General features: G+C 41.2%; 1 protein-coding gene across 1 annotated transcript; it reads right to left on the bottom strand.

Moving 5' to 3' along the window:
• Positions 1-19,908: 19,908 nt before the first annotated feature.
• Positions 19,909-70,659, bottom strand: NDFIP1 (Nedd4 family interacting protein 1). Its single transcript, XM_010388264.2, has 8 exons — positions 70,372-70,659; positions 42,918-43,005; positions 42,469-42,599; positions 38,658-38,745; positions 36,639-36,763; positions 33,565-33,631; positions 29,321-29,426; positions 19,909-22,622 (listed from the first exon to the last, which is right to left on the bottom strand). Exons 1-7 carry the CDS (start codon positions 70,432-70,434, stop codon positions 29,323-29,325), a joined length of 666 nt encoding a protein of 221 aa, XP_010386566.1. The 5' UTR covers positions 70,435-70,659; the 3' UTR covers positions 19,909-22,622; positions 29,321-29,322.
• Positions 70,660-72,089: the final 1,430 nt, after the last annotated feature.

The raw sequence follows: 72,089 nt of genomic DNA, 5'->3' as shown, positions 1-72,089 counted from the left end.
GCAACATCCCCTTGGTGCTGTTCTCCTGATGGTGGGTGAGTTCTCACAAGATCTGGTTGTTTAAAAGTGTGCAGCACCTCTCCTCTCCCCGCGCCCCCACTCCCGCTCTCCCACACCTTGCTCCTGCTCCTGCCATGTTAAGACATCTGCTCCCTCTTTGCCTTCCACCATGATTGAAGGCCTCCTGAGGCCTCCCCAGAAGCAGAGGCTGCTATGCTTCTTGTACAGCCGGCAGAACTGTGAGTCAATTAAACCTCTTTTCTTTATAAATTACTCAGTCTCAGGGATTTCCTTCCTTCCTTCCTTCCTTCCTTCCTTCCTTCCTTCCTTCCTTCCTTCCTTCCTTCCTTCCTTCCTTCCTTCCTTCCTTCCTTCCTTCCTTCCTTCCTTCCTTCCTTCCTTTCTTTCTTTCTTTCTTTCTTTCTTTCTTTCTTTCTTTCTTTCTTTCTTTCTCTTTCTTTCTTTTTTTGTGATGGAGTCTCACTCTGTCACCAGGCTGGAATGCAGTGGTGCAATCTTGGCTCACTGCAACCTCTGCCTCCTAGGTTCAAGCGATTCTCCTGCCTCAGCCTCCTGAGAAACTGGGACTACAGACATGTACCACCACGCCCAGCTAATTTTTGTATTTTTAGTAGAGACAGGGTTTCACCATGTTGGCCAGGATGGTCTTGATCTCTTGACCTCGTGATCTGCCTTCCTCGGCCTCCCAAAGTGCTGGGATTACAGGTGTGAGCCACCGCACCCGGCCCCCAGTCTTCTCAGGTATTTCTTTATAGCAATTTCGAAAATGGACTAATATATATGAGGTTACACATTTATATTGATGGGGGCGTAGGAAATACTACCCCAAAATATGGCACTTCGGTGTACTGAGTATTTGAAGCTGAAAGAAATTGAGAAAATCTCAGAAGCAGAAGTCTTTCTGACCTTTTCTCTCTCTCTCTCTCTCTCTCTCTCTCTCTCTCTCTCTTTTTTTGAGATGGGGTCTTAACCTGTCACCCAATCTGGAGTGCATTGGCGCTATCTCGGCTCACTGCAAGCTCTGCCTCCTGGGTTCACGTCATTCTCTTGCCTCAGCCTCCAGAGTACCTGGGACTACAGGCACCTGCCACCGTGCCTGGCTAATTCTTTGTATTTTTAGTAGAGATGAGGTTTCACCGTGTTAGCCAGGATGGTCTCCATCTCCTGACCTCATGATCTGCCCGCCTCGGCCTCCCAGAGTGCTGGGATTACAGGCGTGAGCCACTGCGCCCGGCCTCTGACCTTTTCTCTTGAAGAGCCTTATTTGACAAGTGTTCTGCCCTATACCTGGAAGAAAGGACTATTACACAGACAGGCCAAGAGAAATCTGAACAAACAGGCCAGTTTGTTACCTTTAGATCATACCCTTTTGACCTCCAATCATATTTCTGCACAACTGTCTATAAAAATAGTTTTCAACCAGGTGCGGTGACTCACACCTGTAATCCCAGCACTTTGGGAGGCCAAGGCAGGTGTGTCACTTGAAGTCAGGAGTTTGAGACCAGCCTGGTCTCAAAGTGAAACCCATCTCTACAAAAAATACAAAACTTAGCTGGGTGTGGTGGCACACGCCTGTGGTCCCAGCTACTCGGGAGGCTGAGGCAGGAGAATGGCTTCAACCCTGGAGGTGGAGGTTGCAGTGAGCCAAGAACATGCCACTGCACTCCAGACTGGGTGACAGAGAAACTCCATCTCAAAAATAAAATAAAATAAAACTACAGTTTTCCCTGGGTCTTTGGGTCTTCATTTCTTTCTTTCTTTCTTTTTCTTTTTTTTTTTTTTTGAGATGGAGTTTCACTCTTGTTGCCCAGGCTGGAGTGGAATGGTGCAATCTTGGCTCACTGCAACCTCTACCTCCCAGGTTCAAGCGATTCTCCTGCCTCAGCCTCCTGAGTAGCTGGGATTACAGGCACATGCCACCACGCCCGGCTAATTTTGTATTTTTAGTAGATACGGGGTTTCTCCATGTTGGTCAGGCTGGTCTCAAACTCCCGACCTCGGGTGATCTGACCGCCTCGGCCTCCCAAAGTGCTGGGATTACAGGCATGAGCCACTGCTCCTGGCCGGGTCTTCATATTTGAATGCTCCTGTGTCACATAAAACTTGGGTTAAACACATTCGTTGTTTTTCTATTGTTAATCTGTCTTTTGTTATAGGGGTGTTGGCTGTAAACCTTGAGATAGGTGAGGAATATATATCCCTTTTCTTTCCTTATTCCTTTTCTTTCCTACAATATTCATTCAAGATACTCAAAATGAGAAAGTCAGTTCAAAATAATAAACTTTTGAAGTTGTGTCTTACCCCAAGATACAAACAGTTAATGTACCCCATTAGTTCTATTTTTTATTGTATGAATTCATACAAAACTATTCTGACAATGATCAAGGATGCTTCCAGGACCTGCTCTCACACGTTCCCTCACCCCCACCAGCTTTTGGCAAAGATAGTTGTCTAAATAACACTAAACAGTGTTTTTTTTTTTTTTTTTTTTTTTTTTTTTTTTTTTTTTTACGATGACCTTATTTTATCTTTTAACTTTATCTGAGTCTTATATACAGACCTGTGCAACTGGAAAGCTTTTACACATGCTTCAGAATGCGGCAGTATTGCACAATGGTTTGGGGCAGGTTCTGAGGTTAAACATGGGATGGAATCCCAGCTCCACCTGGCTCAGTTGTACGGCCCTGAGCAAGTGACTCAACATTCCTGCACATGGGGATCCCCACTGGAAAATGGAGATGGGAACAGGTACCAGCCTCATACCTAGGAGGCGCTGACTTCACGCTCACTGCTAGGTTTCTTCTGTTTGTCCTGACTTTGCAGCTTTCCCTAAGTGCAATTCCCTGCTACAAACATCACAGATGGAGAACACATGGAGGGAACAAATGTTAGATAGCCTGCTGAAACCTAGGGCCAAGTTCACCAGTAATCCTGCTAGATTTTAGCATCATAACCCCTCTATCTGGCATGGCCCCACCATCAAGGCCCAGATGACCAAAGACACCCAGGAAGGGAATGAAGACTTCTGTTCTTTAAACCTGTCCTTCTGTCTGTACTTCACTGCCCTCAGCAAACTGCCACTCCACCGCCATATAATCCTTACTCACTTCCTCTGCTTCCACAGTCAACATCTTCTGAGCACCACAGAGGAACCGAATTTGCCCTTACTCCTGGGTTGCTTTCTATGTTGTCCTCGAGGTGCCTCGGGCATGGGCCACCAGTAAGGATTCACCCAGTGAGAATTCAGCTGTTACCTGGAAACTCAAAGTCTTCTCCCCATTGAAAGCTGTTGAGCTCACCTGAGCGGGCTCAAGCCAGCTGACATCTGCCCTTTCAGCTGAAAACCAGCTTGCTGCAATAATCAAGATATTTCCACAACATAACTTAATGGGGAGGGGAGGGGACATTAATCACAGATTATTAAATTATGGTACAGTCATGTGATGGAATATGACTCAGCCACTTGAAATGATGTGACTAGAGATTATGAAAAAAGATGTTCAAGACAAGTGGAGTGAAACAACAAGCAGAGTCAAAAGGGTTTGCACAGGTGCTCTGGACTGAATTGTATACCCCCAAATTCATGTGCTGAAGCCCAGGCCCCCTCAACGTGACTGTAATTGGAGACAGGGCCTGTGAGAAGGTGACAAAGGTTAAACAAGCTGGGATCCTAATCCTATAGGGTTAGTGACCTTATAAGGAGAGGAAGACACATCAGAGCTCTCTGCCATGTGAGAAGGCTGCCATTTGCAAGCCAGGAAGAGAGGCCTCACCAGGAGCCAAATCAGCTGGCCCCTTGATCTTGGACTTCACAACCTACAGAACGGTGAGAAAAGAACTTTCTGTTGCTTAAGGCACCCCGTCTGTGGTATTTTGTTACAGCAGCCCAAATTGACTAATGAAACAGGGAAATGCAATTTAAAAGTTAAAAAATAAATTTCCCCTGCATGTGTGTTTATCTATTTTCTACCTGTACATATATGCAGGCACTGAAAACAGACTAGAAGTAGATACTCCAAAATGTTCACAGGGGTAATCAGCGCATGGTGGAGTTACGGATAATTCTTTTATTCTTCATTTTGCCTATCCCTATTTTCAATAATGGCTACACATTACTTTTAGAGATGGGGGAAATTAACTCTAGAAGAACGTTAAGCCTTGCCTCACCCCCCGCGTCCTCTTTGGCTTGAGTCACATCTCACAGAGAGAAAGACAGAGGCACGCTGCGCCAATGAGCTCCCCCAAGTCATGCTTCCCCTCCCGTGTTGTGCTGGCATTCTTTCTCCGAGGAAGAGAATGAGTTTCTAGACAGCAGAGCCGGCCCTTCTCAGGGCCAGGATGGTCCTGGCAGGAGTCTTTCTCTAACACGTCACAACATGTGTTTCCAGTAACTCTGTTTGTGGCTGCTTTCTTCTCTTATCACTCCTCCTCCTGTGACCTTTGCTGGTTGCAGACTTACCGACTGGAGCCAGGTGGATTTGTTTGATTTTTGTTGATGGTTATTAGGAAGAGGAAGTGCCAGAAGGGATTACCTCAAGTTTAAACCTATTTCCAGCAGAGTCCCAGGGCCTTTAATTACACATCTTGGGTCTGTTTGGTAAAGAAGTGGTCAAAGATGTGCTTTTTATCTCCCTAGGAATCTCCTGCGACTGGCAGCATTCCATTTGTGCCTGATGTTCCTGTAAACTCCAGCCACAACTCCTGCGGGGAGGAAGGGCTGTTGTGGAGAATGGGATATGAAGTTGAAGCTGGCGAGAGACTTTTTTTTTTTTTTTTTTTTTGAGACGGAGTTTCTCTCTTGTCACTCAGGCTGGAGTGCAGTGGCGCAATCTTGGCTCACTGCAACCTCTGCCTCCCGGGTTCAAGCAATTCTCCTGCCTCAGCCTCCTGAGTAGCTGGGATTACAGGCATGAGCCATCACACCTATTTTGTATTTTTAGTGGAAATGGGTTTTATCCATGTTGGTCAGGCTGGTCTTGAACTCGCGACCTCAGGTGATCCACCTGCCTCGGCCTCTCAAACTGCTAGGATTACAGGCGTGAGCCACCGTGCTTGGCCACATATCTCGGAGTTAAAAGCACCATATCTGGGAGTTCTTGGCCAGGCCATGTCATTTTGGGTACTGACAACAGAGGAAGATTAGAGCTGCACCAGAGAGAGTTGGAATCTTGTTTTCTGGACCACACTATTGCAGTCCCCAGAAGAGTGTCACGGGTCAGACACTGCTGAACACAAGGATGAGGACAGTTGGAATGCTAAATGCCCTGCCCAGCCCACCCAGCTCAGTCCAAAAGCAGACTGTTTTTCCTTTTCCTTTTTTCCATTTTTTTTCTTAGTGAAATAGTAACAGACTATAGGGAGGCAATAGTTGTGTCTGGGACTAGCAAGACACCAGCTCAGCTGCGCAGCAGACAAATGTCACTTTTCTGATACAGGTGGCCCTAATCAGAGAGATCCTACTACAGCTGGGGCTCAAAATAACCTTCCCCATTCTCTGATTTCCCCAGGCAGGTGAAAGAAGATGGACTCCAGGATTCTGTTCCCCAGAGCACGAGTATGTTGCTCTTCTTTATCTAACTTGCTGGTTAGAGGGATTGTCAAATTATAAAGTTGGTTAAGGTCCAAAATTAAAAAGTTTAACATGTAAAATGCAATTTTATTGGGGAGGATAATGAGGATGCTTTGTTACTGAGGGTCTTAGCATATTTTGGAATAACAGTGAGGTCAAGAAATTAGGAACGATTCCTCAGCTGCTTTTATTAAAGACATAGCAAGGTAGGTCAAATGCACATACAATTTCAGACAATCAGACTTAAAATTTTCCTTCAGCTTATGCCCCAGAGGGTATGGAATTTGGAGAGGAACACTGAGTTAAAATAGAAATATGAATAAGTGGGCTTTTCGTTAGAGACCTTTTTTATCCTAGGCTGAGGGTCCTTACTGCACAATTCTGCCCCTGAAAGGTTATTTCTTCCATAACCCTCAATATCCCAGCAATATCCTTTCAGCAAAAGCACACAGAGCACAGATTCTTGCCCTAGTCCCTGGAATCCTTCAACCCCCTCAAGGAGAGCTAAGCAATATTCTTTTTCTTGGCATCATTGCCTCATTAGAGCAACTAAAACAGGTCCTGAAAGATACAGGGCGTGGCCTCCACCGTAAGAGTGCCTTCCCTGGAGTCAAACCCAGCCTCCTGTCTGATGCTCTTAGCACCACTCTTCATGACCCTAGCCTGTCCCTGTGCCAGAAGGGCTGCCTGGGGTGGGTGGCATGAGGGGGTATTTTAGTTTACCCACAGGTCTGCTGCAATATAGATATGTAGTCTTTAAATCATACATTTGGGTTTTTTAAAGCATGGCACCAATACACTGATGACACTCTACATGATATGAAGCAGTATTAATACATAGTATTATTATTTTTTTGAGATGGAGTCTCCCTCTGTTGCGCAGCCAGGAGTACAGCGGTGCACTCTTGGCTCACTACAACCTCCACCTTCCGTGTTCAAGCTATTCTTCTCCTCTACAGGCACACACCACCACACCTGGCTAATGCATTTTTCTTTTTTTTTTTTTTTTTTTTTTTTTGAGACAGAGTCTCGCTCTGTCGCCCGGGCTGGAGTGCAGTGGCTGGTTCTCAGCTCACTGCAAGCTCCGCCTTCCGGGTTTATGCCATTCTCCTGCCTCAGCCTCCGAGTAGCTGGGACTACAGGAGCCCGCCGCCACGGCCGGCTAGTTTTTTGTATTTTTTAGTAGAGACGGGGTTTCACCGTGTTAGCCAGGATGGTCTCGATCTCCTGACCTCGTGATCCACCCGTCTCGGCCTCCCAAAGTGCTGGGATTACAGGCTTGAGCCACCGCGCCCGGCCTGCATTTTTCATTTTAATGGTTATGTAGCTATTTTAGTGTGGATTTGAGAAAAAAAATAGCACATCAATGGTTATTCCATAGCTATTATTTAGGAATGAGGGTAAGAAATAACATTTAATTAAAAATTTTAAATGGTAGGTAACTTAATAGCAGAGGTGATATAAAAATAGGGCAAAATTCATGAAGGCTACACTTTGGGGAAAAGATGTGTACAGTTTGGGAAAAAGAGCCACCCATTCCACTCTGTGCCAGTTAGACAAATTAAACAATGTCTATGAAACACTGGAACTGGAATAAGTATATTAAAACGCCAAAGGCAGCCTTCCACGGTGCTAACAGATATGGAATCAGAAAGTTGAAGTTCTGATCATAGCTCTATCATTTACTTAGCTCTGTGATCATGGGCAAATTATAACTTTTTTAGAAATAAAAATTCCTATCTTCATAAGATTTTCTGAGAATTAAGTGTGATAATATTTATAAAGTATTTAGCATAGCACCTGGTATATAGCAAGTGCTTAGAAAGTAGGAGTGATTATAATTGCAAAGGCCTCATTTCTAAGGTAGGCTACCCATGTATCTGCCCTGAAGATTACCCTCAAAGAAGATGCAGCCCAAATAGTACAAGAATATTTAGTCCTTTGATTCATAGGCCAGCTCCCAGAGAAATAGGAATGCAGAGACATTTGCAAACCCCAAAACTGCATACAATTTTAAGACATTAACAGGCCCCCAGTTGACACCTCCTTTAACCATAACTATAGACCTGGTAAACTAAGTTGGAGAACCAGGGTAACAAGAGGTATCTCCAACTACTTCCACCATAGGGAGGCCTGGACTCATCCCACCTTCTGGGTGCATTCCTAAGCCAGACTGGTTCTCTCTGGGTGCCTCTTGGTACACAGGCTATCACAGCTTTATTCTCTATGTGGGGCAGAATGCAAATAAGGTCTTGAGGGCCCCCGACACCCTCATCCCCAGTAACTGGCTTGTTCTCCCTGCCCTGGCTCAGTGTAGTACAGTCCAGCCTTGCAATTTAACTCAGTGCTGATGGAGTTGGGTAAACTCGAGTGCCTAGCAAATGTACCTGGAAAACCATGGTCCCTGATAAGCTGCTGATATGGTGTGCTTGTGCTTCCGCCAGTTCTATTTAAACACTGATAGACCCTTGGGCAAACAAGACGCCTTTGATGCTCTGAGCATCCACAGCTGCCATCCTGAGCCCAATCTGGACGTGAGCAAGGCTCACAGTGGGTGGAAGTAAAGGTGGGGAAGAGACAAACTTTTCCTGCATCTTATCAAATATATGCACACAGGCAAAACCAAGCTGACCTTCAACCCTGGGGGTCCGAATCTTTCCCCACCCTCTCTACCCTACCTCACAGTGATCTCTCAACAATGGAGATTTAGAAAACATTTTCTAGAAAATGCACTGTAGATCAAGTTCAAGCAGGACATGTGGGCTAACCAAAGCCATGACCCACCTGTCACACTAGTAGGAGACAGAAGACTCAACTCACAAAGGAAGGGAAAGCTAATGTGTTTTCCTGCATGCACTGATGCCATCAGAAAGGAAGTTAAGATCAAGCCCAAAGAAACTCCAAGAAAATAAGACTGCTTTGGAGCCTGAGGACAAGGTTTTTTTGTTTTCATTTTTACACGACAATTTGAGTTTCGGCTTACTCTGTAAGTAGCGTTTGTAAAGTTATACTTTTTTTTTTTTTTTTTGAGATGGAATCTCGCTTTGGAGTGCAGAGTGGTGTGATCTCTACTCACTGCAACCTCCACCTCCTGGGTTCAAGTTTCTCCTGCCTGAGCCTCCCGAGTAGCTGAGACTACAGGCATGTGCCACCATGCCCAGCTAATTTTTGTATTTTTAGTAGAGATGGGGTTTCACCATGTTGGCCGGGCTGGTTTCGAACTCCTGACCTCAGGTGATCAGCCCACCTCGGCCTCCCAAAGTGCTGGGATTACAGATGTGAACCATCAGGCCCAGCCTGTAAAGTTGCACTTTTGAATTTAATTTTTTTTCTTGAATATTAATGTGGATTAGAGACTTGCTCATGAAAATTTAGTTCTGGCCAGGCAGTTTGGTCATCACCTGGGAGGTTGTTACAAATGCAGAATCACAAGCCCCAGCCTAGACCTCCTAAACTAGAACCTGAATTTTATCAAGCTTCCCAGGTAGTTTGTATGCATATTAAAGTGTGAGAAGAACTAGATTCGAGCATTTATCTATAAAGCTACTAGAAAGGTATACTGAATAACAGTAAATGACTATACCTTCCTTTCAGATTTGCAACAGATTTTGATCTAAATATTGAGTATAAAAAATAAAAGTTCAATTTAAAGGATGAGACTAATAACAATCATGACTTCTCAAATCTAAATGAATATTTCCTACAGATAACTCAATATATATGACCTCAACTGGGTAGCTTTAGTCACTCTTAGTGCTAACATAAACACATGCTCTTCCCATGAAGTTTCACATCTGTATACATTACGATTGCTGGCATTTTAAGAGGCTAATGAAACACTCTATTTTGCGCTATTGACAGAAGGCAGATTTCTAAAAATCAGAGTTGATGTTCCATAATAAACATGGGTTAACTTTGTAAAATAAAAAGAGGAAGGGGCAGGGGTGATGGTAGGGGGAGAAGTATTGGTTAGTGGTCAAGAGTGCCTTGATCTGGATTCTTGCTCTATCCACCGTGTGACCTGACCCGTTACTGCACCTCTCTGGGAGCCAGCTCCTTTAGTGTAAAATAGGGAAAATAGCGCTGTTGCTGTTCAATTCTGGAGGGTTAAGAGATTCTGCATGAAAAGAGGACTGTAGCAGCACTTGAACACAATAAATGTTGAATACATGTAAGCTATTAATATGAAATTAGAATTGAAATCCTGTCTCGAGATAAATTTTGCTTAATTGAGAGAACTTGCCCTGTCTCTGTCCAGCACTTGATCTGACTCTTAGCTAGAAAGATTAATACTATCAGCTGTGCCTATCTCACTGGCTTAGAGAAAGGATTAAAAAAACCCTGCAGTACAAGCTGGGAGTGGCGGTGGGGGCACTGAAGCCACGCTCCAGGTGAGGTAGGGAGGCACACTGACGGAGGGGTATGAACCCACTTCATGGGGAACATGCACAAAGAAGAAAACATCTCAGGCTGCTGTGGGAAGGCAGATGTCCTGTGCCTGCAGTTCAGAATTCCCCCCGCCCCCCCCCAATTCCCACCCTCAATAAAGGGAACCCTGTGGGAAGAGAAAGGAATGTGTTAAAGTGTAGATCAAGAGGGACAGGAGAATAAAAAGAAATGGAAGCAGGTGCACACACAGGAAAGATGATGAGTGTTCTATTGTTAAGAATTCATGCTCTAACAACACAAACCAAATTAAGCCCAGCCTCCCCACTTAAGAATGGTAAGGGGCAAGTCAGTTAACATGAGTCTCCATTTTTTTTAAGTATAAAACAAGGATCATAGTACTCCCTACCTCAAAGGATTGGGGAGATGATTAAATGTACCTGTGAAGAATAAAGCAGAGTACTTCGCACATGATAAATGCTCAATAAATGGTATTCATTACTGTCCATCTATGATATGCATCTGCAACACAAAAATATACATGTTTACTGTAGGTTTAATCCCAGGGTCAAGGAATTTCATGTGAACTTCCAATCAACAGAGAAACCAGGTCTCTTTTGGATGCCCTATGGATGAAAGAAGATCAAGGGTATAGGAAGCCTTTGTCATAAGTGTTGCAAAAGTCTAATTAGTCCTCTTAGCAATGAAGCAATGGAAAAAAGAGGTATTAGAAGTTGGCTTTAAAAACACCATAATTGAGGCCGGTTGTGGTGGCTCACACCTGTAATCCTAGCACTTTGGGAGGCTGGGGGAGGGGGAGATCACTTGAGGTCAGGAGTTCAAGACCAACCTGGCCAAAATGGTGAAGCTCCATCTCTACTAAAAATACAAAAATTAGCCGAGTGTGGTGACGGGCGCCTATAATCCCAGCTACATGGAAGACTGAGGCAGAAGAATCACTTGAACCCAGGAAGTGGAGGTTGCAGTGAGCCGAGAAGGCAGCATAGCACTCCAGCCTGGGTGACAGGAGGGAAATTCTGTCTCAAAAAAAACAAAAACAAAAACATCACGCGGCATTTGTCAGAACGAGTTGAAAAGCAGAAAAAGACAAGATAATCTACAGTGCAACAAAAGACTATTTACAAAATTTAACATCTGACATAAACAGAACGGCTTAAGAGACCTCATCTCACTGGGCTGTGCCAGTATGCTAGTACTACCTATGTAAAAATAAATTCACAAAAACAAGTCTGAAAAAGAACAAACAGTTGATTTTCGGAGATACTAGGATTAGAAAGTGACTTTTTAGATGTACTTGTAACTTCTGCAAAATCAGGACATTTTGAAACCCCTGTGAGATTGAGGGAGGAAAAAAAATGTATAATGGTCGAACAGTTTTAGGCAAAGTAAGAGATGAGTTGAGTGTTTACCTAGGGCAGTGGTTTTCAAGCCATTTTTTTCAGCTGCAGAATGCTTTTTGTAAAACAAAACCTGAGATCCCAAATAAAGTACTGTGAGTAAATTAATTTATATATTGTTTTAGTATTTGTTCATGTCTGTAAATGAGAGCACAAATAACCACACAGTTGAACACACATTTGAAAATATATTTTATTACATGATTAAGGCTGTTTTTAAAGATAAAATTCCAATTAAAAGCTTACAGAATCCTAGTGTTTTGTGGAAGGTAATTCAGAAGCATCAAAAGGATTATGAAATTTGGGACTAGCCAGGTGCTTCTCCATGGGGGCCCGAGGGTTGTCACAGATTCATGCAGATGCCATCGGAAGTGATCTGTGTAGTGAGAGAGAACAAAGAGCAGAGGATACCCCAATGCTTTCTGTTTAATGGCCAAGCCAAACTAGTACTGAACGGGCATGAAGTGGTGAGCCTGTGAACACTGTGACAAATGCCACAACTATGAAAAGCTCCCCAGATCCCCCAATAAAGGGGAAAACAGGCAGGCCCTATCTGGACAGGCTTGGATTGGCAGGGTTGGGGTGGGGGACACAGACACAGGCTGGAACCATCTATCCGGGGGCATTCAGGAGCATTCCCTGGAGAGTTTCAGGAAGAGAAAGCAGGCATGTGGTTTTCTTGTTGGATGTGGCTAGATGGGATGCGAAGATAGAAAGTAACTAGGGTTAGGTCAGACGCGGTAGCTCATGCCCGTAATCCTAGCACTTTGGGAGGCAGAGGCGGGCAGATCACCTGAGGTCAGGAGTTAGAGACCAGCCTGACCAACATGTCTCTACTAAAAATACAAAAGTTAGCCGGGTGTGGTGGCAAGTGCCTGTAATCCCAGCAACTTGGGAGGCTGAGGCAGGAGAATCGCTTGAACCCAGGAGGCGGAGGTTGCAGTGAGCCAAGATCGCGCCATTGTACTCCAGCCTGGGGACAAGAGTGAGATTTCGTCTCAAAACAAACAAAAAAACTAAAACAAAACAAAACAAAAGAAGTAACTAGGGATCAAATGGCCCATGGCAACATTTGGAGAAAGGGAAAGTGGCCACTGAGAAAATGGCCCTATCTACAGCTGTGTAGGAATTTAGGACAGAGAAGTAACAAGAGTGATCTAAGCAGCACTGGAAACATAGGGGGATGGGGAGGTGTAGAGAGGCCAGCAAAGAAGACATGGAAAGGGCAAGGAAAGTAGCAGAGAATGTAAGGCCAATGCAGAAAGAAACAAAGCAAAGGATAAGAAGTTCAAAGGCTGCTTTGAAGACCCAAATCCATACAAAGATAGTATATGGCAAGTCTTGTAATGTAATACAAATGGATTAAGCAAAAAAGAGGCCAGAGTTTCAGCCTATAAAACTCAGGAAAGGAAATGAGAATCAAAGTTTATTGAATTTATAAAGTGTTTTGATGTTGCTGAGTGTTGAAAAATTATTTGCCGGGGGAGGGAGACTTTGGTTGCTTGGTGGTAAAGAACGCAAAATAATCCCTTTTATAGTAATCTGTGAAGATGAAATGAACATGTATATAAGTTCCTACATAAACATATGATAGTATTACCAGAAAAGCAAGAGTAAACCGTATTCTCATCTGGGCTGCAGGAATTTAGGAGGAGAAGAATGGTCTGATTTATCAGGGATGGCCTAATGACATTTAGGAAAGAAGGAATGAGGAAAGGCAGGGTTTATGACAGCTATATGGTCCTGAGAAGGAAATGAATTCCCTTCATTTGAATTATAGGTTTGGGCTTTTCATGTCCTGCCCTTAGACCCAATACTCTAGCTGATCAGCTGTGAAGAGCTGTTAGCTAGATGCTGGGCACTTTACCTCCCTAAAAATGGCCCTGTGAGAAAATATTCTAGCACATGGATTAGAAAACCAAAGCTTGGATGGGGCACGCAAATGACCCAAGATTACACAGCCAGTAAATGGGGAGCGAGGGCTCAAGCCCTAGGCTAACAGTCGCAAGTCCCCTTGGCAGCTGGTTTTATAGGTCCTGGCCGCATAGAACCCTGAGATGTTCCCCCTCCATCCTTTTGGCCCTTTTTGGGGTGGCCTCTTCAAGTGGTAGTAATCTCTCCTTTGAGGGCATTTGGTTTTGCAAACATCTTTAAAAGTGCCCTTCTGGGGAAAATTAAGTTAGCAGCAAGCTTGGAAAGTGTAAAAAGCTTCTTCCATCTCTATGCAAACAAAGCAGAAAAACATTCCATATTAAGATTTCTTGGACAGGAAAGGACTTTGTCTCCTACTAGTCTCCTCCCACACTAGAATCTCCTTGTGTTCAGGGATTGTCTTGTACAAACCTTTGTATATACTACATCCAGCATAAGGTCATGTATAACTGGCTAATAAGATAGTTTTTATCAAACAAAGGCCCAAAACAACTATATGCAAGAAGGCAGAGCATAATTATTTATAATATATAGAAACTATATTTTTCAAAGTAGAGCATCACTTCTAACACAGGTGATTATACAAATTCCAACTGCAATTCTTTCTGAGGGGAATAAAATACTATGGATGGAGGCAAAGCCAAGGACACATAGAATTTGAAGATGTAGGGAATGTTTCTTGGCTTCTCTTCAGCTGTTTGATGTCACCAAAGAAGTGGGCTGGCTTAGATAAACTAATGACCTCTGTTTGGCCCTGTGTTCCTAAAAATTTTATGGGAAGGTCACTAATAAACTAAGTGTGTAAATGCTCCACCATCTAGTTAAAAAATAACTGCTACTGGAGCTGACTTATATTACACATTTTCTGCAAAACACATTTACTTACCTTTCCTTCTAATAAAATACACCCAGCAATAAATAAAAGGCAGTAAAAAGTATCCATGGCTTGCTATTAAACTTGAAATATTTTTAACGACAGGTTTTAGTATACTGTTTTTGGAAGGATCAGGTATTTGAAAATAAGCACCCAATGAGGACATGATTAAGATTGGCACCAAGGTACAAATATAATAATTTGTCCCAAGTACAGTGTCTGTACTCAGAGAATTTAAATGTCTACCCATGAAAGATCAGATTGCACTTTAAAATGGCCAATACACTTCTAGCAATGAGTCACTTGTATAAAAATGCCACTATAAAGCATATTATAGTCTTTTTGGGTTTTTTGTTTTTGTTTTTTCAAGTTTAAACTACAGTCTAGTGGATTTAGTTCTTCATGTTTTTGCCTAAGTGCTACAATGGCAGGGAAAGAGGTTTTGGAATTTCAGAATTTTTTTTCTTTTTTGTAAAGAAAACCTCTCAAGAGGGTATCCAACCACTTTTTGGAGACATAAACATAGGTAAAGCAAAGTGACCCAAATAAAGGAATATATATATATATATATATATATATATATCATACACACATTCTTAAATATATTCTTCAATTTAGGCCAATTCTCTTTTACGGGCTCCTTGCAATTAGCTGGCAATCTTGTCCTGTGGGTCTGAAGGATTAAAGAAGGAGCAAAGAACAAAAGGAACTGATCTGCTCCACTCCTCCATCGGTCCTTTCTGAACAAATCAGACTTCATCTCCTCCAGCGCCTCCTTACCACCTCATCTTCTTTCCCTTACCCATAGTCCCTTAGGGGAAGGACTGTTAACATGAGAAAATGCTACATAAATGAAATTCCTTCAGAATCAACACAGGTTTGAAAATGGTTCCAGAAACTAGAGGTGGTTTTTATGGTTTTCTTATTTTGGAATTCTGGGCAAAGCACAGCCTTTTTGGATCCCTGGATGTTTAAAAAATATGTAGCAGTAGGTAATAAGCCACCCAAATTAAGTTTACAAGAAGTTTAGATGTATTCCTTTCCCTCTTGCAGACAATTGAGGACAATGTTCCCAGCAGGTCACTACATTAAAGGAAGCATAGCCTGGGAATGGCACACATGACATCTATTGAGCTTACTGTTCCATCTGTCACTGACATGGGCCACATACAAATCTCTAGAGCTCTTGGGGTCTTTAAGGGGCCTGCTAATCCATTGCTTTTCCTTTACCCTTAAGCCATTCCAAATAGGAGGATCTATTCTGTGTTTAAAGACTTCCAAGGAAGAGTCCACAATCACTTAACCAAATACTTAGAAATTAATTTCCCTGTGGCCTTTCCCCATTGCTCTGAATGCACATTCCTTCCTATAGTCCTGCCGTTCTGAAGACGAACATATTGTGGCCATGAGCTTTAAGACCTATATAAAGACAAAATAATTCTCAATCTCACCCAACCATCAATTCCATGATTTTTCTTTTTTTTTTTTTAAGATGGAGTCTCACTCTGTTGCCCAGGTTGGAGTGCAGAGGCACAATCTTGGCTCACTGCAACCTCTGCCTCTGGGTTCAAGCAATTCTCCTGTCTCAGCCTCCCAAGTAGCTGGGGACTATAGGTGGGCACCACCACATCTGGCTAATTTCTGTATTTTTAGCAGAGACAAGGTTTTGTCATGTTGGCCAGGTCTCAAACTCCTGACCTCAGGTGATCCTCTCGCCTCGGCCTCCTGAAGTGTTGGGATTACAGGCGAGAGCCACTGCACTCGGCATTCATCAAATTTTTTTTTTTTTGAGACGGAGTCTCACTCTGTCGCCGAGGCTGAAGTGCCGTGGTATGATCTTGGCTCACTGCAAGCTCTGCCTCCTGGGTTCACACCATTCTCCCGCCTCAGCCTCCCAAGTAGCTGGGACCACAGGTGCCCGCCACCATGCCTGGCTAATTTTTTAAATATTTTTAGTAAAGACAGGGTTTCACCATGTTAGCCAGGATGGTCTCAATCTCCTGATCTTGTGATCCACCAGCCTCGGCCTCCCAAAGTGCTGGGATTACAGGCATAAGCCACCGTGCCCAGCAAAATTTTTTAATGAAAAATTACTTCATAATTTATAAAGTGTAGATACAAATGTACCACACTCAACCTTCTTCTATGGAAGTGAAGATGAGAGATAAGTACTTACTTACCCATTATCCTTGCCCTCATTTGGAAGCTCTGTGGAACTGCTATAGAAACTAAGTCTATCTTTAATTCAATGAGGTGGACATTGAAAAAAAAAAAAAAATATATATATATATATATAAATAATTCCAATACCTAAATCTAGAGAACTGCTAAATCAGAGAAGAGCTTACGGACAAAAACAGGTTATACAGATTCAACTCACTTCACACACAGTCTCAGGGACAAAATATATAATTAACCAAAAAGAGGAAAAAAGATGATTTTTGTCCTACAGACATCCATGCGCATACAGATCTAGGGCTTGAGAGTCACTGAGTCAAACCTAGAAAAATATGTACTACTAATTTTGCTTCTTCAGGTCACCACTGCCCACTATTTTCATCAACTATACAGTACCAAAGCATACTAGTAATAAATAAAAACACAGAAAAAGTAATAAATAGTTGGTGAAAATGTTGATCCATCTGATTTCTCTGCAATCACTGATTTATCTGCAATCTGTTAAAATATAAACTGGAAACTAGTCAGGCGAGGTGGCGGGCGCCTGTAGTCCCAGCTACTCAGGAGGCTGAGGCAGGAGAATGGCATAAACCTGGGAGGCGGAGCTTGCAGTGAGCTGAGATCCGGCCACTGCACTCCAGCCTGGGCGACAGAGCGAGACTCCGTCTCAAAAAAAAAAAAAAAAAAAAAAAAAAAAAAATATATATATATATATATATATATATGTATATACTGGAAATAAATCAAATACATGAAAATCCTCAGTGTTGATAATCAGAGAAAAAAGCAACATATTAAAATGACATCCAAACAGAGGAACTGCCAAATACGGCCTTATGAAATGTTCTGTCAAAATAAAGATGTGGAATCAGGAAGCAGATGGCAAAATTCTTTCTAAAACCCCACTTAAGTAGCATTTTAGGCATTTCTGACGGTTCTGCAAATGAAAAGAGGGAAGTTTCATCAAGAATAACTCTAGCTCAGTTATGATGATAGGTTGCTCCAATCCTCTCCAACTTGGCGCAGGAAGTATCTGGCTTAAATGGGGGAGGGGAAGTGAGAGGCAAAGCAGCTCTCAGCAGGGGACACGAATGCAAACCCAGCTATGCAAGGTGAAAATCACTCTAGCTTTGGCATTTTGGATGAATTTTATTAGAATCAGCCTGGGTTTCATAACCAGAAGGCAGAACTTCCTTAGTTTTATGCTTTTTCTAATACTGCTTTGTCAAGGAAATCATCTTCTCTATTTCAGAGATTTCTTTTACATTTTTGACCTATTTTCTTGTTTCCCAGGCTGCGTGTATCACTCGTGAACCTTCCAGACAACTGAAGAATGACAATGAATACTGCCATCTTCCCAGAGCTCCAGCACTAATCTTTGTTAAGACTTAGAGGAAACCACCTTTCTGAGTTTCGATGTCTATGAATCTGCAATCACTAATGAATGGGGAAAAGTCTGTGAAACATTTCCTACATAAATGATTAAAATTAGCTGCTTTTAGAGCAGAATGAACAACATACAAAGCAGGTTGGACAACTTCTATTTCACACAATTGCATCTCAGTTTCTGACCTAGGTAAAATCCTGCATAAATGCAGGAGAATCCTCTATATTCATATGTTCTGTATTCAGGTTTAAGAGATGTGCATTTACATTTACATTTTATTAATTCATCAATTGATAAACTTAAGAATTAAAACTCTCAAAATCAGAAGACAATGCTTTTTGGTAAAGAAAAAAAGAAACAGGCTTTAGTAAAAACAGGTATAAAAATTAACCCAAAACCTTTGAGTAATGTATTTATCCTACAAGTAGAAAATTCTGAGAATAACTGGAGGACTGAGGGGATTAAAATGCCATGCAGTAGATGGACTATTTCAGATTTTACAGTCAGGGAAACTGGCCTTGGGAGGACAGCTCTCAATTCATATACTTTACATAAGAGCAGTTCTTTCCATAGGCCACAAAGTTGTAGGTGATACAATAAACTGGGTTATAAAATAGCTTCTTTTTAGAATGGAGATGATACAAAATCAATTTCTACAACCATCATTTCCTCCTGAAAACCTCTTTTACGTTCAACCTAAACTTACTCTCCCCTTTGGGAATTCCCAGTGTATTTCTTTGAGATGTCTTCCACGTTAATAGCAGGGCCTACAAAGAACCAACATGCAGACGCTACTTGTCAAAGAGCGCTTTCTGTAGGTAGTCTAAAAGAACACAACTATACACATACACAAATGTGTACAGGTATATGCAAAAGGAAAAAGGAGATGCAAGAGTACTGTACTACTGCTTTAACAAATGCTCTCACCCAATCCACCTTATCCATCTTATAGGCTAGAAATACTATTTAGGCTTTAAAATATGCAAAAAAAAACTTTTTAAATATACAAACCATCTGTGGAAGCATATTTTGCCTTCTGCTATGACCCTCATCATCCCTCAAATCATATTCTAAAAGCCCGAGAGGTGAAAATCTTCTAAATAGCTGAACCACCCACAGAACCTGAAAATTATTATACATTTTGCACATGATTAACCTATGTTCACCACTGAGGTTTAACGAAGAACCAGATTCAGGTAGGTAATAGGGGTCACAATTACTTTTTCATAAAATATACCCTCCCACTGGCCAGGTGAGGTGGCTCACGCCTGTAATTCCAGCAGGCCGAGGCAGGCGGATTGCTTGAGCCCAGGAGTTCAAGACCAGTCTGGGCAACACGGCAAAATCACGTCTCTACTAAAAATACAAAAATTAGCCGGGTGTGGTGGGACATGCCTGTAGTTCCAGGTACTTGGGAGGCTGAGGTGGGATGACTTGAGCCTGGAAGGTGGAGGTTGCAGTGAGTTGAGATCACGACACTGTACTTAAGCCTGGGCTACAGAGCGAGACTCTGTCTCAAAAAAAAAAAAAAAAAAAAAAAAAAAATCTATTCATCCATCTCTACAAACACATATACACACACACCCTCCTACTTTACATAAATGTACAATTCTATGTCTATTCTTAGCATGTTTTAAGTTAAAATTAGATTACTGATGTTTACAAGAAGCATGGCCAAATGATTTTTTTCATTTTATGTCAATGTTTACACGCCAACCCTTCAAAAGATTGGGACAATGGGAAGAGGGCATTGGACTGGATGTAAAGCCTGAGGCCAGGGGTTTAGTTTTGTTGGGGTCTAGTTTTGTCGATTCTCACCTCAGAATCTTGCCCCCTCAGGCAATCACTCAAATTGAAGTATCACTTCTATTGGTCCTGATACTCCACTTCAGTAATTTATTTCTTCCTTTGAATGTAAACCATTTATAGCTAAGTAGAGTATATTTTAGTAAAAGAACACAGTGAAGACCAAGCAAAACTTCATCTGTACTAATAATGACTCACGGTGGGCCAGAGCTCAAGTCAGATTTGTAATAAGAAAGCAAAGGGGAAAAAAAATCATTTACTTCACTAAAAAATTTGTTGTTTCTTTAAAACTCTAAACAAAATCGATCCTATTAGTAAAGATATTCATTCTTATCGTTTTTTTAACAAGCAAATTTTAATAATGCCTTTTATTTCTATACAAAGCAACATAACTTTCTGAAAAAAAAAAAAGGCTATACAGAACTCTTTAAACATAGGAGTACAGAGTTTCAAATGGCAACAAGAAGTTAAGAAACACAGGGCACTGTGTCGTTACGGGTGAATCCTAGTTGTCCTGTAGCCCAAGGTCCAAGCTAGTTTACTCCATAACCTTAATAACCACGGTTCCTAGGAATACCTTTCTAAAACCATTTATTATAAAATCTCACCCTTTATCCATTATCAGTATTAACGTATCCAAGTGAGAAAGAAAATGGGAGAGAAAAATGAGAATCAACAATGCAGCATGAACATTTTCATCCTGAATACCAGTAAGGACTCCAGATGATATATGGTGCCAACTTTATGTGCCTCAAAAGATTTTAACTTTCAGAACATTTAAACGATTAAAGAGAAATCATCCTCTTGACTAGGTATTTTAAAGCACATCAAACTGTAAGTTTACATTTGACAAAGTCTTATGGATCACCAAATATGTAGAAATAGGAATTCCAAATATTTCAGTTCGTTGAATATACAAAACCAAATAAGGCACAAGGACCTGAAGAATAAACACAAAGCTAGTCCACAGTGTTTGAGTTAACGTGATTTAGGACCCTTCTATTTTGTTCTGCAAGATAATTTACATAGTTCTCTCTGCTATATGTGTCCACATCTATTCAGATTGTTACAGACCTTTTCATTCTGGAACTTAGAACATTATAGGCCATACAAACTTCCAAACTCCATTGTTGGTATAATCTGATTCAAAATGAAAAAAAAAATTTTTTTCAAAGAAACTTTCATAAAACTCCCCCCTTCTCTATTATCAAATATAACTTCTGAACAAGAACACACTATACTATTATTCATAATAATCCATAAACTGGTTGGAAGGATCATTGAAATGTCAATCCAGGAGGCTCCTAATTTTCCTGTTTGGCTTTCAAACAACCCACAATTCTGTGCATTATATACTGACATCCTAAATGACTTCCTATGCTGATTCTGGATATTCACACACAGCAGATGAATGGACATTTGCAGCTATCAGACTGTGCTGGTGCTGATTTGTGTAGTAATTTGACCATCTTGGTGTATTTTGTCTTTATATTTCTTAAATAGAAAATTTAAAAAAATTAAATGGCTGATATCATAAAAACCACTGGTCTCTAAATTTAACATCTAGACAAGAATAGAAATTAGGAGAAATGAGGAATCTTTAATTTCAACTGACTGAATGCTCACAGGACTCAAACCAGTTGGTGCATTCAACTGAGAAAAAGAACAAATGAGAATATGCAGAAAACACTGGAAATAAATCATCTAAAATTATGTCTAAAAATCGAAGCATAATTAGGAATTCCAGAATGATTTAAGACCTCTACAACTCCTCTCTACTTTTTTAGTCCATTATCTTTTACAGAACCAATGTTCATATACATTTTTAGGAATGTATTTAATAGGATATGAAAGAAGAGGACTTCTTGTGCTGAAAATGAAGAAAAAAAACTGATCCAACATTAGCTTTTTAATCACATCTACTGAATTATTCCCTAAGATTAGAAAAAATTGCCTTAGCAATCAACAAATGCAAGCCAAGAAATTAAGCACTAATCTACAGTAAAAGGTGCTACACAAGAGATATTTATTAATGTTCTGTTGTATTTACAGTTTTAACATAGCAAACCAAGATGAATTACCACTTGGGCAGAAAGCACATCATTCTACATTATAACCCACTGGTTTCTGCTAACACATTGTAAAAGCAAGTAGTACAGTATGTTAGGGATCATCTCAAAAGTTCCAAGCTACTTCTTTGCTCCTAAGTACCTAATCCTCTCCTTACTCCCAGCCTTTGGCCTAATCATCAGGAGATAAAAGGAAAATAAGGGGGGGTTGGGGTGGCGATGGGGGTGAGGGACTCTAATTATAGAAACAGTGTCAAGAATTACATTTTAGTAATTAAGCTTCATTTGTATCCTAGTCCTTTCTATTTTATACAGTGACAACACCTTCAGAATCCCTTAGGTACAATAAGGTATTGCAAAATTGTGAATATAGGCTATAAAAAATTAACGCTTATTATTTACCAATTAAAGACATATTTTTGACCACACCTTAAATGTATTTTTGCACTATGATTTTGCTTCCAGGTGTTCACACAGAATTGAATAAATTTCTAGATTAATTTGAACAGCAAATATGGATTATGTGCAAAAACACAGTAACAAAAGTTTAACTTTTGAGAAAACCCCTTTAAAACGGCCAGCATTATACATATCTTACAATAAAATATTTAATTCCAAGTTCACTTTGAGATGAAGAATGAATAAAGCAAGACTGCCCCCTACTGACTACAGGGACATGGCTCATGCTACTTAAAATGACTACAAACAATATATAAGGCATTATTAATACATCACAGACTTGATTGCAAGAGCTTTTTCAAACATTAACCACTAATGATTCAATGATTACAGAATTCTGCATTAACTATTAAAATTTTACACTTAGGAACAAATAGAGAGAAATGATCTTTTCAACAGTACTTTATTTTTTTAAAGCAGGTGATTATTCCTGTGTTCTGCATCTTGATTCACTTCCTGCAGGTGTTCTCTTGCTTCTTGAGAGAGAATTCATAAATGCAGGAAGGCCTTTGCCAGAAAACATCTGCCAGAGAAGGATATTGAATATTGAAACTCTAGTTAGCTTGTTATTTTGGCTAAGAGAAGGATGTAGTCACAAAAGAAGGCAGGATGTTTGGAGACATAAGTGCATTTTAACATAGTTTTAAGATTACTGTATACTGACATCATGGTATTCAATAAACATTAAAATTTCAGTTCTTAAAGTTATCAAGGCCTCTAGAACTAGAAAAAACTGGAATGCTTTTTCTAAAAACTCCTGAAGTCAGGAGTCTCTCTTTCCAAACCTCTTAACAAAAGAATAGAATGGAAGCAGTGCTACTGCATCCCACACTTAACCCTGTCAGCAGTGACTGTAACTTGGGACAGAGAGCATAATCCAAGTGTACAGGTAATTTTCCTAATATACCTAAAGGTACTGTTTACCTTAACAGTTCCACTAGATACTACACAAGGAAGATTTCCAGTAAGGATGTCAACGATGTCATGCTATACCTCAATTGAGCATGGCAAAATTAGAAAACAAGGATAAACTCACAGGTACCACAAATACTTTTAAAAAACAAGTTTTCCAAAAAAGTCATTGTATTTTGGGGGCATGTTTCTCTTAAAATAATATACATAGTTTCAAACTAATTTTAAGAAAGGAATTTATCTGACTGAAATAAATGCTCTCAAAATAATGCCTATGCATTTTACTAAATGCAGTTTTCATCTAATAATTTGAGGCATTTCTGTACTAGTACATTGTTTTGGTTCTCATGAAAACAACTTGTGAAAAACTACAAGTAATTCCCTATATTAACAATAAAAGAAAAAATATTAACAACAAAAGAAACACTAAAGAGATACATTTACTATTTAATAAATATTTATTGAGAAACTATTTTGTGGTACTCAGCAACAAGTAAGAGTTGGATGGGCTCATATATAGGTCTATAACTTACTTTTCTATCCCCCAGATTACTGTAAAAGCCACAAGAAACTCTTCTGTGTCTTTTCTTTCTTTCTTTCTTTTTTTTTTTTTGGAGACTCAGGCTGGAGTGCAGTGGCGCGAGCTTGGCTCACTGCAACCTACACCTCCGGGGCTCAAGCCATACTTCTGCCTCAGCCCCCCCAAGTAACTGGGACTAACAGGTGTGCGCCACTATGCCTGATGTCTTCTGTATCTTTTCTGATTAATTACTGCATAAATATTTAAAAGGCTGCCAAAATGGAGAGACACTACAAACACACTGGAGGAAATTAACATATTTTAATATAATCAACATTTTTCCAAACTATAAATTCACTTGCATTGTGATTTGAAGTAAACCACTGAAACTGATACAAGGACATCTTTTCTTTCGATTGAGATATAAGAGACTGAAAGACCTCGGAAAGCACAGAGACAGAGACACAAGAATATAAGGAATTCTAAAGCCAAGTAGAAGCAAAAAGAAAATTGGCAGATGAATATTAAACGAACATTTTTGCAATGAGGCCAGACTCATTATAAACATAAGTAATTTCTGTTTTATCAGTTTAATAGATGAAAACTGATGAAACAGTGACTAGTAGGTCAAAACAGAGTTTGCAAGAATATGCAATATGGTACAATTACCTGGTCACTTCCTTGGTTTATGATGCTTTAGCATAGGTAAACAGCTTTAATAGATTCCTCAAAGTCAAAGCCTGCCACTCAACAAATATTAAAAATCCCTTTGCTCGTTCAGTAAGAAAAGTAAAAATTACATTAAATTAAATTAAAATCTCTCAAGAGGACCTAGATAGGTCACCAGTGGGTAATCTCAATCACCACACAATTTCCAAATGAAAGACTGCTAGTGGGCACTGCTGTCTGAGACTTGGAGGCTTGAATGGCAGTGTTACAGAAATGCTGGCAGTATGCAAACTGAAGGACAAACAGATCTTAGGGACTCTGGACCGCATTACTAAATTGTAGATCAGATCACTTTGTAAAAAAAAGGAATCCAATAGCCTACAGATCATTTAATTCCAACAGGAAGACAACCAGTTCTTCTTGGAGACATTATGGAAATTTTGTTTAGCAAAAATTCTACTGGAAACACCATTTCTACTATCTTGCTATCTTATAACACAGTCCAATAAGTAAACCTTTACCTTGAGATGAATTTCCTTTAATAAAATAAAAGAGGTATTAAGGAATAGGAGAAAAATTACAGAAAACGAGAAATGAAAGTGTCTGTTATCACATGAAAAAAAATTAAAATATTTGATGCCTAATAGGTACAGGTCACTAGGTCACCTTTTAAATTATGAAGGCCCTAGTTCATTAATGCTAGGGCTCAAAAACCTTCTTTTTTTCCTTCTATTTCAGATGCAGTTAAAATAAATAATTTTAAAATACATTATGCTTCATATGTACAAGTGCTTTTGGTACCACACAAATAGTGTTAGATATAACCAATCAACTGTGTTACCACCTTATTACTGTAGCTAACTCCTCATTCACCTGGCAGCATCAGAGGAGGTGGTAATCCATAAAAATGTATTTTCCAGTGAACTGGTAAATAAGAAAAAGTATAAACACTTTACATTTTTTACCATTTCAGGTACAGATGTTTATAACAGGTTATCTGTTTCTTCTGCTTCCTCGGTCACATACTTTTTTTTTTTTTTTTTTTTTTTTTTTTGAGACAGAGTCTTGCTCAGTTGCCCAGGCTGGAGTGTAGTGGCATGATCTTGGCTCAATGCAACCTCCACCTCCTGGGTTCAAGTTATTCTTCTGCCTCAGCCTCCCAAGTAGCTGGGATTAGAGGTGCACACCACCACGCCCAGCTAATTTTTGCATTTTTAGTAGAGATGGGGTTTCATCATGTTGGCCAGGCTGGTCTCAAACTTCTAACCTCAGGTGACCTGCCTACCTCGGCCTCCCAAAGTGCTGGGATTACAGGCGTGAGCCACCGCGCCCAGCCCAGTCACATACTTCTTGATGGCCACTGTGCACACCTTTAGCAGTTCCTTCTGGCATTTTGTTACAAAGTAGGAAAACAGATAACAGCTTATTAATACATTTTCCCTCCCTTAAGCTTAAATGGACTCTGAAAGGGAACCTGAGAGCTGCCCCTATGATAGTAGTACATGAGCTCTAATGTTTAGCTTTTGTAACATCTACCTTGGCTGATTATAAAGAGGTGTTGGTCGGGATCACTTCAAGATTGGTTTATTTGTACTATATTTTAGGTAGCCTGACTAGAAAAGTCACTATTCTTATACCCCTTTGTAGTAAAATGCCAAATCCTAGTGCAATATGGAAAGTATTATTTTTCTGTTATGGTGAAGTTATTTTAAAAATTCTGTATCTGTATCTTTCCGGCAAAGTTATTTTAAAAATTCCCTACCTGTGTCCTTCTTCAGCTACCTTTTAAATGGTGACATCTCCATCAAAGAAGTAGAAGTCCATAGAAAGAAAATAAAGCTTTTGGGAACACTGACCCCATTTTCTAAAGTTTGTGTTCTCTGATTGGCCATTCCCAGCTTTCTACTTGCATAAACTCTGTACTCTGATCCTTTTGATGACTTCAGGTTGACAATGTCAAGAGAGGCAATTTAACAGAGGAGTCACTAATTTACCAGTGATTTTCCTCAGCAGGAGTTAGCCTAGGTTTTTTAAAACTACATTTTCCCTCTCCCCTACCCCTATCTCCCTAGAAGAATCACTGCACATGACAGTTAGAAATAAGATTAAAGTTATCCTTTACTAATCTGACTGCCTGCTAGGCAAAAACTCAACAACCTTCTGACAAAATTCAGAGCTCACAATCTCTACAACATGATAACCGACAATGCTGCAACAAAGAAATGACTGGCCAGGTATGTAAAAACAGGAAAATGTAACCCAGAGTCAAGAGAAAAAAATCCATCAATACAAATAGACTTATCTATCTTAATGTTGGAATCAGCAGATAATGACTTTTTAAAAACTGTGATAAACATAATAAAGAATCGATAGGGAGGAAAAAAAATAAAGCTTTCATACTTCACATGACAGTTTCCTAGTATGTCTTCTAACAAAATTAAACTAAATGTCCTCTGAACTAGAGAAAGAAAGGATTCTACATCTGGATCTGGACATAGTTCTTACCCTTTCAATGGACAAAGGGAACTCAGTTCCATAGGATATTATGGCTTTTCAGGTTCCCTCTGGGGATCCCTGGAAAATTAGTGAAGTCATTAGAATTCTAAAGTCTGCTGTAAGTTCCTCAAACCCTTAATTTAGAGCTCTGAATTCTCTGGGTGTGTCAGGAATGATTTCAAATAAACCAGGGTATCACAGTTAAACAGAAAAGCAAATAAACTCTATTATGCCCTCCAATGGAGTGCATTCATTTACCTGAGTAAGTTTCTGACAACTCTTAATGTATACTCCTGAAGCACCGGCAGGTTCATCACTTCAATCTCCCTTAGCAGTTCCTACAACATTATTATTACTAAGGACTGCCTATTTCAAATCACAACTCCACATGCATAATTTTAAATTTAGAACATCAAAAAACATTTCAGAAATTTTAGAAAATCCAAACAGTAACAACAACATTTTCAGTAAAGTACCAAACAACACAGGAAAACTGAGACGTTCAGGCTTTCTGTCAACTGGACTGCTATTTCTTATGCTTAGAACCAAGATGAAGAAGGTATGCAATCCCCTAATAAAGATCCAAATTTCCTTCTAACTGAAGGATGAAGAGAATAGGCAGACGTGTGATCTCAGTCCATTTAGAAATTCAGAGCTAACATTAAACTACACCTACAGAATTGATGACTTTTTTTTAAAAGAGAAATAAATCTGTCCCGTCAGTATATTTTGGGTGTCAATGTATCAGGGGGAAAATATTAGGTGATTTCAGCACCCTTCATAAGGAGGACTTATAGCAATCCAATAGTACTAACTTTTGAATCCTTGATAGGTAAAAGTTAAACCTAAGGCTAACTATAAATTCCAATCAGATATATAGATGAAAGATGACAATGGTGACTAAATAAAACTGCAAAGAATATCTAATAAGCCTCTTATGTTCTAGACATAAACAAAGACACATCGTAAGCATTAAGGCCCAGGCCAGTGGTGTGAATGTTCATCTACATCCAGACCGTGTGGCTGAATTCAAATTCATGACATGCTACACATTTTTAAACACACAAAGATTCCTGTTTTTTAGTAATGAATACTAGTATATATTTCTTTGAAGAAACTAACTTTAAAAGCAGTTTAAGCCTTCTTTACTTACATACATTTAATTATCCATGTAAAATGCTTATTATCTGACACATGGAAAACTCCATGAATGTTAATTTTAGTTTACTATACTATGCTTGAAAAAATGTTTGTTATATTCAAGATGGTCTCATTATATTATTCTGTTGCCTAAAGTTTTCAATGCTGTTCTATCACTTGGAAATGAACTATGGTAGATGCTTTATTTTCTTGAAACATACCTCCTGAGACCACCAATCTTCAAAATTGAGAACCTGATTATTAGCGTATGATTGCCTATACAAACTGATACTCTGCAAGTACAGAACAAATTCGTGTTCCACGTGGGCTTAGTCTTGCATTGACCCAACATGTCACGGACTCTATCAATTTGATGATTCTACTAAATGGGCTTGGTGCTCAAGGTTATTTCAGAAACTTGTTTCAACCTGACTTTTTAGCCTTGACGCTCAGTACTCCTTTATGCCCCAAATCAAGCTACTGTCCTTTGAACAAGCTCCATACTTCCCAATTTTTGCTCTTCACTCTGCCTCAGATGATTCTGAAATTCTTCCCCACACTCTCCACTATCATGTAAAGTTTATCTGAATTACTACACCTACCCTTTACAATGCTTTGCCAAAGACCTTCAACTGGACTGGCCACTAGGTGGTGCTCAAGGTTCCACTCTATGATCAACACAGTCCCCAAAAGTCCCAAGGAACAAACAGCCAAGTCCAATAAAGTCTATTAGAACTTGTTACCAAAGAGAGCTCTCTCTAGTGTACTCTTTCTAAAGATTCTCTACCTCTTCCTTTAGTCAGCCACTGATGTAAGATGGAATGTCAGCCTCTGGGGAAAATCATGTGTGAATCAAAGAGCCTTGCCAGGGCTTAGTCCTCCTGTTCTAGGCAAGGGAAAAGGTCCTTTCTCTTGTTTTCTTGGGTTTGACCTTCCTTACATTAGAGTGGTATCAGAATGTCAACCTGAAGAAAGCCATCAGGAAAGCCTCAATGACAATTTTAAGAGATGGAAGACTTGGTGGGCTTGTCAGCAGCCCAGATAAAAGGAGTTCTTAAAGTATTACACAGTCTCTCCAGGTTCTGGGATTTAGGGGCAGAGACAAGTGAATAGGCCTGAAGGTTTCCTTCTGAATGTCATCCTCTGGAACTGGTACAACAGTAAGCAGTGGATTCAGGATGCTGAATTCAGTCAAGCAGCCAAATATCCTAGCTTTCTGATGACCGCTAAGACCCCTGCCTCTTTCACACTGTCAAAGCACAAAGTAACAATTTCTCCTACGGCAATTTTTCTAATTTGACTTTATCAATAGCTTTTTGTAAAAATCCCTGTTACTAGACAAGAAACTGCTAAAAGGCAGGGACTGTGCCTTCCTTACCTTCTCTATATCCCCCTACCACAGATACTTATTCTAAAACTGAACAGAAATCTACAATGTAGCACATGGTTACACTGGGACTAGAATAAATTTTTTTCTTTAATACCTTTAATAAATAAAGAGAACTCTGGTCCTGGGGAGATTTGAGAAAGTTTCTGGCATCTTCCGAACTTTTGCATAATTGATAAATCCTCTGAGAAACAGGAGAAAGCCTAATTTAAAAAAGAAAAGTCATGAATGAATTTATAATTTCCATGTTAAGTCCCCTCCCCAGAAATCCCTCTCCTGATAGCAATACATTGTTATTTTTCTGCTAAAGGTAATCAAAGCATGAGCAATTTCCTCCAGAATCTGCAAAGGATTTTCATACCAAATTATCCATCCTTCAATAAGAAGGTATAATGCAAGAGTCAATAGTGTCTTTTGCACATTCAGAATCGAATTGGTCAAAAAAGGAAATAAAAGATGCGGCCAAACATTTACATACGAAAGCCTCATTGAGAAACATCAAAATCTACCTACTGAGCTCCAAAAAAAAAAAAAAAAATGTAACCTTCCTTGTCATGAGCTGTTTTTTCTGTGGACAGTATATAATGTCCACTAGATGTCAGGATCCCCTTATTTATTACAGCAATTCTCATCGTCTCAACTTGAAACTCTAGTTCTCTATTTTTTTTTTTTTCCCAACAGACAGGGTCTTGCTCTGTTGCTGGAGTGCAGTTGTACGATCACAGCTGTGCAAGCTTCAACTCCTGGCCCCAGATGATCCTCCTGCCTCTGCCTCCCAAGTAGCTAGGATGACAGGTTCACACCACCATGCCCAGCTAATTTTTTAATTTTCTGTAGAGATAGGCATCTCGCTATGTTGCCCGGCTGACCTTGAACTCCTAGGCTCAATTGATTCTCCTGTCTCAGCCTCCCAAAGAGTTGGGATTATAGGTGTGAACCACTGCACCCAGTCTATTTCTCTCTTCTTAGTAAGACTCTTTTTTGTGTGATGACACCAGAATCTATAACATTCACAAAACTTTGTACCTCTTAAAACTGACAGCAGAGAGGTGATAACGCACCTCCAGCGGAAACTCGGATACTCTTCTTGGCCTTCTTCTTTCAGAGATGGTCTCTGAGCCCTTAGCACATTTTTTTAAAAAACACTTTTACTGGGATACTCAGTGGCAGAAAACTGTACTTGGACAGTTGAAGTGATTTTTAGCAGTAACCAAGAGCTGTCAGCTCTGAGCTTGGGGAACATCATTCTGTTTGGCACCCAAAGCAACAAGTGAGTATCGAGCAGGGGTTACCCCTTCAAATACTAAGCTGGGGTATGGTGGTGGGATCTTACTGAACTAGAAGGCACATGACCTATATGGAGGAGATAGCAACAACTCAGCTTCAGCCAAAGGGTGCCATGGGGAATGTAGGCAAGCTTTGCTTGATATTCCAACTTGTAAGAAAAGTAAAAACATTCAGATGTTTTATGTGAAATAATTTTGATTTTTAAAATGTTGGCAACTAATTAAGAAAAACTTTAAAAGTAACTGTGGAACAAATAAACTATAGGCTAACTATAGCTCAAGAGCAGCCAGCTTAGGAGCTCTGCATACAGCTCTGCAAGAGCCATGAAACTGGTTCTCTTCAAAAGGGAAGTTCCCAAAATGACCTGAATATTGGGTATAAATGCTCATAAGTGTATCCAAACTCTTATTACTATATATATGTATTTTGAGATGGAATCTTGCTCTGTCGCCCAGGCTGGAGTGCAGTGGCACGATCTCAGCTCACTGCAACCTCCGTCTCTCAGGTTCAAGCCATTCTCCTCCCGAGTAGCTGGGATCACAGGCATGAGCAACTGCACCCATTTAATTTTTGTAGTTTTAGTAGAGACGCGGTTTCACCATGGTGGCCATGCTGGTCTCCAACTCCTGACCTCAAGTGATCTGCCTGCCTCAGCCTCCCAAAGTGCTGGGATTACAGGCATGAGCCACCATGCCCGGCCAAACTCTTATTTTTCGCATACAAGCAAATGGTACATAGCAAGAATGATCAATGATAAAGTATTATAAAACCACCTCCCATGAAACTTTAATATAGAAAGAGAATCAATCCATTAAATTTCCTTAAATCATTTATGCCATAAGCAATCAATCTGAACATACGCTTAAGGGCTCTTCTTTGGTCCATTCAGGATTTGACTTGGGGAAATGGGTGGTCAGCCTTTCTCTTAAAGGTACAGTTTAGAAAATAGGCAAGCCAAGGAACTATTTCTTCTAAATTATTCTCCTGTCATTTTTTTTTTTTTTTGAGACGGAGTCTCGCTCTGTCGCCCAGGCTGGAGTGCAGTGGCCGGATCTCAGCTCACTGCAAGCTCCGCCTCCCGGGTTTACGCCATTCTCCCGCCTCAGCCTCCCGAGTAGCTGGGACTACAGGCGCCCGCCACCGCGCCCGGCTAGTTTTTTGTATTTTTTAGTAGAGACGAGGTTTCACCATGTTCGCCAGGATGGTCTCGATCTCCTGACCTCGTGATCTGCCCGTCTCGGCCTCCCAAAGTGCTGGGATTACAGGCTTGAGCCACCGCGCCCGGCCAGTCATTTTTATTATTAAAGTTCTCAATAATCAAGAGAGGAAAAAAAATTACTATTTCTCTTTCCTTAGAATTCTAATGACCAATCATAGAGTAGATCATGCCGTTGAGGAGGTGGTAGATAGTGTGATGAATGATTTATATTTTCTAAGTAAAATATAGGGTCAGCAATGCAAGGCTCTGTTAGTCTTGGCAAAACAGGTCCTAAAGTGTTTTGTTTTTAGAGACACACTGTCTTGCTATCACCCAAGCTGAAGTGCAGTGCTGCCATCATAGTTCATTGCAGGCTCCAACTCCTGGGTTCAAGGGGTCCTCCTGCTTCGCCTCCCGAGTAGCTAGGACTACAGGCACAAACCACCATGCTTGGCAAATTTTAAAAAATTTTTTGTAGAGATGAGATCTTGCTATGTTGCCCAGGCTGGTCTTGAAATCCTGGCCTCAAGGTGAAATCCTCCTGACTCAGCCTCCCAAAATGCTGGGATTACAGGTGTGAGCCACCATGCCTGGCCCAGGTCCTCAATTTATTAAGCACCTGTCAGGTGTGGGTGCCAGGATGTGCTAGCCAGACCCATTAGCAGCACCACCAACAAGAATCTTAATTAAGGAGGCAACAAGAAGCAAAACAGGAGACAGAAGAAACTGATGTCACAGAAACACAGTGAGGCAATCGCATCGTCTTTAACAGCCACAAGATGGCCCTGTTATTCTTTTGTAGAAATGACAGAAGTGATGGTGGTCTCTCTTACTGTATCATATATATTTTCTTTACAAATAATCAAGAAGCCAACATTGAAATACAATGTTCATCTCTTTGTTTTAATGTCTAGGAAAAAAATATTTAAAAATAAATGTTTAGAGTAAAAAAAGTAATCCAAAGACCAGAAACCTGAAATACCCGGTATATATATATTTTTTAAAAAATTCCATTAAAAAAAAAAAATTCCAGCCAGACATGGTGGCTCACACCTGCAACCCAGCACTTTGGGAGGCTGAGGCGGGTGGATCACCTGAGGTCAGAAGTTCGAGACCAGCCTGGCCAACCTGGCGAAACACCGTCTCTACTAAAAATACAAAAAATTAGCTAGGTGTGGTTGCGGACACCTATAATCTCAGCTACTTGGGAGGCTGGGGAAGGAAAATTGCTTGAACCTGGGAGGTGGAGATTGCAGTGAGCCGAAATCGCGCCATTACACTCCAGCCTGTGCGACAGAGCAAGACTCTGTCAAAAAAAAAGAGTCCTCTTGCCCATTGTAAAATAATTCTTATTCCCACCAATGGTAAACTATTCTGGAAATCCAATGGTGGTTCTTTCAGAAGTTATGTCTAGTGAGGTTATATATTTTCTGTTTTCTACTGACAGACCCACCAAAGATGGGCCACCTGCACTTACAAGTTAGTTCAACTGGCTGCAGTAAGCCTATAAGCAATTCTGGTTTGAGTTTGTGAATGCTGTGTGGCAATAGCTCACAAGGGGAAAAAACTGACAGACTACAGAGTCATCAGTATACCCCATTGATCACATGGAGGAGAAGAATGTATGTATAGGTTAGGAAAAACCTACAACCACAAAGAAACTGTTTATTACTCTGCACATTACTCTGATGGTAACGAAAGACTATTCTTTGAGAAAGCAACATTTAAAAAATGTTTATTAACAATTATTAATATATTACCATACAGTAATCAAGATGAACATTTACTAAAAGTAATTTTACTTACAAAATTTAATGTAATGTTTTCTTGCCTTTTCTTACATTAAAAACACTTACCTAAAACCAGGAACACCCACCAGAGCCAGTACTGACCATCAAAATATCCAGGGAAATAGGTGGAAAACTAAAAAATAAGGCAAAACACTTTATAGCAGCTTAACAGACACAATTCCTCATTTTAATTTAAGGGTACACAAAATCACAAAATGCAAGACTGATTCTTTTTTTTTTTTTTTTTTTCTGAGACAGAATTTCCCTCTTGTTGCCCAGGCTGGAGTGCAATGGCGCGATCTCGGCTCACTGCAACCTCTGCCTCCCGGGTTCAAGTGATTCTCCTGTCTTAGCCTCCTGAGTAGCTGGGATTACAGGTATGCACCACCACGCCTAGCTAATTTTTTATTTTTAGTAGAGATGGGGTTTCCCCATGTTGGTGAGGCTGGTCTCAAACTCCCTACCTCAGGTGATCCACCCACCTTGGCCTCCCAAAGTGCTGGGATTACAGGCATGAGCTACTGTGCCCAGCAAGACTTATTTGTTCTACCAATGCCATTGCTTAGCCTTTAGAATAATTTTAAAATATAAGTGAAAGTATTTTACATATTACTGGCTTGAAATGGTTACAATAAATGCAAATCTATTTCCTTTCAGAGAAAAGCAATTTTTTTTTTTTTTTGACACGGAGTCTGGCTTTGTCGCCCAGGCTGGAGTGCAGTGGCCAGATCTCAGCTCACTGCAAGCTCCGCCTCCCGGGTTTACGCCATTCTCCTGCCTCAGCCTCCCGAGTAGCTGGGACTACAGGTGCCCGCCACCTCGCCCGGCTAGTTTTTTGTATTTTTTAGTAGAGACGGGGTTTCACCGTGTTAGCCAGGATGGTCTCGATCTCCTGACCTCGTGATCCGCCCGTCTCGGCCTCCCAAAGTGCTGGGATTACAGGCTTGAGCCACCGCGCCCGGCCGAGAAAAGCAATTGTTAAATATGGATAGCTTTTAGCTTTATGAACTCCTTATTTTGAAAGTATACAAAAATTTGTTTTTTAGAAAACATTTTTTCCCCACATATTTGCTCTTCTAGAAATGTGTTTCAATAATGATCGTTTTACTTTGCTCATTCAGTGCCAAAAGCAATTATTATTATTATTATTAATTTTAAGAGACAGGATCTCACTATGTTGTCCAGGCCGGATTTGAACTCCTGAGCTCAAGCAATCCTGCCACCTCAGCCTCCTGAGTAGCTGGTATCATTGCCTTCTTTCTAATGAGGCCTGATTTTGTTCCTATTCCTCCAGCCTTGTCTTGACTTTGGAAGCTTTATCATGTATACCAGGGTAATCCCCTTCCCTTGCTGGCAACTGGTTTAGGAATGGGCACAGGATGCCATTCTGACCAATGGAAGTTGAGGGCTTCTGAGAAGCTTTCCTGGCTCTTAGAGAAAAAACAGTTCTTTCTAAAGGTGGTAGAAAAAAAAATTTTTAAATAGTTTTTTCTTCTCTTGAGCACTGCTGTGTTTCAATGTAATACTGATACATGAAACTGCCATCTTTTAACCCTGAGGGCAGGGGGGATCTGTGCCAATATGCTGATAGGTCAGCTGACCTTGATGATGTCCAATAGCCACTGACTTAACTAACCTCCTTGTCAGGGACTTGTTTTCAGGGGAAATAAACTTTCCCCATTTAAAATAACAATTAAAAATTTTTTTTCTAAGCCATTTTGAGCTAGGTTTTTGTTACTCACAGTCAAAAGCATCCTAACCGATACAAGTTAATTCACTTGATTGGTTTTTTTTTGAGACGGAGTCTCACTCTGTCGCCCAGACTGGAGTGCAGTGGCGCGATCCCGGCTTACTGCAAGCTCCCCCTCCTGGGTTCACGCTATTCTCCTTCCTCAGCCTCACGAGCACCTGGGACTACAGGCCCCCGCCACCACGTCCCGCTATTTTTTTTGTATTTTTTTAGTAGAGACGGGGTTTCACCGTGTTAGCCAGGATGGTCTCGATCTCCTGACCTTGTGATCTGTCCGCCTCAGCCTCCCAAAGTGCTGGGATTACAGGCGTGAGCCACTGTGCTCGGCCCATTTAATTCACTTTTTAAATGCAGTTGAAAATTTAGCTTGAAAAAAAAAAAAAAGACTGGAATTAATTTTATTTCTCTTTTCCTTGGAGGCTTTGGTGTCCAAGAGTTTAATGTAGTTTGAAAATTAAAATATAGCATTTTATTTGTTAATAAAGTAACAATTAAGATTTAGGGAAGGAATGAAAACCTCTTTAGGGCTTGAGTTCTTAACCTAAAGTCCATTATTATAGATGAGTACATATTAGCTATGTGGGGGAAAAGCTTATAACTTTCATCAGATTCTCAAAGGAGTCTGGAACCCTAAAAACGTTAACAAATGTTTTGTAATAAATAAGGTGGCACTACTTAGAAAAACTACAGTGGTCAAGCAACACCCATTAGTTAAGAATGCCAATTTATGATGGATAAATTGTTTTTGTTTATAAGGTTGATGATAGCAATAAACATATCTGAAATCAGAGGATACTTTAAAAGCCTAGATCTTTTACAACTTTAAATTATTTCATGCAAATTTAACTAACTGGTAACTCTTAAGTCACTAAAGACATACATCTCTATAATTTACTTCAGAGGTAGGCTCCTAATGGAGCAATACTTGTTAAACAGTTTTGGCTCCCCAAACATTTTGGCATAAGCAATCCTGGAGGGGAGAGGGGAAGAGAAGGAGAAAAGAAAAGAAGGAAGAAGAGAGCTAGATTAAAACTGTAACAGAAATGAGAGGAATGGCTGCTTTTGATGAGACATCAAAGGGGTAAATATCCTTCCTTTTATTATAAAAACAACTAATTTCAGAACATATACATTATCATATTATAAACATTAAAAACAAAGAAAGCAGATGGTGAACAATATTAATGATAGACCAGTATTTAATAGATTTGACAACAAAACTTGTGTGCATGAACCATTTGCAAATGATTTTGGTTTGGCTTACAGACAAACCAAAAATCATTTACCACGTTGAAATAACTTTTAAAAAAGCAAATGAAAAATCAAATATTCAAAAATATTCTAATTATTGTCCCTCTGTAGAGCCCATCTCTTCTGTTGTACAACTTACCCTGACAATCAGGATCCATTTAATTAGAGAGAGACCAAATCCTGAAATGGCCCCATACCTTCCTGCAGCTGAAGTGGTCAGGCAAAAAGACAGGAAAAACCCAATCCAGTTAAAGAGGAATGCCACTGCAAAAGCAGAGGAGGGGAAAGATGTTAGACATGTCCTGTTACCCAAGAACAAGAGTGCCTTACACCTGCCGTTTAAATGACTTTCCAAAGGATAAAAGCCTGTCCTCCACAACCCTCACCATACCTCCTCTAAAACAACCATTCTTCTGTCTTTCCCCAAAAAGCAAACAAGAAAAATTCCTCCCTATCAGGTTTTACACAATTATGTCTACTGTTAGATACTTTCAAAAACGCCTTAACAGGCTGAGCACAGTAGCTCACACCTGTAATCCTAGCACTTTGGGAGGCCAATCTGGGAGAATCCCCTGAGCCCAGCAGTTTGAGACCAGCCTGAGCACCACAGTGAGACCCATCTCTACAAAAACTGAAAGAAAAAAAAAAAAATAGCTGGGCACAGTGGTGCACACCTGCAGTCCCAGCTACTTGGGAGGCTGAGGTAGGGGGAGCACTTGAGCCCAGGAGGTCAAGGGTACAGTGAGAAGTGACCACACCACTGCACTCCAAATTCAGCCTGGGCAACAGAGCAAGACCTTGTCTCAAAAGGAAAAAAAACAAAAAACAAAAAACAGCAAAAAACAAAAAGCAAACCTTAACAACAGTCTCCAAACTATATACTTACAACCTCTGCTTTTTTTTTTTTTTCTTTTTTTGAGCCCGAGTCTCACTCTGTCACCCAAGTTGGAGTGCAGTAGCACGATCCTGGCTCACTGCAACCTCTGCCTCCCAGGTTCAAGCGATTCTCCTGCCTCAGCCTCCCGAGTGGCTGGGACTACAGGCGTGCACAGCCATGCCCGGCTAATTTTTGTTTTTAGTAGAGACGGGGTTTCTCCGTGTTGGCCAGGCTGGTCTTGCACTCCCAGCCTCAGGTGATCCACCCACCTCAGCCTTCCAAAGTGCTGGGATTACAGGCATGAGCCACTGGGCCCTGGCTTTGACCTCTGCTTTTTTTTTTTTGAGACGAAGTCTCACTCTTGTCACCCAGGCTGGAGTGCAATGGCACGATCTCAGCTCACTGCAACCTCCGCCTCCTGGATTCAACTGATTCTCCTGCCTCAGCCTCCTGAGTAGCTGGGATTACAGGTGCCTGCCACCACACCCAGCTAATTTTTGTATTTTTAGTAGAGATGGGGTTTCACCATGGTGGCCAGTCTAGTCTCAAATTCCTGACATCAGGTGATCCACCCACCTCAGCCTCCCGAAGTGCTGGGATTATAGGCGTGAACCCCCATGCCCAGCCTGACCTCTGCTTTTTACTGTGTGTGTTATATATATAGTCCAGTAAATAAAATAAATGCATTCAACATTAAATAAGTGCCTCCAAATAATCTGATTCAAGTCACTCGTCCTCCTGTTCTCTGAATTTTGACAACTTATATAACATCACCTCTAAAAGCATTGCATTTTGTTATCTTTCTAATACAACAAATAAAGGAAATGGTTGCTCACTTATATGTGAGGCACACAAAAAGATAAATGCAAAATAACATGAAGGGAGAAAAATCAGGCTGACTTTGATCTGTCAGAAAAAAGAAGCTTTCAGAGCAAAATTCATCAAAGGCACTTAATTCCTATTCTACAGATTAAGGATGAGTAGAAGCAATGCAGAAGGGCCCTGTAGACCTGGAAGATGAGGCTTAGCTCATGTAAAAATGCAGCATCCTCATAACTGCTTTAATTATATTTTCCACAGATATTCATGAAAACAGAAGGCAAAGAGAAGGGATATTAAAACAAAGGTATATTAAGCTTCGAACATTCCAGTAAAAGGCACCAAATAAATATAATGTATTAATACATTAGCTCAACTAGTTATTTTAATTCAGTCAGATTCACCCATAATCCAAAGCACTCTGGTTTGGAGGGGGTGGTTCTGCTATGCATACATACTTACTGAAAAAAGTTAACATGAAAATCCCATCATTTCCTATCCTCAGCTGGTCAGCATCATCAAAATCATCCCGACTCACAAAATCCTCATCCTAAATGAAAAGAAAAAGAATTATTTCTAGGCAAAGGGAAGATATAAAGAAAAATGAAGGGGTAAATTTGAGTGGCAAGGAAAAAAGTTATTGCTTTGGCTCAGTTCAAAATTATGAGCATTAAAGGCTCAATGTGTGTTTAAAATTCCATTTTGCATTATTAATATATAATTAGAAAAGAAGCAAATCTTTTTTCTATCCCCAGTGTTCAAAATGAAATTTTCATCTGATAATCCAAGTTCTTTAACAATACACTTCAAACATTTAAAAGTTCACAAAGAACTATTTACTCTTCCTTTAAAAAAATATACCTCAAGAAGACAAAAGACAAAATTTACTTACACATTTGGTTTAAATTCTAGAATATCAGTAATCGAGGACCTGTTTAGGACCTAAAATATTAGTAATCCAGGGACTATTAAAGAGATAAAATCAGCCAAGTGCGGTGGTGGTTCATGCCTGTGATCCCAGCACTTTGGGAGGCGGAGGCGGACGGATCATGAGATCAGGAGATCGAAACCATCCTGGCTAACATGGTGAAACCCCGTCTCTACTAAAAATACAAAAAAATTAGCCGGGAGTGGTGGCAGGCACCTGCAGTCCCAGCTACTCAGGAGGCTGAGGCAGGAGAATGGCATGAACCTGGGAGGCGCAACTTGCAGTGAGCCAATATCATACCACTGCACTCCAATCCAGCCTGGGCGACAGAGTGAGACTCCATCTCAAAAAATAAAAAAAAATTTAAAAATTAAAAAAATAAATGCTTTACGAGGCTGATAAAGGGGAAAAAAGAATAGTACGATCAGCCGGGCGCGGTGGCTCAAGCCTGTAATCCCAGCACTTTGGGAGGCCGAGACGGGCGGATCACGAGGTCAGGAGATCGAGACCATCCTGGCTAATACGGTGAAACCCCGTCTCTAGTAAAAAATACAAAAAACTAGCCGGGCGACGAGGCGGGCGCCTGTAGTCCCAGCTACTCGGGAGGCTGAGACAGGAGAATGGCGTGAACCCGGGAGGCGGAGCTTGCAGTGAGCTGAGATCCGGCCACTGCACTCCAGCCTGGGTGGCAGAGCAAGACTCCGTCTCAAAAAAAAAAAAAAAAAAAAAAAAAAAAAAAAAAAAAAGAATAGTACGATCATACATGAATAGGCCACAGCACTGCCCATTGCTCAACTCCATAAGCATATATTTGTATTGGCATACAGATCTAAAACAATCTCACTTCTAACCTTATCAGCAGATAAGACCTCTTTCATCCTAACTTGATAACATAATATTGCAGATCTAGAAATAACATGATCCTGAACAATACCAACACATGTGGGCTATCTTTTTAACTGATGTAGATATGTGTTGAGACATTTAAAAACAATTGAATATATACTTAAAAGTGATAGATCTGTACACAGTTCAATGAGGGCTCCTCAAATGAAAAACATTTTAGGGAATATCAAAACTTGTTGTACACAGAAAAGAGTCTCGAAGACCCAAATTGTTAACAGTGGTTTCCCTGAGGAGTAGGAACTAGAGAAAGGGAGGTCGTTGGCAATGGCAACTTCCTTTTCTAACTTAACATACTTCCTCTATTGTTTGAAATTTCTATTAAAATGAATTGTTTTATAATTAATTTTTTAAAACATTAAATATCTAGTATTCTTACTTCATATTAGCAGAATAAGGTTTTGCCAAAATTAAAAGCTAATTCTGTTTTTTGCATAACTACTCAAAGATATACTCCAAAAAACACATGGAAGTAACATCTAATAATATTACAAATGCCTTCTTCCTATCCTCTTGGTATCTCTTCTACCATGATTCCTCCTAGAAATTGTTGCCAAGTTAATGCTTCCAGAACACCACACAAGTCCTCTCATACCCCTGCTCAAAAACTGTGAAGGATTCTCTAAAAGCTGCATATAGAAGTTTAAATACTCCCGTCTAACATTCCAAGGATTCTATAAACAACAGTTCTAGTCACAACTTTATATCTCCCTTCACAAACTCTGTGCTCATACAAAGCCAATTACTACATACACAGAACTGCCCTCACCTGGCTGGATTCACACCTGCTTTCTGTGCTTTTTCCCTCTGGAATGTTCTTACCCATCAAAACTCCGGGCCCACATCAAATCACATCTTCCCCTATGATCACCCAGTAAAGTTTCAGTTCATGATGCCCACTGCTCTTAAGTGTCTTAGTTATCAGTATTTGTGGGCCCTTTACCCTAGTTGGATTTTAGGCTTTTGAGTAACAATGAGGAACAGTGCCTTATACAAAGCTTTTTACCTATCCACTGTAAAATATACTGCATCTTAGATTTTAAAAGTGCTTTATACATGTCTGCTGAATACTAGAGCCCTTTAAGAAGCTCCTAAATATGTACCTGTATCAAATGAAAGTATTCTGAAGAGTTCTGTGATTTATCAGACTAATTTCCATACTGATCTATTTACCATATATTGCAACAGGTCTGCAGAGTACAGTGAAACAAACAAGGACTTTGGATTCTAGAATATCTGGGTTTGGCTTTCACTTCTGCCACTTATCAGTTGTATGACTTTGGGAAAATTACTTTATCTCTCTGGACCTAAATTTTCACATCTGTAAAATGGAGATAATATAATCTCTACCTTTCAAGGTTACTATGAAGACTGGAAACAATATACAAAATACATAAAAGCATCAAGCACAGTACCAAGCATGTTGTTTGCTTCCAATATACGGCAGTTACATTATGATTGTCTTGCCCTTAGACATTAGGGTTCTTAGTTTCTCCCTGGCACCTATAAGAACTGAATGCACATCATCACCATTTAGGATCATCCTAGATTGCGCTCATAAACTATTTCTGCCAAGCAATGATTTTAGGAGCTCCGCTCCTCACAGTAGGTGTGATCTGTAAACAGTCTACTATCCTCAAGCCAAGAGGGGAACTTCTGGGCCTATGCCATCACACTGCCTAGACTAGGTTTCTGTTCTTGCTCATCACTCACTCCAGTTTCTTGCTAGAATAGAGCCTAGAGGCTTGATGGTCCCCACATTTCTGGGGACTTATCCTGCTTCCATTCTCCCAACATCTGATCCAATGCCCTACCTGCATCAACCTCAATCTGGATGAATATTTACAAAATGACAAATACAGCACTTACATATCTGACATCAAGAACCAAGAGTGCCCAATAATCTCCACTGGTTTATATGGCATCCCAATCTCCACCTCCATGAATCTACGTCAAGCTAGATGGAATCTGAACTCACTATGTCCCCACAAATGACATGATCTGGACTGCTGTAAGAATGGAGTTCATCTAAATCAATGTGAAGATCTCTTTTATGAGTTTAATTCTATAAATTTGCACATATTTATTATCTTCCTAGACCTCCCTAGCAACTATCCACCCAACAGCAAAATATTAAGTGTACAGAATCAAGGAAACGTTACTGTGCTCCTGCTTCAAGATACTTCAGCCATCCCAGGAGACTTGAAAAAGTAGTGGTAATAGGAGAGATAAAGGAAAAATGAGCAGGTTTGACTAGTAATTTACCTTGTCATTTTTAGGAAGAGATGAGTTTATTATCCCAAAAGCAAATATACCCGATTTTTAAAATTAGCTCTACTTTCACTAATCAATACAATCATAAGTAATGAATCAAAATTGGACAATGAAAATAACTTAATTCCCATAGAGCAGCCATCAAGTAACATGGCAAATTATACTCACTCTCCCAGGAACCAAAGGGATAGTAGCTTCAGCCTTGGTCCGCTCCGCTTCATCATAACTGGGCAGTGTTGTAGCTACATTGTAAGATGGGGGCTTTGGAAACCCAGACTCATCCTTGTAGTCAAAATATGCTGCAGAATTTTAACAGTCACAATTTTTTGATGATTAGCTGAATTGAAATAAAAGGAGTTCCACTAACTCTAGCAGACAAAACCCAGCCATTCCCTTAAGAGTATATATATAACAATTGAACCAAAAGACATTTCCAGATGAACGTCCAAGACACTGGGGGTGATTTTTAAATGTATCCACTTCTCAATTATTTAAAATCCAGACTCACTTTGTAACCTTTCTTCCGACTGCTTCTGAAACTTTTTTTTTTTTAAATTGTAATGTCAAAGCGCAGAGTGTTTTTAAGGATTCCGTAATCACCTTGCCCTGTTACCTACCTGCGCTCTCTGCAGAAATGCTGCTGTAAGGTGGAGGAGCATCACCGGCAGCCTGTTCAGGTTCTCCAGACTCTTCTTCATTCTGTAACTAAATAAAAATTGCATATTTTAATGCAAGCATAAAGCCAGTTAGAAAGATAAGAACCCAAAAACTGAAATAAATAGCCTTTCTAGAAAGCTATTTAGCAACATATTTTGAAAGCCTTGATACACAAATCCTTTAAGAATTCTACTCCCCGGAAGTTATTCTATGAAAATATTCAAAGAGGCAAAAAGTGTACATATAAGTGTTGTGTCAGCAAAAATTAGAAACAACCTAAATTCCAATCATAGGAGACAAATAAATTATAGTACATCTCACAAATAACTACTAAATGGCCATTAAAAATTAAATTTCGCCATCCTGGCCAACATGGCAAAACCCCACCTCTACTAAAAATACAAAAATTAGCCAGGTATGGTGGCACACTCCTGTAGTCCCAGCTGCTCAGGGGGCGGAGGCACAAGAATCATTTTAACCTGGGAGGCAGAGGTTGCAGTGAGCTGAGATGGTGCCACTACACTCCAGCCTGGGCAACAGAGTGAAACTCTGTCAAAAAAATATACATTAAATTTCAGCCAGGCATGGTTGGCTCACACCTGTAATCCTACCACTCTGGGATGCCTAGGCAGGTGGGATCGCTTGAGATTAGGGGCGCTTAGGAGTTCAAGACTAGCCTGGGCAACATGGCAAAACCCTGTTTCTAAAACAATACAAAAATTACCAGGGAGTGGTGGCATGCACCTGTGGTCCTAGCTACTCAGGAGGCTGAGGCAGCAGGACGGCTCCAGCCCAGAAGGTCATGGCTGCAGTGAGCTGAGATTGTGCCACTGCCCTCCAGCCTGGGTGACAGAGTAAGATCATGTCTTTTTTTTTTTTTTGAGATGGAGTCTCGCTCTGTGGCCCAGGCTGGAGTGCAGTGGCCAGATCTCAGCTCACTGCAAGCTCCGCCTCCCGGGTTTAGGCTATTCTCCTGCCTCAGCCTCCCGAGTAGCTGGGACTACAGGCACCCGCCACCTCGCCCGGCTAGTTTTTTGTATATTTTAGTAGAGACAGGGTTTCACCATGTTAGCCAGGATGGTCTCGATCTCCTGACCTCGTGATCCGCCCGTCTCGGCCTCCCAAAGTGCTGGGATTACAGGCTTGAGCCACCGCGCCCGGCGACCATGTCTTTAAAAAAAAAAAATTTAATTTCATTACTCAAATAGGTATTTATGGTGTACTATTATAACATGAAAATAGCTAAATTTGCCAAACAATATGCATCATATATTCCTTTTTAAAAAGGCAGACATATAATGGAAAAGAGGCCTAGAATGAGACATTTACAGTTCAACACTGTTATTTCTAGGTAATAGGAGTACAGGGGAATTTTTCCTTTTTGTTGTGTATCTGCATGTTCAAATTTTTTGTAGTGAATATTTATCACTTGTATACTTTTTTTTGGAGAGACAGGATCTCGTTCTTGCTGCCCAGGCAGGAGTGCGGTGGCACAATTATACCCTGGCTTTTTTTAAATTTATTTTTTGTAGAGATGGGGTCTCCCTGTGTTGCCCAGGCTGGTTACCAACTCCTGGCCTCAAGCGATGTATACTTTTTTAAAGTTAGAAACATCATCTGTTAAGACAAAAGACAAATCACAGACAAACCATGTTACCATTATATTTAGCATGCACACCAAATTAAATCTTAAATAATTGAGACATTTATGAAAACATAAAATTCTCCCTAATTCTACATATATCTGTCAATCGATATCCCTTTTCCTTACCTCAGCAACTTTTCTGCCAGTCAAATCTTCAATTTATTTATTTATTTTTTATTTTTTTGAGACGGAGTCTCGCTCTCTCACTCAGGCTGGAGTGCAGTGGCGCGATCTTGGCTCACTGCAAGCTCCGCCTCGCGGGTTCACGCCATTCTCCTGCCTCAGCCTCCCCAGTAGCTGGGACTACAGGCGCCCGCCACCACGCCTGGCTAATTTTTTTCGTATTTTTTAGTAGAGACGGGGTTTCACCGAGTTAGCCAGGGTGGTCTCGATCTCCTGACCTTGTGATCCGCCTGACCCAGCCTCCCAAAGTGCTGGGATTACAGGAGTTAGCCACCGCGCCCGGCCTTCTTCAATTTTTTTTTTTTTTTTGAGACGGAGTCTCGCTCTGTCGCCCGCGCTGGAGTGCAGTGGCCGGATCTCAGCTCACTGCAAGCTCCGCCTCCCGGGTTTAGGCCATTCTCCTGCCTCAGCCTCCCGAGTAGCTGGGACTACAGGCGCCTGCCGCCTCGCCCGGCTAGTTTTTTGTATTTTTTAGTAGAGACGGGGTTTCACCGTGTTAGCCAGGATGGTCTCGATCTCCTGACCTCGTGATCCACCCGTCTCGGCCTCCCAAAGTGCTGGGATTACAGGCTTGAGCCACCGCGCCCAGCCAATTTTTTTAAATAACTCACACCGAAAGTGTCTGCTGTTGCTAGTCTGTATAGCCTACACAAGTCATCTTCATAGAATAAAGACGTTTCATTTGGTTTTTCGAGTCCAGTGTGACAATGAACTATATTAATTTAAAAGATGAGCTGACTGGGACTAGGAGTCAATGTGGAAATTAATAACAGAATATTCAGTGATATAACTGATGTAGGGGTCTAGTCCTGGCTTCAGTATCATCAGGATATACAGAGCCAACTGACATACTTGTAAAATACATACCACCTCTAAACCATACTGCTACAAAGAACTCTATCTTGAATTGAGACAGAAAAACAGAAAGGCTGAGGTGTACTAACATGAAGTAGGGCTCCATAATTCATTAAATTTTTTTTTTTTTTTTGAGATGGAGTTTCACTTTTGTTGCCCAGGCTGGAGAGCAATGGCAGGATCTCGGCTCACTGAAACCTCCACCTCCCAGGTTCAAGTGATTCTGTTGCCTCAGCCTCCGAGTAGCTGAGACTACAGGTGTGTGCCACCAGGCCTGACTAATTTTTGTATTTTTAGTATGTTGGCCAGGCTGGTCTCAAACTCCCAACCTCAGGTGATCTGCCTGCCTTGGCCTGCCAAAGTGCTGGAATTACAGGTGTTAGCCATTGTGCCCGGCCATAATCCATTAAATTTTAAGTGATCATCTCAATCTCAAATACTATTCAAAAACAGATGTCAATAAATTTTCCTGACTAATACTACAAAAGCTTCAATCTCAAATGAATTCCTGTGTCAAATTCTCATCAGCATCTACTATCTGGGTACATTTTTTCGAATCCTAGTAATCTAATGTTAAACTTAAGGTACTTCCAAAATAACTGTATTGTAACCTAAGATAATTTTTCCTTTTAAACAAATACATGTGGTCAAAATAGCTGCAGTAAAGCCAAATGCTCCTGGGACACTGAACTAGTGAATTATTTAAAGAGAGTTCTTGGGACCACAGTTCACCTAAAACACTGGTTTTAACATTATTTGAAGCTCTTGGCAAGGTATTCTTAGCCTCCTCACACCTAACCACTCTTGTGCTGTGGGAAGGTCACCAAAAGAAGCAGAAGAGTCAGCAGCAAGAACAGAGGCAAATACGGAGTTTTCGAAAATGTTCTCTTAATACACTGTAGCCAGTAATGAACTTCATTTAAATCTAGCTTGGTTTATATCTAACCCGTTTTATATTTCCTGAGCTTGGTGTCAAAGTAATCACATTACCTCTGCATAATTTAGGTCTCAGAAAGGAAGCATGACAATTCTAAGAAATACAGAAATCCAAAGAACAAAGAGGTTAAGAGGTCTTCTACGACAATATATATAAGATAGGCTGCCTGTCTCCTGGCAACTTGGAAACGTTAAATTCGATCATCCCCCACCCAGTAAAAGATGACAGTGCAAATAAATTCCAGCCTTCTTAGAAACGCCAATTTTCACTTTGATAAGGAAAAAAGAAACACTTCTATGTGAAGAGTTTGCTCTATTAAAATTCACTACTTTAGAATAGTGTACTTTTTTCAATTAAAAAAAAGAAAAGAAAAACAATTTAAAACACCATTATGACTATGGTATAATCCCAAGACCTCACTATACAGGCTTCCCACTCTGGCTTATTTCTATAATGCTGGTGTTAAGATTAGGCTCCATCAAGAAAGCTGTTTAAAACAAAACACTGCAAGGTAGGGGGATTGGGGGGAGAGGAAATCACCTTCAAAAAGAGGTATTTAGTGACTGCCATCTGCATGAAAAATAACTTACCGAACAATGGAATTCTTAAATATACATCTTTTTACACTTCGGGGGCAACAAGTCAGGCATCCAACATATTTTTACACTTCGGGGGCAACAAGTCAGGCATTCACTAACAAGTGGAGGAACATGTGCTCTAGAACTAGAGTGTACTATAAAATCGATTACTTGGTTCCAAAACTTATTTTTAAGATTCCCCTTTTCTGTCCCTGGGAACCCTTCTGTGCAGCCTCCCTGCCATGTCCCTGGATCTCAGGGATCTTCGGGCTCTTTCCTGACACTTTCTGAAAGAATACATGGCATTGTCACTTTGGGGTTAGAGTTGGAAAGATGCTCAGTCTCTTCTATCAACTGGGTCAGTGGAAGCCTGAGTCCAGTTTAACTGTCACAGAATCTGGGTTGTAGGGGATACTCAGAGAGACAGATCTGGGAACTTCTGCTCTCAGTACACAGAGATGTTGGGCAAGGATAGGAGGGATATCCTTTGAGTGACCGTGATAGATAATAAATAGCTGTTGGACACTAGATTTTTTTTTCCTGTCATATAATTTCTGTTAAAATTCTGATCAATTTTACTAACCTTCAAATATGATTTTATTTTTAATTTTTTTAATTTTTGTTTTTTTTTTTTTTTGAGACGGAGTCTTGCTCTGTCTCCCGGGCTGGAGTGCAGTGGCCGGATCTCAGCTCACTGCAAGCTCCGCCTTCCGGGTTCACGCCATTCTCCTGCCTCAGCCTCCGGAGTAGCTGGGACTACAGGTGCCCGCCACCTCGCCCGGCTAGTTTTTTTTTTTTTGTATTTTTAGTAGAGACAGGGTTTCACCGTGTTAGCCAAGATGGTCTCGATCTCCTGACCTTGTGATCCGCCCGTCTCGGCCTCCCAAAGTGCTGGGATTACAGGCTTGAGCCACCGCGCCCGGCCTAATTTTTATTTTTTTGAGATAGGGTTTCACTCTGTCACCCAGGCTGGAGTGCAGTGGTACGATCTCACTCACTGCAACCTCTGCCTTCTGTGTTCGAGTGATTCTTCTGCCTTAGCCTCCCAAGTAGTTGGGATCACAGGCATGTGCCACCATACCTGGCTAATTTTTGTATTTTTAGTAGAGATGGGGTTGTGCCATGTTGGCCAGGATGGTATCAAACTCCTGACCTCAAGTGATCCGCCTGCCTCCACCTCCCAAAGTGACGGGATTACAGGCATGAGCCGCCACACTCGGCTGAAATATGATTTAAATGGCATTTTTTCCAAATAGAGCTATACAATTACCTATACAGGCCATATAAAGTAGAGTTTAATACACAACTACCTACGCCTCCATCACTGAGATAAATAATCCAATCACCTGAGAATTCAGATAACCTTTCACATTCTCACCCAGAGTGTGCCCTTACTCTTGTCCTGATTACCTTTGCTCCTCTCTATGTGCTGAGCAGACTAGAATGGCTCCCCAGAAGAACCCTAAAACTCTTCCATTGTTCCCACTTCAGATATATCACAATCTGCCATGGTACCTTTAGCCTTGATGACCTTCAATTTAAAAAAAACATTTATTTACAAATAGGTGCTACTAAGGTTTTGTTCTCAAGTCACACCTGTAATCCCAGCACTTTGGGAGGCCGAAGTGGGTGGATCACTTGAGGTCAGCAGTTTGAGACCAGCCTGGCCAACATGGTAAAACCTCGTCTCTACTAAAAATACAAAGATCAATCAGGTGTGGTGGCGTACACCTGTAGTCCCAACTACTTGGGAGGCTTAGGCACAAGAATTGCTTGATCCTGGGAGGTGGAGGTTACAGTAAGCCAAGAGCAAGCCACTGCACTCCAGCCTGGGCGACAGAGCGAGATTCTGTCTCAAAAATAAATAAATAAATAAATAAATAAATAAATAAATAGATAAAATAAGAGGGTTGTTTCCCCTCCTTATCACCTTCCTCTGTATCTAGGTACTATTGTTATTAAAAATAAATATGACATTTTTATGAATCTCCAACACAGAAATCATATATAGTTCTAATTCTAATAGAAACAAACTTGAATTTAACAAGTTTAAGACATTATACCCTACAGATTTAAACTATTATTTGAGTCCAAGAACGTTTCATCACTGCCCTCCTCGCTAAGTAGTTCTAAAATGAGTTGTTTTTCAGCAATAGCAGAACTGGGGCTAGGATTAGGGATAAGCAAGAGGCAACATTTATAACTGTAGCAAATGGCAGGACCTAAAGGCACTTAAAAGTCATTCTTGGATTCTCTATATTTACTAAGAATGGGAGAACAACAAAAAACCCTGCACTAAACAAAACCCATAAATCCTTATGTATGAGAAAAGGTATCAACATATACCTCAGAATTCATACAAACAAACAAAGCACATGAAAAATAATGCTGAACTATCCAGTAAGTCCATAAAGTTGCAAGTATTTTCGTTACTTTTTTTTTTTTGGTTTGGTCCTACTTAAACAGCAAGGAAAATTCTTATGTTTCAAGTTCCTTCTTTAAGTTATTAAAAATAAGTATCAGAAAGTTCTGGGTCAATGCCTGAACTCTAGCTTTAGATGTTATTTATCACTTCTATCTTAGAGTTAATTTCTAAAACTTTTACCTTAAAATGCAATTTTTAAAGCTCTCATTACCAGCTCACTACTTCTGCATAGTCCCTAAATCCTACCAAAACAAGACGGTATAATTACAAAGCACATTTCTTTTGGTAAACAGCTGAGTATGCTATTTTACTGTTGTTCAGAAATAATCATTAAGTTTGTGTGGCCTGTACATTTACTTTATATATTGTAAATATAAACTCTGTCATTCTAACAGCACCAAATTATTTACATTCAAGAAAAATTCTCTATTTAATTATTAATTAGGAGAAGATATTTTAAATAATTCTGACAAGAGAAACTAAACAATAAAAAGGCAACCCAATTATAAAATGGGCAAATGATGTGAATAGACATTTCTCCAAAGAAGCTAAACAAAAGGCCAGCAGACACAAAATGCTCAACATCATTAAGTCAGCAGGAAAACGCAAATCAAAACCAAGACTCAATACCACTTCATGCTTACTAGGATGGCTATAATCAAAAAGACAGACAATAGCAAGTGCTGAGTATGTGGAGAAAAGGGAACTCTAATACACTGCTGGTGGGAATGCAAAATGGTGCAGCTGCTGTGGAAAAGTTTGACAGTTCCTCAAAATAAGTTAAACACAGGCTGAAAACACAGTGGCTCAGCCTGCAATCCCAGCACTTTCAAGAGGCTGAGGCAGGAGGATCACTTGAGGCCAGGAGTTTGAGACCAGCCTGGGCAACACAGCAAGATCCTGTCTCTACTAAAAATTTAAAAATTAGCCGGGCATGGTGGCACACCTGTGATCCACCTACTCAAGAGGCTGAAACAGGAGGATCACTTAAGCTGAGGAGTTCAACGCTTCAGTGAGGCCAGTCCAGTCTGTTGCTCAGTCTGAGCAACAGAGTGAGATCCTGTCTCAAACAAAAACAACATAGATTTATATTAACATCAAGCAATTCCACTCCAAGGTATATACCAAGAGAACTGAAAACAAGTTCACACAAAAACTTGTACATGAATCTTCACAGTAGCATTATCCATAATTGCCAACAATGTTCATCAACTTATGAATAGATCAACAAAATGTGGCATACCTGTACAATGAAATATTATTCATCCAGAAAAAATGAGGTACTGACACATGCTGAAACATGAATGAACCTTAAAAACATTATAGTACAAGAGGCCGGGCGGAGGTAATTCCAGCATTTTGGGAGGTCGAGGCAGGCGGATCATGAGGTTAGGAGATTGAGACCATCCTGGCTAACACGGTGAAACCCTGTCTTTACTGAAAATACAAAAAAATTAGCCAGGCGTGGTGGAGGGCACCTGTAGTCCCAGCTACTTGGGAGGCTGAGGCAGGAGAATGGCGTGAACCCAGGAGGCGGAGCTTGCAGTGAGCTGAGATTGCACCACTGCACTCCAGCCTGGGTGACAGACTGAGACTCCATATCAAAAAAAAGAAAAAAAAAAAAAAACTATAGTACACCAAAGAAGCCAGTCACAAAAGACCATATATTGAATGCTTCCATTTACTATAAAATGTCCAGAAAAGGCAAAATCCATAGAGACAAAGTATATCAGTGGTTGCCAGGGGCTAGAGAAGGGGGAGCAACTGACTGCAAATGGGTCCAGGTTTCTTTTTGGGGTGATAAAAAAATGTTTTAGAATTAGGCAGCGATAATGGTTTCACACCTTGTGAATATAATAAAAACCACTGAATCGGATGGGCGTGGTGGCTCACGCCTATAATCCCAGCACTTTGGGAGGCCGAGGTGGGTGGATCACCAGGTCGGAAGTTAGAGACCAGACTGGCCAAGATGGTGAAACTTCGTCTCTACTAAAAATACCAAAAAAATTAGCTGGGCGTGGTGGCACGCACCTGTAATCCCAGCTATTCGGGAGGCTGAAGCAGAGAATTTCTTAAACCTGGGAGGTGGAGGTTGCAGTGAGCTAAGATCGCGCCACTGCACTCCAGCCTGGGTGAAAAGCAAGACTCCATCTCAAAAAAAAACAAAAACAAAAACAAAAAAAAAACACTGAATCATACACTTTAAAAGTATTTTCTAATTTTTAAAAGCAAACCTATATAAACATAAATTTTATTTAAAACAAAACATTCCTGCAAGTATTATTCTCTGGCCAAATGTCCATGCCCTTCAATGGGAAGGAATGGGTCCTGATCATACCAATATACCCAGAGCTTAACACAGAACACACATTTGTGAATGAATGAAAACAAAAAAGAGGAAGAGCACACTGAATTATAAACTACTTATAGTAAAAAAAAAAAAAAAAAAAAAAAAAATCCTTAATGTTCTCTTTTCCTGAAGAGAAGAATTATTAGGATCAAGAGATCAAAGAAAAGTCCAGTTAACATCCTATTTTAAGAGCTGAGGAAAAACATCACTTTTTTACTACTTCAAGAGTTTGAAAAAGATGACTTTTTTTGTTGCTCTTGTTTTTTATGAGATGAAGTCTCGCTTTGTCACCGAGGCTAGGGTACAGTAGCATGATCTTGGCTCACTACAACCTCCACCTCCCAGATTCAAGCGACTCTCTTGCCTAGCCTCCTGAGTAGCTGGGATTATAGGCCCCTGCCACCACACCCGGCTAATTTTTGTATTTTTAGTAGAGACGGGGTTTCGCCATGTTGGTCAGGCTGGTCTTGAACTCCTGACCTCAAGCTATCCACCCGCATTTGCCTCCCAAAGTGCTAGGATTACAGGCGTGAGACACCGCACCCAGCCAAGATAACTTTTAAAAACCAAATCTTCGGCCAGGTGCAGTGGCTCACGCCTGTAATCCCAGCACTTTGGGAGGCTGAGGCAGGCAGATCACGAGGTCAGGGGATTGAGACCATCCTGGCTAATACGGTGAAACCCCATCTCTACTAAAAATACAAAAAGTTAGCCGGGCATGGTGGGGTACTTGTAGTCCCAGCTACTCAGAAGGCTGAGGCAGGAGAACGGCGTGAACCCGGGAGGTGGAGCTTGCAGTGAGCCGAGATCGTGCCACTGCCAGCCTGGGCAGCAGAGCAAGACTCCACCTCAAAATAAAGAAAAAACAAAAAAGCTTCAAGTTGCTCATGCGGAACCAAAAAAAAAAAAAGGAAAAAACCCACCAAACCAATCACCAGATTTAGACTATCCTCAATATCTCTCACGGAAAAGATAAATGCAAATCCTCTTAATAGCAAAATGAAAACACATTTAAAAATCAAAATTTGCCAAAAGAAAAGTGAAGTAATCAGAATAATGCTTTAAAAAGTCAATACAATAACAGATGAAAAGAATACCCTAATTTTGCAGTAAATCCCCTCAGAAAGGCTAACCGTTCGTAAAGCTTTCTATTTAAAATTTTTGTGGTTATCATCACTGTTAATATGTATCAATATAACTGATGAGTACAACTTGGTTTGGAAAGAGAAAATGATTTATGTTAGAATGAGTCCTTAGAAATGAAAGCACAAATACTGTGACCTATGATCATCAATTTTGTGGGTTTTTTTTCTGATCTTTCTATTCTTTACGTAGGTCCAAGTAACAAGTGAAGGCATGCCATCCAAAGAGAAAGGCAAGGAACTAGGAGAAATCAACCCTCATCCCAGAAGGCACTAATTAGCCAACCACGGCTATGGTAGTAGCGAGGTTTTGGGAGGGCACCAGAAAATTATCATCAACCTGCCAACCCCTGGGATCTGTGTCTGACATCCAAGTATTTCTAGTACTGATAGTTCCACCAATATATCACCAAGCAAATAATCCTCAGTGTTTTCTGACACCCAGCTTGAGAAAAACCTACAGCCAAGAGCCTTTGAGGTTAATGATAGGCCCCCGATGGGTCATGATCTTACGAAGACTAGGGAAATAAGGAGGGACAATTGTTCAATATTTCCAAATAGTATTTTAATAGCAAGTCTCTCTGCTCATGAACATATAACATTTTAAATTAAGAAGTAGCATCTGGCCAGGCACGGTGGCTCAAGCCTGTAATCCCAGCACTTTGGGAGGCCGAGACGGGCGGATCACAAGGTCAGGAGATCGACACCATCCCGGCTAACACGGTGAAACCCCATCTCTACTAAAAATACAAAAACTAGGCCGGGCGCGGTGGCTCAAGCCTGTAATCCCAGCTACTCGGGAGGCTGAGGCAGGAGAATGGCGTAAACCCGGGAGGCAGAGCTTGCAGTGAGCTGAGATCCGGCCACTGCAGTCCAGCCGGGCGACAGAGCGAGACTCCATCTCAAAAAAAAAAAAAAAAAAAAAAAAAAAAAAAAAAAAAAATAGAAAAACTAGCCGGGCGAGGTGGCGGGCGCCTGTAGTCTCCGGCTGAGGCAGGAGAATGGCGTAAACCCGGGAGGCGGAGCTTGCAGTGAGCTGAGATCTGGCCACTGCACTCCAGTCCGGGCGACAGAGCGAGACTCCACCTCAAAAAAAAAAAAAAAAAAGAATTATTTTATGGCTGGACATGGTGGATCACACCTGTAATCCCAGCATTTTGGGAGGCTGAGATGGAAGGACTGCTTAAGCCCAGTTCAAGACCAGCCTGGGCAACGTAGCAAGACCCTGCCTCTTTAAAAAAAAAAAAAAAAAAGAATTCTTCTAGATTTCAAGCTCAATTTTTAAAAATCATTTGTTTGGGCCAGGCACAGTGGCTCATGCCTGTGATACCAGCACTTTGGGAGGCCAAAGTGGGAGGATTACTTGAGGTCAGGAGTTTGAGACCAGCCTGGCCAACATGGTGAAACTCCATCTCTACTAAAAATAGAAAAATTAGCTGGGTGTGGTGGCACGCCCCTGTAGTCCCAGCTACTTGGGCGGCTGAGGCACGAGAATCACTTGAACCTGGGAGGTAGAGAGTGCAGTGACCTGAGATTACCCCACTGCACTCTAGCCTGGGCAACAGACAAGACTCTGCCTAAAAAACAAAACAAAACCAAAACACACACACAAGAACTCTACTATTCATTCAGAAGACACCATCAGGAAAATGAAAAGAAAATCCAAAGAGCGGGAGGATATATTTTTCAGAAAATGGACTTATATCCAAAATACATAGAAGAACTTCTTAAAATCAATAAGGAAGCCATTCAATAAAAAAAGGGACAAGACTTGAATAGACATTTCACAAAAAAAGATATCTAAATGGCCAATAAACTTACAAAACGGTGCTCTATTTCATTAGTCATTATAGAAATGAAAATTAAAATCACAGATGATGACCAAAATAAAAAGCAGAAAATACCAAATGTTATTGAGGATATATAATAAACAGAACTCTCACACTACACTACTGATGGGAGTATAAACCTGTACAAGTACTTTAGAAAACTGCTTGCCAATATCAACAAAAGATGAATTTACACATATCCAGCAATTCCACTCCTAGTTATATGTCCAACAGAAACATTTATATATGATACCAAAAGACATATAAGGAGAGGCAAAGCAACAGTATTCATAAAACTGGAAATTACTGAAATGCCTATCTACAGTAGAACAGGTAACTAAATTGTGGTATTTTCACAAAATGAGACAGCAGTGTGCATGAATAAACTGTAACCCACACGGGTAAATTTTGCAAAATCATGTTGAGCAAAAGAAGCCAGACTCAAAACAGTATTTACTGTATGATCAGGTTCATATAAAGATTTTTTTAAAGAACAGGCAAACTAAACATACCAGTGAGTATGCCCTGGGAGGAGAGTGACTAGAAAGGCCCTGAAGGGACCTTTTGGAGTACTGGTAATTCTGTTTCTGGATTTAAATACTAGTTAGCTGTGCAAGTTCAGTTTGTAAAAATTCATTGAGCTGCACATTTATGATTGTACGTGTTTTTACACATAAATCATACTTCACTAACAATTCAGAAATGGGAGAAGAAAAACACTGTATGAGGAATAGTGATGATGCAGACTGTGAGCCCTCTGTGGACTGAGACCTTTGCATGGTTTATCACTGCATTCACCCCAGCACTTACCAGTGAGTGGCACAGCATGGATACATTAGTGAGTGTTGGCCAAAACAGGCATGGAGGTGGATTTCTAACAGAAACTTACCTGAAGAAAGAGCAGCTATTCTTTATACCATCTTAACTTACCAGTTCACATCTATGAAAAGTATTCATATTACTTTACAAATCTCCAAATAAATTCACAGGCTATGCATGTAGCCATACACAGATGACTGCTATACCTGTAGAGAGGACAGTGATGATGGTTTCAGGAATGGAGAGCGGCAGTTATGGTATCCCCATTACTACTTAGCACAAGGAGTGCATTTTAAACATGGAAGAATTGAGGAGAAACATGGCCTTATAAAGCAACTAAGGCAAAAGCAGCTCTCTCCTACTGACTGGTCTAAAAGAATACGTGTGAAACAAACAAACTTTCTTTCTTTTTTTTTTTTTTGAGACGGAGTCTCGCTCTGTCGCCCAGGCTGGAGTGCCGTGGCCGGATCTCAGCTCACTGCAAGCTCCGCCTCCTGGGTTTAGCCATTCTCCTGGCTCAGCCTCCCGAGTAGCTGGGAGTACAGGCGCCCGCCACGTCGCCCGGCTAGTTTTTTGTATTTTTTAGTAGAGACGGGGTTTCACCGTGTTAGCCAGGATGGTCTCGATCTCCTGACCTCGGGATCCGCCCGTCTCGGCCTCCCAAAGTGCTGGGATTACAGGCTTGAGCCACCGCGCCCGGCCGAAACAAACAAACTTTCAAAAAAGATTGCTATGATTTGGATGGTAGTCACTGATTTATTATTATTTTGCATGACGTACATATATACTCTGTATCCTTTCATATGCATCCATAATTTCACAATAAAAATGAAAAGAATAGTATGGCTCTATAGTTACCAATTTTAAAAAGAAGTAACAGAAAAGAAACACCAAGGAGAAACAGATATCTCCAACCTTTATCTCTTTAGCAGGGTTTAACATTTAGTATTCACTTAACATTTAATATGCACTTAGCAAGAAGTGCTCAGATGTTCAATTAAAGTTTATTTTATATATGAAGGAAAACTTATCTTGATCACAATGTAATTCCTACAATATTGTTTCTTCTAAAAATAACCAATTGGCATATCCCAAAAATGGAATATTCTACATTGAAAAGGCAGTGAAATCAAATGTAGACACTGAAAGACAGTGACAGAGCCATGCCTAGAACCCAGGCTTGCATGTTGACTGTAGCCTGCTCGGCTCTGATAGTGAGAAGTTCCAAAAGTTATGCTTGCTTATTAGCCTAGAGTAGAGCATACTCAGGCAGACATTATGGGTGGGAAAAGGTATTCTATTCAGGAGAGTCCACCTAGATTCAGGCCTGGACATGAGGTCCTCTCTTCCTGCAAGAACAATGAGAGCCAAAAAGTAGGTACATCGAGCATTTAATACCTTTCCTATTAAACTATCATCACAGAATGTTTCGTTCTACAAGTATTCAACTGCTAGGTTAATTTAACAACACTCATTAAATGTGTCAGGCCACAACTGATGTGGGGTCTGGGGACAGAACAGTGACTTGGCTGGTGTTTTTGGCCTCACTAAGTCTGCAAGTTTAGCAAATGAAACACAAAGAAGTAATTACAATTACTGTATAATGTCCAATTAAAGATTAGACACTTGCGTCTTATTCCTCCTGAAACCCTCTTAAATATAAATGTGAGTAAAATGTTGCTTGTTTAAAGGCAAAAAACTTACAAGCAACAGGAAAGGAAGCAGCAATTAATTTCTGAAAGCTAGAAGCAGGATGACAAGTGGTAACTGACTCAGCAAACCCAAGAAAGCTGAATCCTAAACCAGAAAGCCAAAAAACAACCGTTTTGTATCCCCCAAAAGCTCAAGAACTGGTGGCACCAGGTACTGGTAGAAGCAGAAGTGAAAACGAGATTTATAAACAGACGAGATTGGGCACGTTCAGGGTGGTATGGCTGTAGACAAGATTTATAAACATAAAGAAAGTTTGGGCCGGGTGCAGTGGCTCATGCCTATAATCCCAGCACTTTGGGAGGCCAAGGCAGGCAGATCGCCTGAGGTCAGGAGTTTGAGACCAGCCTGACCAACATAGTGAAACCCCGTCTCCACTAAAAATACAAGAATTAGCAGGGCATGACGGTGCATGCCTGTAATCCCAACTACTCAGGAGGCTGAGGCAGGAGAATTGCTTCAACCCGGGAGGAAGAGATTGCAGTGAGCTGAGATCGCACCACTGCACTCCAGCCTGGGCAACAGAGCGAGATTCTATCTCAAAAATAATAATAATTATTATTATTATTATTTGATAATAGCTAAATAAACACTGAATTCTATAGAGAAAGAACTGTGATGATTAAAGGGATCTGGGTTTTATCTGTAGTGCTTTCAATTTTTATAGGATTGTATTTCATAGTTAATCAAAATTTAACAATAAGTCTAAGATGAATTCGGTAATAGATAATGAGCGTTATACTATTCTTGCAACCTTCTCTAAGTTTAAAATTAATTCTAAAAATTTTCTTTAAAGGTACTTTAAAAAGAAAGCAAACGCCGGGCGCGGTGGCTCAAGCCTGTAATCCCAGCACTTTGGGAGGCCGAGACGGGCGGATCACGAGGTCAGGGGATCGAGACCATCCTGGCTAACATGGTGAAACCCCGTCTCTACTAAAAATACAAAAAACTAGCCGGGCGACCTGGCGGGCGCCTGTAGTCCCAGCTACTCGGGAGGCTGAGGCAGGAGAATGGCGGGAACCCGGGAGGCGGAGCTTGCAGTGAGCTGAGATCCGGCCACTGCACTCCAGCCTGGGCGGCAGAGCGAGACTCCGTCTCAAAAAAAAAAAAAAAAAAGAAAGCAAACATGATCATTAGAAAATTTGGAAAATTAAGAGAAATCAGTCCTACCATTTTTCATAAAATGTGTTGTTTAAAGGGAAAAAATAAGACAGTATGCATTTGTGAAAATTTATAGAACTTGATAGCACAAAGAAAGAATCTTAAGGCATGCAAATTTTAAAAATCCACTTAGGTGGCTGGAGGATGTATGCAAAATGTGACAAAACAAGATAACTGTATTATAAATGTTTGAAACAACCTCACTCAAGTGGGTGGAGGAACAGGTGCTGACCTAAGGAACATTCGGAAATAAGTAGTTTTTAAGACTAAAGGCAAAAGGAACTGTACATATGCTTTGTCCTGCAGTGGTTATAATACTATTTCCCACAGGGGTGTGGGTTAACAATTCTGATACAACTTACACATGTATATCAGAACTGAAGAATTATGTAAATGGATGGTGGAAGTGAGCCAGGTTTCTCAATGTTGGAGTGGGAGTTTATAGATAAGGGGAGGAGGCTACAGCGATCCATATGGTAATGAATTAGAGGTGGAGATACTAGCATGAACTTATGTTCAGCTTAATATGGATAGATGGTACACAGAGAAATAGTTACAGATGTGTGTATCCACAGATTAATATACAGACATATATATAGTTTCTTGCTCTGTCAGCTTAGAAGGCCTAAAAGCAATGACACCCTAGTAGCAAGGAGCACAGATCTTGGTTTGTAGTATTATTTTTAATAAAAGGAACCTCGGCTCCTTGGAAAAATGCCTGATTCTAGGATAGTGCAGGAAATATGTAAGATGAGCCTAGTGCCAAAATGTATGGAAGTGGTTAAAAAAAAAATCCACAATGATGGAGGTATGCAATTTAAGCAATAAAATAAAGCAGTTATTGGATTATAATTAGAAGAATAAAATATTTATGAGTCATCCAGATATAAACACTAAACAAATTATCAGAGAAGAGACAAATGTCCCATGCAGGAAAATTCCAAATAATTTATGTCAATGCTTTGCCCTCAGCGAGGTGTTACATAACTTCCCACTCCTTATGTGTGGACTATGTGTAGTGACTTCCTTCCCAAGAGTAAGTATGGAAAGAGGGGTAACAAGTATCTTTACAGAAGAGAAAACTGACAAACACTACCTCAGCCAGGTGATCAAGGTCAATCTCAACAATAAGTCATGCTGACAGTGTACATTCTTGATATGATGTGATGAGAACAGGACTTTACTTGTGGTCTGCCCCCAAATCCACAACCCCAGTCTAATCATGAGAAAAACATCAAACAAACCCCAATTGAGGAACATTATACAAAGACCTGACCAGTGCTCCTCAAAACTGCCACGCTCATCAAAAACAAGGAAAGTTTGAGAAACTCACAGCCAAGAGAAGCCTAAGGAGACAGGATGACTAAATGTAACGTTACCACATTATATCATCCTGGATCCTGGATGGGATCCTGGAACAGAAAAAGGACATTAGGTAAAAACTTAGAAAATCTGAATAAAGTACAGACTTTAGTTGATAACAATGTACTAATATTTGTTCAATAATTGTGAAAAATGTACCACACTGATACAAGATGCTAATAGGGAAAGGTGGGCATAGGGCATATAGAAACTCTCTACTCTCTTCTGTGTTTCCGAAAAATTCAAAATGTTTCAGCTGGGTGTGGTGGTGTATGCCTGTGGTCCCTGCTACTCCGGAGGCTGGGAGGGAAGGATCGCTTGAGGCAAGGAGCTTGAGGCCAGCCTGGGTAGCAACATAGCAGGAACCCATCTTAGGGGAAAAAAGTTCCAAAAAGTAAAGTCAAGGCCAATGTCAACAATGATAAGTCATGTTGACAGTGTGCATTCTTGATATGATGTGATGAGAGCAGCACTTGTGGTCTATTTGAAAGTACAGATTTATTTAAAAAACATTTAAAGCGAAGGAAAGGTTAAGAAGAAAGCCTGAAGATGCAGGGCTGCAGTGAGTTGAGATTGCGCCGCTGTACTCCAGCCTGGGTGACAGAGTGAGGCCCTGTCTCAAAAAAAAAAAAAAAGGCCTGTAGAATGCACACCAAATTTGAGGAGCAGTTACAGCTCTGGGAAGAGATAGGAAGGAAAGGGAAATCAAGTTTTTCTTTAGAAAGTTACTGTCTGAATCTAGCACATGAAGAATGTATTACTGTATAATACAAAATGTTTAATTTTAAATACCACATTTAAGCATTGAATGATAAAGAAAACGAAATCATTATTAAACAGGCACCACTCCCTAAGCCCTTATATCTCTATTCATAAACTGTCCAGTCTGCAGACAGACCTCCAACTTGTATTCAAGCCTCTGATTACAGTAACTACTAATTGATATTGCTGAGATAAACTAATTTAAAAGACAAAAACAGAAAAACTGTCAAAGATTATGCTAAATTGCTCAGGGATAAGAAATATATTATACATATGGGCCGGGCACGGTGGCTCATGCCTACAATCCCAGCATTTTGGGAGGCAGAGATAGGCAGATCACTTAAAGCCAAGAGTTCGAGACCAGCCTGGACAACATGGTGAAATCCCGTCTCTACTAAAAATACAAAAATTAGCCAGGTGTGGTGGAATACGCCTGTAATACCAGCTATTCGGGAAGCTGAGGTACAAGAACCTCTTGAACCCGGGAAGCGGAGTTTGCATTGAGCCGAGATCTCACCACTGCACTACAGCCTAGGTGACAGAGCCAGACCTGTCTCAGAAAAAAAAAAAAGAAGAGGAGACAAAAAAAGAAAAGAAAAGAAAAATACATATGAAGGTAGGCTGGGCATGGTGGCTCACACCTGTAATCCCAGCACTTTGGGAGGCCGAGGGGGGCAGATTATTTGAGATCAGGAGTTCAAGACTAGACTGGCCAACACGGTGAAACCCCGTGCCTACTAAAAAAACAAAAATTAGCCGGGCATGGTGGCAGGTGCCTGTAGTCCCAGCTAATTAGGAGGCTGAGGCAGGAGAATTGCTTCAACCTGGAAGGCAGAGGTTGCAGTGTGCTGAGACTGCACCACTGCACTCCAGCCTGGGCAACAGAGGAAGACTCTGCCTCAAAAAAAAAAAGAAGAGAAAGAAAGAAAGAAAAGAAATATACATATAAAGGGAACTGCATTAATCAATAAGAAAATATTTCACTAGGAATGTTCTTAAACTTCATCAGTGCTAGTATTTAGGACATTTAATATAAATTATGTTATTCAGAAAAATAATGAGTAAGCCTTATTGTAAGAGCAGGATGTGCTAAGTGTTATCAGGTTATACTTGCTTTACTACCATACTTGATCAAGTTAACAAGACATATCACACAGTCATCCGTCAGTATTTGCTGGGAACTGTTTCCAGGACTCCCCACAGATACCAAAATCTGAGGATGCACAAGCCTCTGACATAAAATGGTATAGTATTTACATATAACCTACCTCATGTACTGTAAATCATCTTATAACACTTAATACAATGTAAATACTATGTAAAATAGCTGTTATAGTGTATATTTTACTTGTATTATTATTTATTATTGTACTGTTATTTTCCTCATTTTTAATCCACAGTTGGTTGAATCTGCAAATGTGCAACCTGTGGATACCCAGAGCCTACTCTGACTCATACCCCTACCTAGTCAACCACTAGAAGCAATTACCACTGGAAAGTATGTCAAACCCAAAAAATTTCATACATGATATTTGCCAGTTGCCTAGCTTATTGGCAACAATGACTTGAGAAAAAGATAAACCATCAAGCCAATTTTCAGTACGAATGGAACAGAAGTATTAAAGTTGCTTTATCTAAATTGTCCATTATTATAAGAATATAGGTTGGGGGCAGTGGCTCACACATGTAATCCCAGCACTTTGGGAGACCGAGGCAGGCTGATCACTTGAGGTCAGGAGTTCAAGACCAGCCTGGCCAACATGGTGAAACCCCCATCTTTACTAAAAATACAAAAAATCAGCTGGGCATGGTGGTGGGCACCTGTAATCCGAGCTACTCAGGAGGCTGAGGCAGGAGAATCGCTTGAACCTGGGAGGCAGAGGTTGCAGTGAGCCAAGATCGTGCCACTGCCCTCCAGCCTGGGCAAGAAGAGCGAAACTCTGTCTTTTTTTTTTTTTTTTGAGGCGGAGTCTCGCTCTGTCGCCCCGACTGGAGTGCAGTGGCCGGATCTCTCAGCTCACTGCAAGCTCCGCCTCCCGGGTTTACGCCATTCTCCTGCCTCAGCCTCCCGAGTAGCTGGGACTATAGGCGCCCGCCACCGCGCCCGGCTAGTTTTTTGTATTTTTTAGTAGAGACGGGGTTTCACCATGTTAGCCAGGATGGTCTCGATCTCCTGACCTCGTGATCCGCCCGTCTCGGCCTCCCAAAGTGCTGGGATTACAGGCTTGAGCCACCGCGCCCGGCCGAAACTCTGTCTTTAAAAAAAAAAAAAAAGAGCCGGGCACGGTGGCTCAAGCCTGTAATCCCAGCACTTTGGGAGGCCAAGATGGGCGGATCACGAGGTCAGGAGATCGAGACCATCCTGGCTAACACGGTGAAACCCCGTCTCTACTAAAAAAATACAAAAAAAAAAAAAACAAAAAACTAGCCGGGCGATGTGGCGGGCGCCTGTAGTCCCAGTTACTCGGGAGGCTGAGGCAGGAGAATAGCGTAAACCCGGAGGCGGAGCTTGCAGTGAGCCGAGATCGCGCCACTATACTCCAGCCTGGGCGACAGAGCGAGACTCCGTCTCAAAAAAAAAAAAAAAAAAAGAAAAGAAAAAAGAATATAATTCTTCTAAGCTGTTGTACTTGTTCAAAGATAAAATAAGAACATTTTAAGAAACCAAAATAATTATTTTAAAGCCCTAAAAACAAATAAATCTGAGGATGTCACTTGAATTTCTTCGAGCCTTTTTTCTTTCTTAATAAAAACAGTAAGTTACTCTCATGGTAGGGTTTACTTTATACTCTAGCATAAAATAATGAAATATAATTGATGTATAGGATAAAACAATTTGAAGTTATGTGCAGTCAAACTACTGATGGCATCAGCTTAGAGCAAAATTCCCTAGAGCAGTTCAACTGGGCCTTGGTTTCTGCTCAAACCAGGAAGCGCTGCCCTGTTTTCAGGACACAGTAAGACTAAGCCAAACAAATCTTGCCTAACAAGTGGTCACCCATGGGATCAGGTAAGAAAACAAGGATAGATTAACAGGAATCTGTCACTGCTACAAAGAAAAAGCATGAGGCTTGGTAAGAGTGAGACCAATCAATACAAACGACAGTTAGTTATGGATCCACAGCCCGACACTGACAAATCCTGTTTCCATACTCCTCAAAGATTACAAGAGAGCTTTCATGATATATTCCTCAAGTGATATCTTCTTGAAATATCATACCATTTGTTTTCTTTTAGAGTTACACATATAAACATTTATCAATATATGATTTCTAGGATTCGTTTCAAAATAATGTGGTGAGTATAAATGAAATAATATTGGCCATTCATTCACAACTGCTGAAGCTAGGTGATGGTGCAGAACCTTTCTTATACTATTCTATTATTGTATGTGTTTGAAATTTCCATAGTAAAAGTTGAAAATGTAAACATCATGAAGATACTCCTATAACTCAACAATGAAACAAAAAACTCAATTCGAAAATAAGCAAAGAACTTGAATACTCATTTCCTCTAAAGAAAATATCAACGGCCGGCCGGGCGCGGTAGCTCAAGCCTGTAATCCCAGCACTTTGGGAGGCCGAGACGGGCGGATCACGAGGTCAGGAGATCGAGACCATCCTGGCTAACATGGTGAAACCCCTCTCTACTAAAAAACACAAAAAACTAGCCGGGCGAGGTGGCGGTGCCTGTAGTCCCAGCTACTCGGGAGGCTGAGGCAGGAGAATGGCATAAACCCGGGAGGCAGAGCTTGCAGTGAGCTGAGATCCGGCCACTGCACTCCAGCCTGGGCGACAGAGCGAGACTCTGTCTCAAAAAAAAAAAAAAGATAATATCAATGGCCAATAAGCACATGAAAAGATGCTCAATATCACTAATTATTAGGGAAATAGGGATTAATACTGCAATGAGATACCACTTCACACCCATTAGATGGCTACTATCAAAAAAACAAAAACAAGAGAACAAGTATGTTGAGGATATGAAGAAATTGGAATCCTTATACATTGCTGGTGGGAATATAAAATGGTGAAGCTGCTATGGAAAACAGTATGGGAGATCCTCGAAAACTTAAAAATAGAATTGCTGTATAACCCAGCAATTCCATTTCTGGGTATATCCAAAAGAACTGAAAGCAGGGACTTGAAAGATATTTGTAGACTCATGTTTTTTTATAGCAGCATTACTCACAATGACCAAAAGGTAGAAGCAAACCAAGCATCCATAAACAAATGAATGCATAAACAAAATGTGGTACATACATAAAATGGACTATTACTCAGCCTTAAAGAGGCAGGAAATTCTGACACATGCTACAACATGGATGAACTCTGAAGATATTATGCTAAGTGATATATGCCAGTCACAAAAGGACAAATGCTATCTAATTCCACTTATGAGAAGTACCTAGAATAGTCAAATTCACAGAAAGTAGAATGGCAGTTTCCAGGGGCTGGAGGAGGGGGGAAAGGAGAGTTATTGTTTAATGAATATGGAGTTTCAGTTTTGCAAGGTGAAAAAGTTCTGGAGATGGACTGGTTCCACAACAATGTGAATGTACTTAATGCCACTAAACTATATATTTAAAAACGGTTAACATGGTAAATTTTATATGGATTTTACCACAATTAAAAGTTTTCAAAGGAATAATTTATCCGTCTTCCTAATATTTTTATAAATTTTCTCTGATCACTGACCATGTAGGCCACAAATACAGCATATAACTTAAGAAACTTTGGCCGGGCGCGGTGGCTCAAGCCTGTAATCCCAGCACTTTGGGAGGCCGAGACAGGCGGATCACGAGGTCAGACCATCCTGACGATCAGAGGTCGAGACCATCCTGGCTAATACAGTGAAACCCCGTCTCTACTAAAAAATACAAAAAACTAGCTGGGCGAGGTGGCAGGCGCCTGTAGTCCCAGCTACTCGGGAGGCTGAGGCAGGAGAATGGCGTAAACCCCAGCGGGGCGGAGCTTGCAGTGAGCTGAGATCTGGTCACTGCACTCCAGCCTGGGCGACAGAGCAAGACTCCGTCTCAAAAAAAAAAAAGAAACTTTGACATAACCTAAGAGGCATTCTGCGATATAATTATAACTTCTTTTGGAACTGAAAAACAAGCAAAAAACCCACATAAGCACTATTCGTTCCTTCCTCCAGGATCTAATAATTTAACATGAATATGGTTTGACCTATCAGAGATGAAATTCTTACGCTCATCAAAATACTCCTCCATAATCCTGAGAGAATTTATCCAAAACTATACCATTCCAAAAGCTGCTCTATAATGTCATCAAACTATAATACAGAGTATTGGTGATGCTTACAAATGGGCAACTTCTTTAGCAGGTAATGAGGCAAGTCCAGAACTAAGCATTCTGTAATCTGTTTGAACCTACAAGGCAGTGTCATCATCACCCACTTACACTGAATTGAAATCCAAGTATCCCAAAATACTTGGAATGAACTGGCAAAATTCACGCACAGATCTACTGCAGAAGATCTGCGTTCATCTACGGATGAACGGGAGTTAACGTCCTCAGAGAGAGAGACACGCAACAGGTATCTCAGCACTCAGTATGGGCCTACTTAGGTCTTTCTAAAATAGTGCTTCCATACTGTCTGAGACACAGTCTCAGTTTTAAATGAAAAAAAAAAAAAAAAACAAAAAACACACAAAATAATGCCACAGGGAACCTATAAACCTACCCTCTTTTTTTGGGGGGGGGGGGGTGCAGTGGGCAGAGTCTCAGGTGGGCAGAGTCTCGCTCTGTCGCCTAGCCTGGAGTGCAGCGGTGCAATTTTGGCTCACTGCAACCTTTGCCTCCCAGGTTTCTCCTGCCTCAGCCTCCTAAATAGCTGGGACTACAAGCACCCGCCACCACACCCAGCTAATTTTTTGTATTTTTAGTAGAGACAGGGTTTCACCATGTTAACCAGGATGGTCTTGATCTCCTGACCTCATGATCCACCCACCTTGGTGCCTTTGTTTTTTTTAAGACAGAGTCTTGCTCACCCAAGCTGGAGTATAGTGGCGCGATCCCGACTCACTGCATCCTCTGCCTCCTGAGTTCAAGTGATTTTCCTGCCTCAGCCTCCTAAGAAGCTAGGACTACCGGTGCATGCCACCACTCCCAGGTAATTTTTGTATTTTTAATAGAGATAGGGTTTTACCATGTTGGCCACGATGGTCTCAATCTCTTGACCTCATGATCTTCGTGATCTGCCCACCTCAGCCTCCCAAAAAGTGCTGGGATTACAAGCATGACCCACCTTGCCTGGATGTTTTTCGTTTTGTTTTGTTTTGCTTTGTTGAGACAAAGTCTCACTGTGTTGCCCAGGCTGGAGTGCAGTGCACAATCTCGGCTCACTGCAACCTTTGCCTCCCAGGTTCAAGCAATTCTCCTGCCTCAGCCTCCCAAGTAGCTGGGATTACAGGCGAGTGCCACCACACCTGGCTAGTTATTATATTTTTTAGTAGAGACAGGGTTTTGCCATGTTGGCCAGGCTGGTCTCGAACTCCTGACTTCAAGTGATCTGCCCGCTTTAGCCTCCCAAAGTGCTGTGACTGCAGGTGTGAGCCACCGCACCTGGCTGAGCCTAGCCTTTCTGCATAGTCTGCACTACTATGCTAAATTCAAGTTGTCCACATATTACGCTACCAATAAAAAGACTATAAAGACAAAACTGTGTTTGCATTTATGAATCATACAGTTTTCCATTACATTTACTTGGTGAGAAAACTAGCTCAATTTGATTAACCAGATCAAACTAGAAGTCAGAACAGCCTTGTGTGACAACCAGAGTATCATGCTCCTATCAAGTTGCCTGGACAATTCACCATCATTCTATAATTCAAAAGCCTTTTAAATATGTATATTCTCTGACCAGGCATTTCCATGTCTAGTAATTTATGCTAAGGAAACGGCTGAAGATGTATGTAAAATAAATTTCAGTCAATGAAAAAAACTATAAACATTCTTAGTGATCAAAGATAGGCAATTAGTTAAATTACGATTCATCCATACAATTACATACCATGCAGACATTAAAAATATTTTATATAGAAAATGTTGGCCGGGCGCGGTGGCTCAAGCCTGTAATCCCAGCACTTTGGGAGGCCGAGGCGGGTGGATCACGAGGTCAGGAGATCGAGACCATCCTGGCTAACATGGTGAAACCCCGTCTCTACTAAAAAAATACAAAAAACTAGCCAGGCGAGGTGGCGGGCACCTGTAGTCCCAGCTGCTCTGGAGGCTGAGGCAGGAGAATGGCGTAAACCCGGGAGGCGGAGCTTGCAGTGAGCTGAGATCCGGCCACTGCACTCCAGCCTGGGCGACAGAGCCAGACTCCGTCTCAAAAAAAAAAAAAAAAAAAAAAAAAAAGAAAATGTTAATAACATTGTGTGAAGAACATTACAAAATAGAAATATGAACCCATTTCATTATTTATCTAGTATGCCTTTGTAGATACATGTGCATGATACACATATGCAAATGTATGAATGCACATGTCTGAGAACAAGATACACATGGACACGTGCAAAAGTATGTGCAAGTATGATCAGGGGCTCATAAAACTGCACACGAATGTACAAAGATATGTCTGTACATGTATATATGGGTACATAAGAGAATACATATGCATATGCATATATCTGCTAATGCATACACCTATATTTGGACTGTGAGCCTGTGTTTTAAGTAGGTGAGCGTGTGTATATCCTTGTAATCACTACTTAGCAGCTTGTGACCTTGAGGCAAGTTACTGAGCCACTTTTAGTCTCTGACAATGAGAACAAACCCTGGTTCGTAAGAGTTTGGTATGGATTAAATTTAAAAAAAAAATGGACGTAAATTACTTAGTACTGTGATTGTTGCATAAAAAAAATCAATATTAGCCTTCCTGCATTCCTTATCTGTACACACATACACTGATCTATAACATCGCTATAAACCTACAAGAATGCACATTAAAATATTACCTTCGGTTATCTAGTTGGTTTTTGTTCAGGGAGGGTATTGCAGTTTTTTGGGCTTTCATCTTCTACAATGTTTCTAGAAAGATTTTTGTTTCGGTTTTTTTGATACTTCAATTCTGCATAATTGAAAAATATTAAACGCCACACTAAGGAATACATGATTTTGATACTCCAGCAAATTTTTTGTATTCTAGCAGTATATCGGCATTACCTAATAGCTCAAGAAGATGGCAGTACAAAGAAAAACCACAGTTGTTCTGCTTGTTCGCCTTATCCAAGTCAGGATGAAAAAGATGAAATCAGATGACAGTATACAGTATGGGTGATTTGCAAACACTGTTTAAAAGTCACTTTGCAAAGATGTCACAGTTAAGTGACATCTGTCATTCCCATTTTATTAAAGCAGTAAGGAACCCACAGGCTGCCCAAGGTCATACAAAAAAAGCATGTGCTAGATCCATGTGCTCTGAAAAGATCTAAGGATTAACTGCATTGCCACAATTTGGGCCGTGTTTATAAAACCAAGAAGCGAAATTCTTAACTAGTCATTTTAGGAGTCCAATCCTGAGTGGGGGCGGACTGCAACACATGGCTGATGATAGCAAAACAAACCAGCAACCAGCCGCACCAGGGTTAATCTACGTTTTCATCGTACTGGCTTTCCTTATTTCTAAAATGTAAAATTGTAGATCGTCTAAGATAGGACATTTTATTTGATAAAAGCAGGATTGACATCTGTATGCACCGAAACCATGTGAAACATGACAAACACAAGCCGTTATTTGCGGTTCCAGTCAACATCAGTTTACCACCTGGCTCAATTCCCACAATTACGATATGATAGATTAACACTTCTAAAAATCCTGCAGAAGGTCTCTAAATTTCCTGGGGGAACTTAGCTGGAGTGAAACAAGCAGCTCTTTTCCCTGGGGCCTCAATTTATAAATCAGACCCGAGAAAATGATCCAATCATTCCCTATACATTTCCTCCCCAGCTATGCCATCAAATCTCTTCAAACGTCACTTCCAAGCATTTAAAATACACCCGGCACACGCCCTGCAGACTTCATCGTAGCTCTCCCTTTTGGGGCATCACCACAGCCAAACATCGCCTCTTCCAAATCTACTGCAAACTGCGGGTTTGTCTCTTGCTTCATTTTTTACTTTTGTCTTAAAACGGAGGCGAGGGGAATGGGTTTCGACAAAATAGGCTCTGAAACCCTGAGCAATAGCATCTTGCTGTGGGGAGCTATCGGCAGCAGCAGAGATTTTAATCTTTTCTCACCACCCAGTTTCCGTTTCTTGCTTTTTTCTTTCTTTCTTTTCCAATGACATCAAACCAAAGGTGGAAAAATGAAAAACGAATGCCTCAGACCGATGCCGCCTGTGGCTCTCGGGTTCTGACTCAGGGACCCGCCCGCCCTGGGAAATGCGGGAAACGAGGCCCGGAGGAGGGCTTTCCACCGCCGGAGTCCCACCCGGGGTCGCAGAGGGGCAGGCCGGGCCCGCGGCAGCCTCGAATCCGAGCCGGGGGCCCGCCCCGCCCCTCCAGGCCCAGCGCGGCCTGCCAAGCCGCGGCGTCGAGTTGGCCGCGGGGCGGCCAGAGAGGCCTGAGACGGTCAGCGGGCAGGGCAGAGCCGGGGGCCGGAGTCCGGGGCGGGACTCGGGCGCCGCTTACCTGCTGGTACCGGCTGCCACAGGCCGGCTCGACCGCCGCCAGGGCCGCCAACGCCAACGCCATGGCGCAGCCGGCAGCAGGGAAGGAGAGCGAGCGAGCAAGCTAGCTGAATGGGCGCGGCCGCTGCGGCCTGGGAGCGCTGGGAGGCCGAGGGGGACGCTCCTTGGGTGGGTCTCGATGGCCGCCGCTGCTCCCGAGCGAGACGCTCCTCTCAGGCTGTAAGCGCCGCCGCCTCCGAGGCTCCGACGCGGTCCCTGGGGAAGAGGCGGGGACTACGACGGCGACGCTACGCCGCCGCCCCGCCCCCGACTCGCACCGCCCTGCTCGGCCCCGCCGGGCCTACCCTAGCCCTGAGCCATCACCCCGAGGTGCCCCGGCCCGGGTGTAGTTGCTCCGACGACCTGAGCCTCCGAGGCTCAAGTGTTGTATTCGATTCCACTAAAAACGAATTACTAGCAGGCCAGCCCAAAGAAAGGGCGATGCTGCTGATAAGCACCTCGAGCCAAGCACTGAGCTTCACCTACGTGCCCTCATCCAGCCTTCCCCACAACCACCCTGACACAGGAACCACAGCACAATTCTCCAGGTAGTTGGCAACCAGAGAGGTCGACAATCTTCACAGCAGCGACCTGATCCCTGGTGTCTGGCAGCAGAATCGTGGTTCTTATTCACTCCCTTCTTTTATCTGCCATACTCATAAACCAGGAGTCAGCCAGCGACAGGGAGGGGGCCAAATCTGGTCTGTCACCGTGACTGTGAAAAGTACGTGAAATTCAAGTTTCAGTGTCCATAAATAAAGTTTTATTGGAACACAGCAGCACCCTTTTGTTTATTATGGCCTGCAAACCCTAGAATACTTGCTATCTGACATTTTACAGTAAATGTTTGCTAACCCTAAATCCTTGAGAACTGCTTGGATCTCAAATCCTACTTAGGGTGGATGATTATAATAACACCCTCATGTTTATGCAGTTCTTTAGTATTTTAACAGCCTCATCTGCGGAATCAGAAACCATATTTTCCAAAAAAGCTCCCCGAGTCAGTGACGTGGAAGTCAAAACTTGAAGGGTTTGGCCATGCTAAAGGCTTTCCTGGCCACAGGAACAGGTGCAAAGGGTGGTCCAGAGAGAGATTGCCTTGTGGAGGAACAGAAAGGATGCTGGCATAGCTGCCATATAGGAGATACAATTATCAGTGTTTCACAGATGAGGAAGTTGTGCCCAAAGAAGTTAAATGTCTCACCCAATGACACAGAGCTACTAAGGGGTGAAGCTGGAATACAACTCCATTAAGCCAGCTTTCTTTTTTTTTTTTTTTTTTTTTTTTGAGACGGAGTCTTGCTCTGCCACCCAGGCTGGAGTGCAGTGGCCCCATCTCAGCTCACTGCAAGCTCCGCCTCCCGGGTTTACGCCATTCTCCTGCCTCAGCCTCCCGAGTAGCTGGGACTACAGGCGCCCGCCTCGTCGCCCGGCTAGTTTTTTTTGTATTTTTAAGTAGAGACAGGGTTTCACCGTATTAGCCAGGATGGTCTCGATCTTCTGACCTCGTGATCCGCCCGTCTCGGCCTCCCAAAGTGCTGGGATTACAGGCTTGAGCCACCGTGCCCGGCCGCAAGCCAGCTTTCTTAACCAGTATTGCACAACTAAATTATAAGCTTTGTGAAGACAAGAGTATTTGTCTTTTAAATCTTATTACCTCCCAATGGCATCTAGCACAGT

Source organism: Rhinopithecus roxellana, chromosome 3 (assembly GCF_007565055.1).
Source record: "Rhinopithecus roxellana isolate Shanxi Qingling chromosome 3, ASM756505v1, whole genome shotgun sequence".
NCBI classification, from domain to species: Eukaryota; Metazoa; Chordata; class Mammalia; order Primates; family Cercopithecidae; genus Rhinopithecus; species Rhinopithecus roxellana.
This window is presented reverse-complemented; position numbering and strand designations above follow the sequence as displayed.

Excerpts from the sequence above, each read along its gene's own strand:
- NDFIP1 (XM_010388264.2), bottom strand. The coding sequence starts at position 70,434 with ATGGCGTTGGCGTTGGCGGCCCTGGCGGCGGTCGAGCCGGCCTGTGGC. Across the intron at positions 42,600-42,917 it reads CATTTCTGCAGAGAGCGCAG|CATATTTTGACTACAAGGAT; the intron begins GTAGGTAACAGG and ends AAAATTCTGCAG. Across the intron at positions 36,764-38,657 it reads TTTCATGTTAACTTTTTTCA|TGGCATTCCTCTTTAACTGG; the intron begins GTAAGTATGTAT and ends CTGCTTTTGCAG.